A 72,089-nucleotide genomic window follows, 5' to 3' on the forward strand; every position below is an offset into this window, starting at 1 on the left:
TTTCTTTCCTTAATGCGTTTGAGCCAATCAATTGTATTGTGACAAGGTAGGAGGGGTATACAGAAGCTAACCCTATTTGGGAAAAGACCAAGTCCATGTTATGGACAGAACAGCTCAAATAAGCAAAGAGAAACGGCAGTCCATCATTACTTTAAGACATGAAGGTCAGTCAATACATAACATTTCAAGAACCATCAAACTGGCTCTCATGAGGACCGCCACAGGAATGGAAGACCCAGAGTTAACTCTGCTGCAGAGGATAAGTTCATTAGAGATACCAGCCTCAGAAATTGCAGCCCAAATAAATTCTCCACAGAGTTCAAGTAACAGACACATCTCGACATCAACTGTTCAGAGGAGAATGTGTGAATCATGGTCAAATTGCTGCAAAGAAACCACTACTAAATGGCACCAATAAAAAGAAGAGACTTGCTTGGGCCAAGAAACACCAGCAATGGACATTAGACCGGTGGAAATTTGTCCTTTGGAGATTTTTGGTTACAACCGCCTTGTCTTTGTGAGATGCGGTGTGGGTGAACGGATGATCCCTGCATGTTTATTTCCCACCGTAAAGCATGAAGGAGGAGGTGTGATGGTGTGGGGGTGCTTTGCTGGTGACACAGTCAGTGTTTTATTTAGAATTCAAGGCACACTTAACCAACATGGCTACCACAGCATTATTCAGCGATACACCATCCCATCTGGTTTGGGCATAGTAAGACTATCATTTGTTTTTCAACAGGACAATGACCCAACACACCACCAGGTTTTGTAAGGGCTATTTTACCAAGAAGGAGTATGGTGGAGTGCTGCATCAGATGACATGGCCTCCAAAATCCCCCGACCTCAACTAAATTGAGATTGAGAGTTTGGGATGAGTCGGGCCGCAGAGTGAAAGAAAAGCAGCCAACAAGTGCTCAGCATATATGTGGGAAATCCAATACTGTTGGAAAAGCATTCCAGGTGAAGCTGGTTGAGAGAATGCCAAGAGTCTGCAAAGCTGTCATCAAGGCAAAGGGTGGCTATTTGAAGAATCTTAAATATAACATATATTTTGATTTGTTTAACACTTTTTTGGTTACTACATGATTCCATAGGTGTTATTTCATAGTTTGTTTTCACTATTATTCTACAATGTAGAAAATAGTATTAACAATAAAGAAAAACCCTTGAATGAGTAGATGTTGTAAAAATAAAAAAAATGACAGTGTGTGTGTATATAAAAAATATATAAACTCAGCAAAAAAAGAAACGTCCTCTCACTGTCAACTGTATTTATTTTCAGCAAACTTAACATGTAAATATTTGTATGAGCATAACAAGATTCAACAACTGAGACATAAACTGAACAAGTTCCACAGACATGTGACTAACAGAAATTGAATAATGTGTCCCTGATCAAAGGAGGGGGGGGGGGGGGGGGGGGGGTCAAAAGCAACAGTCAGTAAACAGTCATTAAATACTGCAGTGCTGCACCAGATTTGCCAGTTCTTGCTGGGAGATGTTACCTCCCTATTCCACCAAGGCACCTGCAAGTTCCCGGACATTTCTGGGGGGAATGGCCCTAGCCCTCACTCTCCAATCTAACAGGTCCCAGACGTGCTCAATGGGATTTAGATCCGGGTTCTTCGCTGGCCATGGCAGAACACTGACATTCCTGTCTTGCAGGAAATCATGCACAGAACGAGCAGTATGGCTGTTGGCATTGTCATGCTGGAGGGTCATGTCAGGATGAGCCTGCAGGAAGAATACCACATGAGGGAGGAGGATGTCTTCCCTGTAATGACAACAAGCTCAGTCCGATGATGCTGTGACACACCGCCCCAGACCATGACGGACCCTCCACCTCCAAATCAATCCCGCTCCAAAGTACAGGCCTCGGTGTAACGCTCATTCCTTCAACGATAAACGCGAATCCGACCATCACCCCTGGTGAGACAAAACCGCAACTCGTCAGTGAAGAGCACTTTTTGCCAGTCCTGTCTGGTCCAGCAACTGTGGGTTTGTGCCCATAGGCGACGTTGTTGCCGGTGATGTCTGGTGAGGACCTGCCTTACAACAGGCCTACAAGCCCTCAGTCCAGCCTCTCTCAACCTATTGAGGACAGTCTGAGCAGTGATGGAGGGATTGTGCGTTCCTGGTGTAACTCGGGCAGTTGTTGTTGCCATCCTGTACCTGTCCCGCAGGTGTGATGTTCGGATGTACCGATCCTATGCAGGTGTTGTTACATGTGGTCTGCCACTGCGAGGACAATCAGCTGTCCGTCCTGTCTCCCTGTAGCGCTGTCTTAGGCGTCTCACAGTACGGACATTGCAATTTATTTCCCTGGCCACATATGCAGTCCTCATGCCTCCTTGCAGCATGCCTAAGGCACGTTCACGCAGGTGAGCAGGGACCCTGGGCATCTTTCTTTTGGTGTTTTTCAGAGTCAGTAGAAAGGCCTCTTTGGTGTCCTAAGTTTTCATAACTGTGACCTTAATTGCCTACCATCTGTAAGCTGTTAGTGTCTAAACGACCGTTCCACAGGTGCATGTTCATTAATTGTTTATAGTTCATTGAACAAGCATGGGAAACAGTGTTTAAACCCTTTACAATGAAGATCTGTGAAGTTATTTGGATTTTTACAAATTATCTTTGAAAGACAGGGTGCTGAAAAAGGGACGTTTCTTTTTTTTTGCTGAGTTTAGTTGTTGCTCAACTGGGATTGATTGTATTAAAGCTGTATGGGGAAGGATATGAAACTGATGCGACTTAAATTTCATTTTTCTAAGAGCACTAATGATGTTCTTGGTGACATGATTCTTTCCTAAGAAAATAAATCAAATTGAAAAAATTATAACGTTGCCTGTGTTTGGTCTTTGGTAGGTCTTTAGGTTGAACACTTCTATGTAGAATCCTATCTACTGTACATTTATCCCACCTCTCAAGACTTATCCCACCTCTCAAGAATAACCTTGAATCCACACTGAATATCCACACTGGCTTCTCTACTGGAGCAGGTCCATATTAAATCGGTAGAATTAAACTGCGTGGTAAGAGAAACTGAGTGATAGGAGTTTGTTGTAAAAACAGAATGACAAATCAAATGACATTTTCTACATCTCTGTTAGAAGAACTATGACTTCAAGGTTTTGCTTAGTAATTGAGATACTTTCTGAAACCTTAGCCAACACATCACTATTTAGGTATAAAACATGATCAGGAGAACCACAACCTTGCAATGAAATATCCGCTATAAAGGCACATTTGTTTTAGCATCCTTCGGTGCGGCTGTGACTTATATGATAAAAACAAACAATGTAGTAATTCATAGATTATTTGATTTACGATAAGGTAAGACAGTTACATTGTTCAAATCTCATTATTTTTCCAGGGATGCATGCCCTCGGACCCCCATCAGGGTTTCCAAAACGAATCACTGTCTGGTTTGGGTCTGCCCATGTTCCGAGGGCATGCTGCAATGCATTGTTTGGTCTGCAAGAAGGGACATCGGCTGCCATCCACTGAGGTCCTGCACGACTCCAGAGCAAGGAAGTGTGCAGAAAAAATTATCGCCAAACCCTACCCCAATCACTCCCTTTTACAAAAAGTCTCGTGGCAGGCGGCTCAGGTAAATCATAGCCAAAACCATCCACCAACTGAACAGTTTCTTTCCCTGTGCTGTGGCCCTCACCTAGCAGCCATCTAGCCAATAGAGACTAAAGGACCATGCACTCTATGCTGCACACCACATCAAGACAACTGAACTGTACAAAAAATCATTGCACTATCCTGCATTTGCACTCTGATCATCTCTCAGCATTTCGTTATACACTGAGTATACCAAACATTAGGAACACCTTCCTAATATTGAATTGCACCCCCTGCTTTTGCCCTCAGAACAGCCTCAATTCGTTGGGGCAAGGACTCTACAAGGTGTCGAAAGCGTTCCACAGGGATGCTGGCCCATGTTGACTGCAATGCTTCCCACAGTTGTGTCAAGTTGGCTGGATGTCCTTTAGGTGGTGGACCATTCTTGATACCAGTGGCAGTCGGTGACCTTTAAGATAAAAACAATTATGAACATGGCCTTATTTTTATTACAGCATATTGGATGACTGTTATTTATATTCCATTCACTCAGCTGGGGTTGCTACAACCTAGCCTATGAATGAAAATGTACAGCGTAGGTGCACAAGTCGAGAGAATTTTGTAATCAAGGTGACAGACAGACAGTGACACATTCAATACCGCCATGAGCACACTTGCCTGCATCTAGCTGATCTAGGGTGTAATCATTAGTCCAACAGTTGCAAACGAGAGTTTCTTTTGGACAAATTCAGGTATGTTTATCCACGTTTCGATCAGTTTGCTTTTGTTTAAGAAATGTTTTTCAACAGAATCAGTGGAATGAATGTACCCCTGATCGCATGTAAACACGGTTCACTTTCATAGCAGCCACATACAAACAACAGCATGAACATTTGTCGCATCTACGCACTGTCCTTTTCTCACCTTTTCCCTTCGCTTATGGACTTCAGTGCACAACACATGAGCTCTCTGTGGCCAAGCAAAAAAAACTTTCCCAGCCAAACCTTCACATCATTACCGCTAACCGCTACACACAGCTTACATTGTTGTCACCATATTAGCCATTGACGTTAGTAACATCATAGTCAACATACACTACCGTTCAAAAGTGTGGGGTCACTTAGAAATGTCCTTGTTTTCCATGAAAACATACATGAAATTAGTTGCAAAATTAATAGGAAACATAGCCAAGTTGTTGACAAGGTTATAAATAATGATTTTTAATTGAAATAATAATTGTGTCCTTCAAACTTTGCTCTCTTCAAATAATCCTCCATTTGCAGCAATTACAGCTTTGCAGACCTTTGGCATTCTAGTTGTCAATTTGTTGAGGTAATCTGAAGAGATTTCACCCCATGCTTCCTGAAGCACCTCCCACAATTTGGATTGGCTTGATGGGCACTTCTTACGTAACATACGGTCAAGCTGCTCCCACAACAGCTCAATAGGGTTGAGATCCGGTGACCGTGAGGCCACTCCATTATAGACAGAATACCAGCTGACTGCTTTTTACCTAACTAGTTATTGCATAGTTTGGAGCTGTGCTTTGGTTCATTGTACTGTTGTAGGAGGAAATTGGCTCCAATTAAGTTCCGTCAACAGGGTATGGCATGGCGTTGCAAAATGGAGTGATAGCCTTCCTTCTTCAAGATCGTTTACCCTGAACAAATCTCCCACTTTACCACCACCAAAGTACCCCCAAACCATCACATTGCCTCCACTATGCTTGACAGATGGCATCAAGCACTCCTCCAGCATCTTTACATTTTTTCTGCATCTCACAAATGTTATTCTTTGTGATCCAAACACCTTAAACTGAGATTCGTCTGTCCATAACACTTTTTCCAATCTTCCTCTGTTCAGTATCTGTGTTCTTTTGCCCATCTTAATCTTTATTTTTATTGGCCAGTCTGAGATATGTATTTTTCTTTGCAACTCTGCCTAGAAGGCCAGCATCCCGGAGTTGCCTCTTCACTGTTGACTTTGAGACTGGTGTTTTGCGGGTACTATTTAATGAAGCTACCAGTTGAGGACTTGTGAGGCGTCTGTTTCTCAAATTAGACACTCTAATGTACTTGTCCTCTTGCTCAGCTGTGCACCGGGGCCTCCCACTCCTCTTTATATTCTGGTTAGAGACAGTTTGCGCTGTTCTGTAAAGGAGTAGTACACAGTGTTTACAAGATATTCAGTTTCTTGGCAATTTCTCACATGGAATAGTCTTAATTTCTCAGAACAAGAATAGACTGACGAGTTTCAGAAGAAAGTTCTTTGTTTCTGGCCATTTTGAGCCTGTAATCGAACCCACAAATGCTAATGCTCCAGATACTCAACTAGTCTAAAGAAGGCCAGTTTTATTGCTTCTTTAATTAGAACAACAGTTTTCAGCTGTGCTAACATAATTGCAAAAGGGTTTTCTAATGATCAATTAGCCTTTTAAAATTATAAACTTGGAATAGCTAACAAAACATGTTTCCAGCTACAATAGTAATTTATTTTTATTTTTTACCTTTATTTAACTAGGCAAGTCAGTTAAGAACAAATTCTTATTTTCAATGACGGCCTAGGAACAGTGGGTTTACTGCCTGTTCAGGGGCAGAACGACAGATTTGTACCTTGTCAGCTCGGGGATTTGAACTTGCAACCTTCCGGTTACTAGTCCAACGCTCTAACCACTAGGCTACCCTGCCACCCCAATTTACAACATTAACAATGTCTACACTGTATTTCCGATCAGTTTGATGTTATTTATAACTATATATATATATATATATATATATATATATATCGTTCATTCTACATGTGTATTTATATATATATATATATAAGTATATTAACATCACCAAATAATTGATTGAAACACAATAGTGTTTCTAGGTTTTGTATTGAAGTCAATGTACCCAGAGGAGGCTTCTGTAGACCTTCATTTCAAAACATTGTGTTTCAATCAATTATTTGGTGATGTTAATATACTTAGTATAGTTTTATCTAAAAAGGATTAAAAAATAAGTTTCACTATTTTATTTTTATATTTCACTGGAGAGGATGGTCCTCCCCTTCCTCCACTGAGGAGCCTCCACTTGGTGCCAAAAAATTAACAAAATAACAGCATTACAAGAACCACAGCCCTCCCTAATGTAAACTGGATATCTTTCCTCCATTGGAAAAGCCTACAAGATTGTCCCACTTTAGCTACTCCATGCTGTCCTACTTTAGCTAGCTATGGTTGGTAAAAGCGGGACAACTGACTGAATTACAAAATTGTAACATAATATTAGCAACTTGTTTATTTATTTTGATGAACCAGTACATAGTAGCACACATTTACATCACAATTTACCACAGTGCCTGGCGGTGTGAGCTCCCTGTTTGAAGCCCCCCCCCCCCTCTATGATGTCACACCAATTAAATCATTTTGATCATGTGGTTTCTCTGCAAGGGCTTATGCTGCGTTCTCAACAACTGGAATCTCGGAAAATTCCGACTTGGACTTCAGCGAGTTCAAAACAACTGGGAACTCGTGGGGGAAAAACGAGCTCCTATTGGGAAAAAATTGATTTGAACAGTCATCCAACTCGAAATTTCAACGCGGAAACTGGGACTATTTTTAGAGCTTTGATTATCAGACCTGAAGATCACCGAGGTCATGATTGAAATAAACGCTTCAGGATTAAACTGTCCCAGTTGAAATAATGGCCCACTTTTTAATAATGCACCCTATATCAACTGTGTCATCCACTGTATATTTGTATATCAACTGCTCATTCTATTATAGTTCTATGCTCACTCTACCAATGTATGCAAACTCCTTTGTCTGTCTTCTGTATCTAAATGTTGTCTATCACTAGCAGCACCATATTACCACAACGTAAAATTCGGAGTATGTGCAAATGTAGCCTACTTGGCGAATAAAGTTTATTCTGAATTCTGATCATTTCACCACTTCGTATATATTCTTCAAAGGGGGGTAGCTAAGCCTATGCCATTAATTCTCATTACTGGAAATCTTACAGAATGTGTATTTAAAGTTCCTTGTTTGGGACTGGATTCAACGATTTCTTTGGAAACATCCAGAGTACGAAGTTAAGTTAATAGTTACCCTAGCGGCACCCGTAGAAAAAGGCAGAGGTTTTTTTTGGCGCTCGCGCAGCAGCAACATTCTGCACCACACGCGGGTGAGAAGAGAACGAAGTTGCTTGCTCCTTTTCCGTCGTTCATTCTACATCAGCTTTTTATTGATTTGCAAGGTGAGTCCCTCAAGATCCAACTTCGAATTATTATGCAAGGTGTTGTGTAGACTGATAATTGATGTTATGCATATTTGTGTCTAGCCACGGTAGCCAATTTAGGTACTAACGTTACAGCTTTGCTAGCTAATGTTACCAAAGCTACGCTGACAAAGGGATTTCTTTGCGCTAGCTAGTTAACTTGCTAGCACGCTTAACTATAACTTCGCTTGATAGTCAGCTAGTTGCCCTTTTATCAAAGGAATATCTGATTCTCACTGCCTAATCAAATAACAAGTGCTAATGGGATACTCAATTTGCAGCTTTTGGGCCTTGCAATCACAATTTGACCGGCCATTGTGCCAACCTTAATGTCTGGTAGCTAGCTAAGCCTTGGAAGTTTGCTAACTAAGATGGCAAATTCTACTTCGCTAGCAAACTAACACACAATGTATAGTTAACTAACGTTAACACACAGTTTAGTTGTGTTTAATTGAGTAGTTAGCTTTGAGGAACTACTTCGCTTGTATGTTCAATCAATGTAAGCATTAGACTAGCCCCTAGGCCTGGAAAATAGGTTCTAGATGTGGGGGAGAAACGAAGGGGCCTAACTAAATCTAACTAAAACGTTAGCTGTTTAGTTACATCTACAGAATCTAACGTTGGCTAGAAGCCAACATAGCTAACAGTAACGTTACAGAAAATAGAATTACAACCTATGCGCCCGTTTTATTTAGCTAAAAGTTATTTTGTTAGCATTGTCTGTGTGAGACAGACAATGCTAACATTAATTTTGTTAGCATTGTCCGCACGAGCTCCATGCAGCCTATAGTGGGCGCTGGATCTGCACTATATGGTGGTTGAAATTATTTTATTAAGACGGTACACATTTTCACGTAATTTTTTCCGGCGGCACGCCTTTCGATGGTTAAGGAGGGAAATAATGCCTTGCAGCTTGAATTGATGGATCTTTATGCACGAGCCGGTTCACCGGGGATGCGAGTGTATTACCGGGAATGCACATCAATCCTAGACTATAGAGGGCGCTAGATCTGCACTATCGGCTGCCTAGTCTATTTCCATAAGCGATTCCCCTCACTTTTAGCATGTGAGCATGATCTGTTGCTTGGCAACAAACAGCTATCATGAAAGAAACATGTTCATCATAGCTAGCTAGCTAGTTAAGGTTTATTACAGAAAACGGTGGTAACACTATACACATCATACCACCTGATATGGAAAATAAAACCACCTTGGGGTGTATACCTTTTGGCTTCTACCTAAAAGGCTTAGCTTACATTATCAGACGGACCCAAAGTTTCCTAGACATCGTTTGGTAACCAATAAAACAAGCACCTTCCCACTGAAGAGTTGTTTGCAGCCTGGAGCAAAACAATATACCATCCTTGCGTTTTCGCTCACGCTGGTAAGCAGAAAGCTAACTAGATTTTTGGCGGACTAGATGCGTGGTCGATGTAGTGCCATGAGAAATTTTGCTACTAATGTTGTAGTTCTATTTCGATAGGTGTTACTACAGACCTGGGTTCGATCCCGGGCTGTATCACAACCAACTGTGATTGGGAGTCCCATAGGGCGGCGCACAATTGGCCCACCGTTGTTACAGAAAATAAAATTGCAACCCATGTGCCCGTTTTATTTAGCTAAAAAGGTTATTGTGTTAGCGTTATCTGTGAGGGTAGGCATGATGAAGTGCAAAACGAACGAGCTCCATGCAGCCTATAGTGGGCGCTGCATCTGCACTATATGGTGGTTGAAATTATTTTAAGACGGTACACATTTGACACCCTATAAGGGAATGGCACGTTGGGTGTCAAAGTATCACTTGAAAAATAATCTGATAATAATATTGTATTGCTAGTCTGTGTAAGCATTGTCATGTTATTAAAACCCAAATTCGTCTCTTTAAAAAGATGAAAACCTCCTCCCCTCTTGTTTCGCAGCCAAACATGGGTAAAAAGCAGAATGGCAAAGGGAAGAAGGAGGTGCTGGAGGCAGAGCCGCCAGAGGAGTATGTTGTGGAGAAGGTGATGGACCAGCGCATTGTCAACGGGAAGGTGGAATTCTTCCTCAAGTGGAAGGGATTTACAGAGTGAGTGCACAGTTCCGGGGGCCTCTGCCTGTGTGGCATTCTTATCCTGGAGAACCTAGCTAGTTGAAATCTGCATTTGAATTGAATTTCAAAGACTGACATTTTAGTTACAGATATACCTCTTGTGAAATGTCTTAACTTGCTGCATTTCTAGAGCATGTTTTACTCTTAACAGTATGCTGATAGTCTTTTGAAATACGCAGGAGAAGAAATAGTCACTGACTACTGTATCTTTCCTTTCAGAGCGGATAACACTTGGGAGCCAGAGGATAACCTGGATTGTCCAGAGCTGATCTCAGCTTTCTTGGAAGCACAGAAGACCGTGGTGGAGAATCCTGACTCCAACAAGAGGAAGTCTTCAACAGATGAGCCAGAGACTGAGGGAAACAAAGCCAAGAAGAAGAAGGATGTGGTGAGTGTCCAAATACACCTAGATTTTTGTTTCAAATCAACGTTGTAGGATTTTGTTTTTCTAGTCCTTTTTTGTGTATAGGCTGGTATGCAAGTGCAATAGTTATTTTTTCAGTTTGTTGTGGTTTCCAGACTGGTTGCATGGGAGCTTTGTTGACTGTACCGTGTGTTTCAGAGTGACAAGCCGCGGGGCTTTGCCAGGAGCCTGGATCCAGAGAGGATAATCGGTGCTACAGACAGCAGTGGAGAACTTATGTTCTTGATGAAGTGGTGAGTCTCAAATTGCGAAATGAACTCTTCACCTGTGCTGTTGCTCTCATATCACCCCTTTTCAGGGTTGCAAGAGCCATTCCTCATAATTTATCTTCCCTGGTATAACGTTCACCTCCTAAGATTACTGTACGTGTGCCTTCGTTACTGCCACATTTTAGTTTTCTAGATGTGCACCTGAACTTTATTATCCTGAACAGTGCTACTTGCTAAATAGGTGAGTCTTATTTTGCTCAATAGCCACTAATAAACACCAACCATTGTCCCTCCGCTCTACAGGAAAGACTCAGATGAGGCGGACCTGGTCCCGGCCCGCGAGGCCAACACCCGCTGCCCTCAGGTGGTCATCTCCTTCTACGAGGAGAGGCTGACCTGGCACTCCTGTCCCGAGGACGAGGCCCAATAGCACCCCTTCCTCAGCCAACTGACATCCCTTGTGGCCTCCCCCCCTGACCTTCGACCATGTCCCTGTTCCTGCCTCTCAGGACTGTTCATGTCTCCACTTTTTTGTTGTCATTTCCAGCATGTTTAGCCATAGTATTAGTGCAGAGCAGTCAGGTGAAAGTCTGTGCTTTTGTACACATTTTTAGTGATAGGATGATATTTACTGGGAATAAGACCAGTGAGGAGAAATGGATGGGTGATTTGTCGCTTTTTAATGAACCTATTCCTCATCCAGTACTGGTAGGGACTGGTTCCTCAACTGATATGTAGTTACTGTTGGAATGTACACCATGTATAATCCATGTAGTTTGGCATCTTCTCCCTCACATTCAGCTAGTTTATTTTTTTCATCTCCCCACGTTGCATACTTGAATCCTTTGAACAGTATGTCTTTTGCTGTATATTCACTTTGTAAATATTTTTTCAAAAAGCTGTTCAATAAAGGTTTATATGCTTCATTTTACCACCCCCTCTGCCTGTGCTGAGGTTTGTTACATAGCGCTGACAACACTGGTTGTAACTAATGCACCCTGACTTCAACCAATTGTAACCATAGACTCTGCCAGATTCATTGTTCGACCTACTGACTCAACATGTGCGCGGTGAAATTATACCAAGTAGTTGATTGATACTAGGGAAGCTGATTTTGAAAAATGTGATCACGTGTTTACTGTTGGTGTTCCCATTGGAAATACACAAGTCCGAAAAGCAATATTACAGAAGACGTGAAAATATGACTTAGAGGTGATTTGTGGGTAGACTGTTGGCCTACTCTGACATGACCCAAACACACTGGACCCTACAGGAGAAGGTTTAACTATTTTAATTGCTGTTACATGCAGCTTGCTCCATTGGGAAAACCAACATTTTAAATCGCATTTCTTAGCTTGGCCAAAGTTCTCATACTGTTTTTTTAAGCATCTGAACTTGACACCCAACTTTGACGTTGTTTCCAGATAGAACTGTGCCAGAGTTAAACGAGGCAGATTTCTCACTGCGCTTGTCAGTTACACTGGTGATGGTGTTATGATTTACTATTTAGAATCATGCTTTGAACCTCATTCTTTGACCTATGAATACTAAAATAAAAATGTGAACCTGGGCCCGCTGTAATTCTTGGTTCTTATTGGATTGGAGTAATTGAACATTCTAGAAACACTGACTTGGAAGTTGGCCTTCTCTTCGGACCTCAATAGTCTTGAGGAAGTGACAGTCACATGTTCTCAAAGCCAAATTAGGGAATGTCCCGCACGAAAGATTGATAGAATCCCACAGACAGACACATGCCAGTGCTGTTCTGATGTATTTTCTGTGGTTAGGGGTCCCATGACTGGCATTGGGGCACTGCAGATGGACTTTAGACCTCAATGATACAATACAGTGAGTTTCCATAGCAACATCAACACTGGGGCTTCCTTCATGCTGCAATTTTTTTCAAAAATGACACCCTAGCTGAAAGACAGACCCCGCTGATGTCACTGCCTGAGGTGATAAGGACAAGTACAGGCAGCTTGAGTTGTAATTGCTCTGGACATTTCAAGTGTCAGAGTTTGTCAGTATATCAGGGTATAGACTTAGTATACCCCTCAGGAAAGACTACAAAACAGGATCAAGGTGTTCACCAGCTAACTTGCCTAAATATTTTGTAAAAATAAGTTTAAAATGGGCATGGTCTAATTGATTTAAGCGAAGAAAAAAAAAACATTAAGTTTAACTTTTTAAATCAACCTCAAAATCAATAATTCTTGGTTGCTTATCAAAGTTAGCTGGCTAACTCATTGATTCTGCTTTGTAGAAAACCCCTCTGGTGGGCAGGTGTGTGCGAGTGTCTCTGTGTGTGTTTCCAGCATATTTGCTGTGACACTGCTCTTTGATCATTATTCTTACCTAAGGGGTCATAGGTCAGAGTCATACTCATAGACAATTTATCACGCAGAGGGAGGGACAACACCCACTGGGCAAACTAGTTGAATCAACATTCTTTCCATGCCATTTCAATTAAATTATGTTGAACCGACGTTTAATTGTCTGTGCCCAGTGTGAAATATATAACACAAAGTTCCTCATATCTTACCCCATTCAACCGGTTGTGGAATCTCACAGGTTGCGTTCTAAATGGCACACAATTCCCTACATAGAGTACTACTTTTAGAATAGGGTTCCATTTGGGATGCAACACAGTCACAGTGTCAATGGGACCTTGGTGACAGAGGCTGTTGGAAGAGTGACGGGCAAATCATGGAATGGAAGGCTAGATGGAGAACCTGATTTGTGATTAGCTATGGTCACAAACAAGGTGAAGGCGAGACAAAGTGACAAAGCAAGAGAAAAATAGTTTCCACACATTTTCCACTATTTAAGCTTTTCATTCAGAATGTTGGAGCTTCTGATTGCATCTCAACCTTTATCAGGTGTTAATTTCACAGGGAAGTAACTCAACCACACAAGACTTGTGTTGAGACATAACACATACACATCGTAGAACATGTTGTAAACAGATTGTGTTGGGTAGGTTCTAGGTACAGCTCATTGTACCATATCAGTTCTCTCACACTGCCCTCTGACCAGTTTACGAAGAATACCATTGATTCCTACTCACTGGGGACTGTCAGATGATCAAAGATCAGCTGATTGAGAGTGAAGGTCATTGAAGACATGTTGAGACAGTAACTCAATAGGAACGCTTTATCAATGGGATTCCTGGAATCTCTTCTAGTCTAGATTCTCAAGCCTTCTATTCCATTCTGTCATGAGACCGAAGGGTATTCTATCCAACAATATTGTTTCCCTACCAATCTCAGGGTGGACACTAACCACAAGACCACAGAGTTAGACAGATATGGATATGTCATTTAGCAGACACTTTTAAACAAAGCGACTTACAAATACATTGAGTACATACATTGTAGTATGTGTGACCCCAGCAGGAATCAAACCCATTATATTGCCATTGCTAGCGCCACTATTTTAGCAGCTGAGCTACACAGGACCACACGACAAATGTAGATGTCAATAAACTGTAAATCTGTGTGTGTAATATATTGTATATTATCTATATGTGTGTGTAATATACTCTATATTATCTATGTGTGTGTGTAATATATTGTATATTATCTATGTGACTAATATATTGTATATTATCTATGTGACTAATACATTGTATATTATCTATGTGTGTGTGTAATATATTGAATAATATCTACAGTGCCTTCGGAAAGTATTCAGACCCCTTGACTTTTTCCAAATTTTGTTACGTTACAGCCTTATTCTAAAATGTATAAAAAAAAGATATATAATCCTCAGCAATCTACACACAATACCCCATAATGACAAAGTGAAGGAAAAAAAACGTTTTTTATAAATTTGTGCAAATGTATTAAAAATAAAAAACAGAAATACCTTATTTACATTAGTATTCAGACCCTTTGCTATGAGACTCAAAATTGAGCTCCGGTGCATCCTGTTCCCATTGATCATCCATGAGATGTTTCTACAACTTGATTGGAGTCCATCTGTGGTAAATTCAATTGATTGGACATTATTTGGAAAGGCACACACCTGTCTATATAAGGTACCACAGTTGGCAGTGCATGTCAGAGCAAAAACCAAGCCATGAGGTCGAAGGAATTGTCCATAGAGCTCCGAGACAGGATTGTGTTGAGACACAGATCTGGGGAAGGGTACCAAACAATTTCTGCAGCAGTGAAGGTCCCCAAGAACACAGTGGCCTCCATTATTCTTCAATGGAAGAAGTTTAGAACCACTAAGACTCTTCCCAGAGCTGGCCAACGGCCAAACTGAGCATTAAGGGGAGAAAGGCCTTGGTCAGGGAGGTGACCAAGAACCCGATGGTCTCTCTGACAGAGCTCTAGAGTTCCTCTGTGGAGATGGGAGAACATTTCAGAAGGACAACCATCTCTGCAGCACTCCACTAGTCAGGATCGAGGCAAAGATGAATGGAATAAAGTACAGTGAGATCCTTGACCTGCTCCAGAGCTCTAAGGACCTCAAACTGGGGCGAAGGTTCACCTTCCAACAGGACAATGACCGTAAGCACACAGCCAAGACAACGCAGGAGTGGCTTCGGGACAAGTCTCTGAATGTCCTTGAGTGGCCCAGCCAGAGCCCGGACTTGAACCCGATCGAACATCTCTGGAGAGACCTAAAAAAAGCTGTGCAGTGACGCTCCCCATCCAATCTGACAGAGCTTGAGAGGATCTGCAAAGAAGAATGGGAGAAACTCCCCAAATGCAGGTGTGCCAAGCTTGTAGCGTCAAACCCAAGAAGACTCGAGGCTGTAAATCGTTGCCGAAGGTGCTTAAGCAAAGCACTGAGTAAAGGGTCTGAATAATTACGTAAATTGTATTTGTAATAAATTAGCTAAAATGATGGGGTATTGTGTGATGAGGGAAAAAAACTATTTAATCAATTTTAGAATAAGGCTGTGACGTAACAAAATTTGTAAAAAGTCAAGGTGTCTGAATACTTTCCGAATGCACTGTATATCAACAAATTGGCGAGGGCACTAGAACAGTCTGCAGCATCCGGCCTCACCCTACTAGAATCTGAAGTCAAATGTCTACTGTTTGCTGATGATCTGGTGCTTCTATCGACAACCAAGGGGGCCTACAGCAGCACCTAGATCTTCTACACAGATTCTGTCAGACCTGGGCCCTGACAGTGAATCTCAATAAGACAAAAATCATGGTGTTCCAAAAAAGGTCCAGTTGCCAGGACCACAAATAGAAAATCCGTCTAGACACGGTTGCCCTAGAGCACACAAAAAAACGATACATACCTCGGCCTAAACATCAGCCCCCAGGTAACTTCCACAAAGCTGTGAACGATCTGAGAGACAAGGCAAGAAGGGCCTTCTACGCCATCAAAAGGAACATAAAATTTGACATACCAACTAGGATCTGGCTAATTGCCCTTTATGGTTTTGAGGTCTGGGGTCCGCCCACCATCCAATAATTCACAAAATGGGACAAACACCAAATTGAAACTGTGCATGCAGAATTCTACAAAAAATATTCTCTGTGTACAACGTAAAACAACAAATAATGCATGCAGAGCAGAATTAGGCCGATACCTGCAAATGATCCAAATTTTGAAAAGAGACGTTAAATTCTACAACCACCTAAAAGGAAGCGATTCCCATACCTTCCTCAACAAAGCCATCATCTACAGAGAGATGAACAAGGAGAAGAGTCCTCTAAGCAAGCTGGTCCTGGAGCTCTGTTTACAAACACAAACAGACCCCACAGAGCCCCAGGACAGCAACACAATTAGACCCAACCAAATCAAGAGAAAACAAAAATATAATTATTTCCAATGTGTCATGTAATTATCAAAAACACTGAGCAAACTAGAATGCTATTTGGCACTAAACAGAGAGAACACAGTGGCAGACCTGGCTCTCAAGAGAAGACAGGCTCTTGAGGTGGAAACTGAGCTGCAATTCCTAATCTCCTGCCAAATATATGACCATATTAGACACATATTTCCCTCAGATTACACAAACCCACAAAGAATTTGAAAACAAATCCAATTTTGATAAACTCCCATATCTATTGGGTGAAATACCAGTGTGCCATCACAGCAGCAATATCTGTAAACTGTTGCCACAAGAAAAGGGCAACCGGTGAAGAACAAACGCCATTGTAAATACAACCCATGTTTATTTATTTTCTCTTTCGTACTTTAACTATTTGCACATCACTACAACACTGTATGTGGCATTTGAAATGTCTCTATTCTTTTGAAACCTTTGTAAGTGTAACAGTATAACTTTACGTCGTCCCCTCGCCCCGACACGGGCGCGAACCAGGGACCCTCTTCACACATCGACAACGGTCGCCCACGAAGCGTCGTTACCCATCGCTCCACAAAAGCCGCGGCCCTTGCAGAGCAAGGGGCAACCCTACTTAAAGTCTCAGCGCAAGTGACTTAACTAATTGAAATGCTACTAGCGCGTACCCGCTAACTAGCTAGCCATTTCACATCCGTTACATAAGTGTAATGTCAACTGTTCATTTTTTGCTTATGTATTTCACTTGCTTTGGTAATGTAATCATGCGTTTCCCATGCCAAATAAAGCTCTTTGAATTGAATGAATAGAAAGAGATTAAGACAAACACACTGGGTATAGGTGACTGGACTAGACAGTGTGGATGGGTACATACTTGAAATCTTTTCATGCCATGGCAACATGAGTGGACATTAAATTGAGGCAGAGAAACAAGTATTAGCACACTGTCTCACTCAATTCAATATACCAATGCAGTCTATTACAAAAACAACCTTTAACCTATCCCTGAAAGAACTATCTCAAAATCAATTGAGAGATAGGCGTAAAACTTTTTTACTCCCAAGACATATTGCATAGACCTATGGACCTTTTTTTCTAGAAGCATTGATAACATTCCATATGGACACTTGTTAATGTCAACAAGTTATCTCTACGTCCACAACATACTTTCTATATATTACAAGAGACAGATGATTATTTAGGATAGGCAAGTGCATTCTGTCTGGGCTATACGTAGAATGTTGATGTTGTGTTGCAGCATCACAATGGCTTCCAGGTTGCAGCTCGGGGTCAGACAGTCCTATGCTCAATAAGTACAATATAGTTTAGTTTGCTAGCGGCCCATGTTTTTTTTTATAGAGGACCCCACACTGGCCAATTTTTCCTTAAGACCCCCATTATTAGACAAATATTAATACTTCTGAGAATTTATCAGCACTCTATGTTTGTTAGCTAGCTAGCCAGACAGTTTTAGAGGAATGATTCCAGAAATTGACTGTAAAATTAACTGCCAATTTGCCAATATTCCATTTAAGCAATACAGTCAATCCACAGCCATTCACTGGCTCAAATCAGTTAATGATAGGACTTAAACAAGTTGTAAATGCAACCAGTGCTGCTATTGTATCATATAATAGCACTCACAGCTTTCCAAGAAAACAAAAATGTAGACATTTAAAATCAGGATTATTTCTTCCACTGCCATTGATTTTAATTAGACTGGTTTGGATTTCTCCCTGACCAATATGGATGCCATTTAAACCATTCTGAAACTTTGAGGGTTAATGACACAAAAGGAACCGACACTTTTCACTCCATTTTTCCTGGTGGGCAATGCTATACGCCACAGTGTGTTTAGATTTAAGCGCACATACTGGTGCACTTATGCTGCGTTCAAAACAACTGGGAATTCGGAAAAACGAGGTAAAATCATGACGTCAGTGATCTTTCGTTCAGAATGTCGGAGCTCCAGAAAGAGGCCAGAGTTCCCGAGTTGGAAAATCGAGTTGGATGAATGTTCAAATAAATTTTTCCCAGTCGGAATTCGTTTTCCCCCCCAAAGTTCCCAGTTGTTTTGAACGCACTTACAGTTGAAGTCGGAAGTTTACATTCAACTTAGCCAAATACATTTAAACTCAGTTTTTCACAATTCCTGACATTTAATCCTAGTAAGAATTCCCTGTCTTAGGTAACTTAGTATCACCACTTTATTTTAAGAATGTGAAATGTCAGAATAATAGTAGAAAGAATAATTTATTTCAGCTTTTATTTCTTTTATCACATTCCCAGTGGGTCAGAAGTTTACATGCACTCAATTAGTATTTGGTAGCATTGCCTTTAAATGTTTAACTTGGGTCAAACGTTCAGGTAGCCTTCCACAAGCATCCCATAATAAGTTGGGTGAATTCTGGCACATTCCTCCTGACAGAACTGATGTAACTGAGTCAGGATTGCAGGCCTCCTTTGCTCGCTCACGCTTTTTCAGTTCTGCCCACAGATTTTCAATAGGATTCAGGTCAGGGCTTTGTGATGGCCACTCCAATACCTTCACTTTGTTGTCCTTAAGCCATTTTGCCACAACTTGGGAAGTATGCTTGGGGTCATTGTCCATTTGGAAGACCCATTTGCAACCAAGCTTTAACTTCCTGACTGATGCCTTGAGATGTTGCCTCAATATATCCACATAATTTTCCTCCCTCATGAAGCCATCTATTTTGTGAAGCGCATCAGTCCCTCCTGCAGCAAAGCTTCCCCACAACATGATGCTGCCACCCCCCTGCTTCACAGCTGGGATGGTGTTCTTCGGCTTGCAAGCCTCCCCCTTTTTCCTCCAAACACAACGATGGTCATTATGCCCAAACAGTTCTATTTTTGTTTCATCAGACCAGAGGACATTTCTCCAAAAGGTACGATCTTTGTTCCCATGTGCCGTTGCAAACCGTAGTCTGGCTTTTTATAGCGGTTTTGGAGCAGTGGCTTCTTCCTTGCTGAATGGCCTTTCAGGTTATGTTGATATAGGACTTGTTTTATTGTGGATATAGATACTTTGTACCTGTTTCCTCCAGCACCTTCACAAGGTCTTTTGCTGTTGTTCTGGGGTTTATTTGCACTTTTCGCACCAAAGTATATTCGTCTGTAGGAGACAGAATGCATCTCCTTCCTGAGCGGTATGACGACTGCGCGGTCCCATGGTGTTTATACTTGCGTACTATTGTTTGTACAGATGAACATAGTACCTTCAGGCATTTGGAAATTGCTCCCAAGGATGAACCAGGTCTACAATTGTCTTTCTGAGGTCTTGGCTGATTTCTTTTAATTTTCCCATGATGTCAAGCAAAGAGGCACTGAGTTTGAAGGTAGGCCTTGAAATACATCCACAGGTACACCTCCAATTGACTCGAATTGTGTCAATTAGCCTATCAGAAGCTTCTAAAGCCATGACATCATTTTCTGGAATTTTCCAAGCTGTTTAAAGGCACAGTCAACTTGTGTATGTAAATTCTGACCCATTGGAATTGTGATACAGTGAATTATAAGTGAAATAATCTCTCTGTAAACAATTGTTGGAAAAATGACTTGTGTCATGCACAAAGTAGATGTCCTAACCGACTTGCCAAAACTATAGTTTCTTAACAAGAAATTTGTGGAGTGGTTGAAAAACTAGTGTTAATGACTCCAACCTAAGTGTATGTAAACTTTCTACTTCAACTGTAAGTCGGAAGTTGTATATTTACGAGTTCCCATTTCCAAGTTCCCAGTTGTTTTGAATGCGGCAACAGTGTCGAGAACGAGCCGAGCGAGCACTTGCTCAAATCCAGATCATGGAATCTAGTTGATGATCCTGCTATAGGTTACCTAGAGCAAATCTAGTATACCCAGTGGCGATTTCAACATGTAAATCTTGGTGCGAATAAAATAAAATAAAAAGTGGGATGCATGCCAGCAAAGCCACTGCACAACACAACATGAAATAATACATTAATTGCACTATAACATGACAAACGGTGCACAAACTGTTAGGGCCTACATAAAGCTGTCCCGACAGCAGTCCCAACATATCACCACTACTACACCTGGCTATCTACGGAGCCTTGTCTGGTAGCGAAACAGTTCATTCGGACTAATTTACTTTAAAAAAAAGCTAATATGGCTGACTTGCTTAAACAAATGTAGTATCTAATGGCAATTGAGATGAACAAACTATGGCACAAGGGGACGACAAGCGCATAAGAGGCAATCCGTAATTTCGATTAAGACATTAATGAGCGAGCTAGGATGGACGTAGTAATTATAACTATTATAACTATAGCGACAGAATTCAGAACATGGGCTGTTCTTACAGTGTTCTCCCTGTACACCAAGTCAGAACCATAGGATAAATAAAGGGGCATGTAAGGAAACAATGAAAGCACTTACAATATTCGATGATTATATTTCTCTAAAACAGGTTATAGGCTAACGTTACTGTAGAACAGCCAGAACTTTAGGCGAAATTAAGAGGGATAAATAGACCAAATTATTAGGGTGAGGCACATGGGCAACTAACATCTTACGACATAACATACACTTAGTATTACTTTCCTAGCTACTGTATACATATCTCCCTGGCATATTACATAATTTATGCAGCAGCATACAATCATTTTTTTGGACTCACCTTGTTGTGGTGTGCTCACTTGAACAGGAAGGTGGCGCGGCGGTCCTTCGCGGGCAAATTTTGTCATCAGTCTGGCATTCTCTGGATTTATGGTGCTTTCAAAACAACTGGGAGCTCGGAGAAAAAAAAGGTTGAATCATGATGACGTCATTGATCTTCAGGTTGTAGCTCTAGAAAGAGGACGGATTTACAATTCCAAGTTGGATGACCGTTCTAAACGTATTTTCCCAGTCTGAGCTCGTTTATTCACGACTTCCCAGTTTGCTTGAACTCACTGAAGTCAAGTTTTCATAGTTCCGAGTTAACAGTTGTTTTGAGCGCAGCACAAATCATGCTTCATTGACAACATGGCCAATTTTGAATGTTTATCATTTGGAAAAGAGACCCTTAATCCCAGATTTGGGACCACTCAGCCACTGTCACTGATTCCTTCCAAACCACTCATTGTTGAATTTGCGATTTCCAACTTGTTCTGTAATGTTTATGTCCAATGGCTGATGAGCACCGACACGTTTTATCTATAATTTCTCTTCATTATTTCTCTTCATACTACAATGATTAAAAAGGATTTGCTAGTAGATTGTCGACTTGATTCATGATGATGACTGCTAGCTAAATTTGTTAAAGTATGATGTTGAAATGATCAGTCCAATCAAAGCTACTGTACATACAATGTGATTTGACATCACTTTATCTGTGGCCAATGACCTTGAGCCTTCTTGGATGTGCACTTCTAATGTAAATATATGGCAGCTAGAATCCCCATGAGTGACAGAACACTGAGCCAATCATTGTGCAACGCTCGGTATTTTCTGCTGGCTTGCTCCACCACCACAGAAAGCACTGAGCTATGCAGAAACACCTGCATTTTGGAGCTGCCTTACTCAAGAAAACAAAAAAAGACCATGTTTGTATGCGGCTTTATTAACTCAATGATATACACTACCGGTCAAAAGTTTTAGAACACCTAGAGTGTGCAAAGCTGTCATCAAGGCAAAGGGTGGCTATTTGAAGAATCTCAAATCTAAAATATATTTTGATTTGTTTAACACTTTTTTGGTTACTACATGATTCCATATGTGTTATTTCATAGTTTTGATGTATTCACTATTATACTACAATGTAGAAAATAGTAAAAATAAAGAAAAACCCTTGAATGAGTAGGTGTTCTAAAACTTTTGACCGGTAGTGTATATATTTTTACATTGTTTACAAAATGATATGTGACACATATTAATGCCAAAATAACATGCAAAACAGGCAAAACAGGCAAGCCTCCCTCAAAAAACAATTTTTGCTAAAAATGTAGGGCTCAAAACAGGTGTCCTGAATGACGGGTTATGCTTAACTACAGTAATGGATGTTAGGCCTAATGTTTCATCAGGGAGCCACAAAGATTAAGTAAACACATGTCACTGCTGAATTATTCGCTAAACAAATGATGTCGTATTCTAATTTTGCATTTATTTTTTTAAGTTGAGAGATATCTACCCAAAGAAATGAGACTGGGTGTGTAAGTATGCCTCCAGGATAATATGGTAAAGTTGTCCTTGTTTATCAACAAGATAGTATAAGCCCTCAAACAAATAAATAAGTCCAAGGTCATCCAAAATCCATCAGATAAACCATTTTTAATTAAACCTGAATAAAGCTGAATTAAAGCTGATACCAAATTCATAAAAAATGTCATGTTAGCACATTGGGAGCGAGAGACTGTGTTAAAGAGAGAGAGGGAGAGCGACTGTGTGAAAGAGAGAGGGAGAGAGATGTGTGAAAGAGAAAGAGAAGAAACCCGATTTTGATAAACTCCCATATCTACTGGGTGAAATACCACAGTGTGCCATCACAGCAGCAAAATGTGTGACCTGTTGCCACATGAAAAGGTCAACCAGTGTAGAACAAACACCATTGTAAATACAACCCATATTTATGCTTATTTATTTTCCTTTTTGTACTTTAACCATTTGTACATCATTACAATACTGTATATATACATAATATGACATTTGTAATGTCTTTATTATTTTGGAACTTCTGTGAGTGGAATGTTTACTGTTCATATTTATTGTCTATTTCACTTTTGTATATTATCTACCTCACTTGCTTTGGCAATGTTAACATATGTTTCCCATGCCAATAAAGCTCCTTGAATTGAGAGGACTGTGTGATTGAGAGAGATGCTCACTCACATACAGCTTATGCAGCTACTTCTACTACTGTACAACTTACACACATAACATGAATATCAATGTATATAGGCATAATCACAGATCATACTGACCTTTAGTGTTGGTTTGCATCACAGTCACGGGGAAAGGGTAAACTCAGTTAATTTGATTTTGTTCATCTAAACCCAAATAATGTATCTCTGTGATTCAAAGTATACAGCTATTATTGCACGTTGACTAACCAATCGCAGTGAAATTAGATTAAATATAGTCATGATCAGTTTCATATATTTCAATCATGTAAATGTAGTAGATTGAATTGACAGCGGCATTGACTTTGTTGATTGGCTAGCAAGCAAAACTTGACGTTACACATCGTTTACTTTTGGGAAAACTGCTCCAGACACTTGCCAGCTAGCTATCCTTAGTTCAAATAGCCTAAAGAAAATGTATGTAATAATATGAAGCTGAAATTGTAAACTATAAAGTATAAACCCATCATAGTGATATCGACGAAGAAGTTATGAAAATGTCCCAGGCGGAGATTCTTGGTTGAACGTGAACGCGCATTGGACAGTAGTTCCACTTTGAATCCCGCGCCCACTACGACGTATGGCACCGCCCTCCGGTGAAATAAAGACTGTCCGGCAAGAGAGTAGCCCCTCTAGTAATTGAATAGGATCTCCATGGGACAGCCATAGATTAAGTTATACGGATAAGAGTCAACATGTTCTTCTATAGCCTACACCCAAGTCTTGTGGTTGTCATAAGAGGCCTCAATAGTCTAAATGGCTTCCTCTTCCTGGCTTCCTTTCCTTTAATGTTTTTTCTTCAGCTGCACGGATCTGAAAATACAGGACAGATAGATTGAAGCGATATGACAGAAGCATATGAGGGGGATTTGCTCTCATCCATTTTCTTATTTTTGCTTGCATGTGGTCGTTGATAAATCGTTATTTTAACAGAAAAGTTGTCCTTAATGATGGAAAATAATACAAGGGGAGGAAGCAAGCTTGACTATTGAGATGCATCCCATATTGTGGTTGTACACCGTTTTAACAGGTCCAAAATAATCACACAATTTCAGACCAGGGGCATGCACTTACCAAAGGAAACAGAGGGCGGGCCTCATTATCATATTCAATCGAACTGCAGTCGGCAGACCCGCGAAACAGAGCATTCAGCGAAGAATAGCGTACTATTGCGGCATTAACGAATTGGCAGCTGAAAGGATAAATAATCCGATACTAAAGGTAAAATACGTAGGCTTACTATGCCTTTTATTAGAGATAAACACGTTTTTAATGTTGTGGAAAAGTAAAGTTAACTATGTATTGACTCTGGTGCGTTTGCAACGGTTCAAATGCCAAACAAACCTGTGGAATGCAATCACAATTTCTCAGTATTGTTCTGTATTTCAAGAGCGTGACCATTTTGTCTGTTTGCAAAATGTGTTTATTGCAGGCGGTCTAACCTCTCGGCTTCCTCAATTTCGTTTCAGCCTAGGGATGGGCCTCAAAAGGAACTCATGAGGGGCTGCAGTGGCTCAAGAATCTTCACATCCATACCCACACACGTAGTCAGAGCTGGCCCTAGCCTTTTGGGGTCAACCTAAGCTGAACACATGACATTTTTAACTATGTTTATTTCATGATAAAAGCTAGTTCATTTCATCCGGCATGTAGCCCAGTTTCATAATATTATCTTATGTCCCAGCTGCTTGATGTAGTTTAAGAAATCATGAAAAAACAGGCCTTAGGGAATTTTCCCCCCTGCCAGCTATTCGTGCTATTGATCACCGTGGCACCATCTCGCCTTCTGAACGTTCTATTCCCAGCCTATTGTAAAACGTCGCAATGCCTGCTTTGCTATTGTTGGAAACGAGACCTGCCCACGTTGCTGGTAGTTGAAATGTAAACAACAATTACTCATGGAACGCTGAGGTTGTCCCATTGTTTCCTATAGGAAAATATAAGTATGTTTGTATTTTGCCAAATCTCGCAGTGGGTATATATATTTTTTAAATTGGACACCATTTTAATCATGACAATCTCCTAATTATGTAAGGCTGGGCAGTGTACTCCGTTGTCAAACGCTAGCCCTGAAATACCCTTTGCCCTTGGACCGCTGAGCTCACCCCATTGTTTTCCTGTGGAGAGGCATGCTGGTATATTTTGCCAAATATCTCAGTGTGTAGTAGGGTCACTTTAGTAGGGTGCCACATGAGTGTTTACTTTTTAGGTTCTTCTCTAAGCAGTTGCGGTTTGCTGTTGTGACAACATGCCTGGTCTGCACTGTTGGGTGTCTTTGGTTGAACACTGTCCCTTTCGGGAAATGTGTCTTGAATCTCAAACATAACAAAACATCCCCACATATAGTGCATACATACATTTAATGTAAATCATGAGCAATATCACAAACTATGTGATTGGGATAAATGTACATTTCATACAGTTCAGATTCATGGTGGGGGTGAACAATTTCTGGGGTCTGGCGGTTTGGTATACATGGATCAAATAATCTTTGTCACATGCTTTGTAAACAACTGTGGTGGATTTACGGTGAAACGCTTACAATACGAGCATTGCTAGCTAATGAAAACATTGCCATCTAAAGTAAATTTCACAACATGATGGCGAAGTTGTTTCTTACCAAACATGTGCCTACTTTAGTAATGCCATCGTATTCCCAAGCCTCTATAGTGTAATTTAAATGAGTCATTAGCCCATGTTCTACTTTTACGCATCAATATGGCTGCAACGTTGTGACTGAGGTGCAAACCATGAATATGCAGCTGGATTTATTGTGGAGTTGATTGTTGGAAATAACATTTTCCATGACATGTAGCCTCAAATTGAATTAGAATTATAACAAAGTAAACAGTTAGCTAGGCAAGTTGAGGCTTAAAATCAAAGCAGAGGTTGTAGTTGGAATTGCAGTATATTTAATTAGAGAATCTAGACGTGAGCTAGCTTTTGACAATGGTTTCCTCTAGACAAACTTGCTTAGCAACCGGATATTAACGTGTTTGGTGGAGAGAATTAGTTCCAATATTTGGATAATCCTTGTGATTGGAGGATAGCTGTGAGGGTTATGGGCTCAGGATTAATTTGTGCAAATGCAGCCCACAATTCAAGCACCCCTGAGCATCCCACTGGTTCCTGTGTGAACCCCCCCCCCCCACACACACACACACACACACACACAAACAATTCGAGCACCCCTGAGCATCCCATTGGTTCCTGTGTGAACCCCCCCCCCACCCCCCCTGCTGACCGTGACATAGTTATACTTTTGGCATGTCAAAGGGGAAATAAGTGTTATACTTGCCCTCAATCTCATTTACAGAACTGCGGGAAAATGGTGCCTGACAGGCTGGGGCTAAGGACACTGTCTACCAGCCGCTCCCTCAGGAGACATAAAAGATTTGGCATGAGTCCTCAGATCCTCAAAAGGTTCTACAGCTGCACCATCGAGAGCATCCTAACTGGTTGCATCACTGCCTGGTATGGCAACTGCTCAGCCTCTGACCGCAAGGCACTACAGAGGGTAGTGTGTACGGCCCAGTACATCACTGGGGCCAAGTTCCCTGCCATCCAGGATTTCTATACCAAGCGGTGTCAGAGGAAGGCCATAATATGTCAGACTCCAGCCACCCTAGTCAGACTGTTCTTTCTGCTACCGCACGGCAAGCGGTACCGGAGCGCCAAGTCTAGGTCCAAGAGGCTTCTATAAACAGCTTCTACCCCCAAGCCATAAGACTCCTGAACATCTAGTCAAATGGCTACCCAGACTATTTGCATTGCCCCTCCCCTCTCCACTCTTGTCTTCTATGCATAGTCACTTTAATAACTCTACCTACATGTGCATACTACCTCAACTAACCCGTGCCCCCACACATTGACTCTGTACCGGCACCCCCTGTGTATGTATTTTTTTACTGCTGCTCTTAATTGTTCTTCTCACTTTTTTTTTGTAAACTGCACTGTTGTTTAGGGGCTCGTAAGTAAGCATTTGACTGTAGTGTTTGGTGCATGTGACTAATAAAATTCCTCTAGACCACGATCAGCTGCTTTGTCTTGCTGACATTGAGGGAGAGGTTGTCAACACTGCCAGGTCTGTCTCATCGTCGGTTGTCAGGCCTCTCACTGTCGTGTTGTCAAACGTAATGATGTTGGCGTTGTGCGCGGCTCCGCAGTCATAGGTGAACATGGAGTACAGGAGGATGATTAAGCACACACTCCTGAGGGGGCAACAACCCATCTGCCACGCTGATCCTCATAACCCGGGGGCAGCCCATCAGGAAGTCCAGGATCCAATTGCAGAGCGAGGTGTTCAGTCCCAGGGTACCATGCTTAGTGATGAGCTTGGAGGGCATTATGGTGTAGAACACTGAGTGGGAAGGGGCCGTGTAGAGTGCCTTATCTGTTGGGGCGGTATGTGAATTGGCGTGGTTCCAAGGTGTCTGGGATGATGCCTTTTTTAAAAGCGTTTCATGATTACAGATGTGAGCGCTACAGGCGATTTTAGTAATTTACACAGGTTACTTTGGTGTTCATGGGAACAGGGACTATGGTGGTCTTGAAACACGTAGGTATTACAGACTTGGTCAGGGAGTTTGACAATGTCTGTGAAGACACTTGTTAGCTGGTCAGCGCATGCGCAGAGTACGCATCCTGGTATTCTGGCTTTGTGAATGATAACCTATTTAAAGGTCTTACTCACATCGGGTACGGAGAGCGTGATAAGTCTTCCAAAACAGCTGTGACACTCACGCATGGTTCAGTGTTGCTCGCCTCGACGTCACTGGTGCAGCTGGGTTTCCCTTTTTGTAATCTGTGATAGTTTGCAAGCCCTGCCACATCCAAGCATCAGAACCGATGTAGTAGGATTTTTGATCTTACTCCTGTATCGAAGCTTTACCTGTTTTGATGATTCGTCAGAGCGTAGCAGGATTTCTTGTTAGTGTCCCGCTCCTTGACAGCGGGAGCTCTAGTCTTTTAGCTCTGTGCAGATGTTGCCTGTAGTTCATGGCTTCTGGTTGGTATATGTGCGTACGGTCACTGTGGGATGTAGTCAATGCGTATCAGTGGCCTGATGGTTAAGTGGGGGTGTGCGGTCGGTGGCAATCTTTAACCCTGCCCGTGCCACTCTCCATGAAGAGTGCTTCCATGCTAACCAAACGTACACCACTGATTTTACTTGCCAGGTTTGCACTCTTGGGATTCTGTCAACCAGCCTCATGAGGTAGTCACCTGGAATGCATTTCAATTAACAGGTGTGCCTTGTTAATTTGTGGAATTTCTTTCCTTATTGCGTTTGAGCCAACCAGTTGTTGTGACAAGGTAGGGGTGATATACAGAAGATAGCCCTACTTGGTGAAAGACCAAGTCCATATTATGGCAAGAACAGCTCAAGTAAGCAAAGAGAAATGACAGTGCATTACTTAATCTGGAAAATTTCAGTGCCGTTGCAAAAACCTTCAAGTGCTATGATGAAACTTGGTCTCATGAGGACTGCCACAGGAAAGGAAGACCCAGAGTTGGCTCTGCTGCAGAGGATAAGTTCATTAGTTACCAGTCTCAGAAATTGCAGCCCAAATAAATGTTTCAGAGTTCAAGTAAGACACATCTCAACATCAATTGTTCAGAGGAGACTGAATCAGGCCTTCATGGTTGAATTGCTGCAAGGAAACCACTACTAAAGGACACAAATAAGAAGAGACTTGCTTGGGCCAAGAAACATGAGCAATGGACAATAGACTGGAAGTCTGTCCTTCTGGTCTGAGTCCAAATTTGCGATTTTTGGTTCCAACCGCCGTGTCTTTGTGATGTAGAGTAGGTGAACGGATCTCCGCATGTGTGGTTCCCACCATGGTGTGATGGTGCTTTGCTGGTGACACTGTCAGTGATTTTATATTTAAAAAAAAATATGAATTCAAGGCACACCACAGCATTCTGCAGCGATACACCATCCCATCTTGTTTCCACTTAGTGGGACTATCATTTTGTTTTTCAAAAGGATAATGACCTGAAACACACCTCCAGGCTGCTTAAGGGCTATTTGACCAAGGAGAGTGATGGAGTGCTGTATCCGATCTGGCCTCCACAATGACCCGACCTCAACCAAATTGACATGGTTTGGGATGAGTTGGACCACAGACTGAAGGGAAAGCAGCCAACAAGTGCTAAGCGTATGTGGGAACTCAGCTGGTTGAGAGTGCCAAGAGTTTGCAAAGGGTGGCTAAGAATCGAAAATATTTTGATTAGTCAAATTTTTGGTTACTACATGATTCCAGATGTTATTTCTTAGTTTTGATGTCTTCACTATTCTACAATATAAACTAAGACGGCGCTACAGGGAGACATGACGGACAGCTGATCGTCCTCGCAGTGGCAGACCACGTGTAACATCTGAACATCACACCTGCGGGACAGGTACAGGATGGCAACATCTGCCCGAGTTACACCAGGAATGCACAATCTCTCCATCAGTGCTCAGACTGTCCGCAATAGGCTGAGAGAGGCTGGACTGAGGGCTTGTAAGGCAGGTTCTCACCTGACATCACCGGTAACAACGTCTCCTATGGGCACAAACCCACCGTCGCTGGACCAGACAGGACTGGCAAAAAGTGCTCGTCACTGACGAGTCGCGGTTTTGTCTCACCATGGGTGATGGTCGGATTTGCGCTTGTCGACGGAATGAGCCTTACACCGAGGCCTGTACTCTGGTGCAGGATCGAGGTGGAGGGTCCGTCATGGTCTGGGGCGGTGTCAGAGCATCATCGGACTGAGCTTAATGTCATTGCAGGCAGTCCCAATGCTATGCGTTACAGGGAAGACATCCTCATGGGGTACCCTTCCTGCAGGCTCATCCTGACATAACCCTCCAGCATGATAATGCCACCACGCACAGAACGAGCAGTATGGCTGATTTCTTGCAAGACAGGAATGTCAGTGTTCTGCAATGTCCAGTGACGAGCCCGGATCTCAATCCCATTGAGCACGTCTGGGACCAGTTGGATCGGAGGGTGAGGGCTAGGGCCCCCAGAAATGTCCAAGAACTTGCAGGTGCCTTGGTGGAAGATTGGGCTAACATCTCACAGCAAGAACTGGCAAATCTGGTGCAGTCCATGAGGAGATGCACTGCAGTTCTTAGTATCTGGTGTGGCCATCAGCTGCGTTGACTGTTATTTTTAACCCCCCCCCCCCACCCCACCCCACCCCCCTTTTTGTCCAGGGACACGTTATTCCATTTCTGTTAGTCACATGTCTGTGGAACTTGTTCAGTTTGTCTGTTGACTCTTATGTTAACAGTACAAATAAAGAAACCCTTCAAATCAAAACTTGTCACACACATGTTTAGCAGATGTTAATGTGAGTGTAGCTAAATGCGTGTTCTTCTAGTTCTGACAGTGCAGTAATATCTAACAATTCCCCAACTACCTAATACATGCATCTAAAGGGGTGAATGAGAATATGTACAGTTGAAGTCGGAAGTTTACAAATGCAGTAACTCAGTCCTAGTAAAAATGCCCTGTCTTGGGTCAGTTAGGATCACCACTTTATTTTAAGAATGTGAAATGTCTGAAGAATAGTAGAGAATGATTTATTTATTTCATCACATCCCCAGTGGGTCAGAAGTTTACATGCACTCAATTTGTATTTGGTAGCATTGCCTTTACATTTTTGGGTCAAATGTTTCGGGTAGCCTTCCACAAGCTTCCCACAATAAGTTAGGTGAATTCTGGCCCATTCCTTCTGACAGAGCTGGTGTAACTGAGTCAGGTTTGCAGGCCTCCTTGCTTGCACACGCTTTTTCAGTTCTGCCCACAAATTTTCTATAGGATTGAGGTCAGGGCTTTGTTATGGCCACTCCAATACCTTGACTTTGTTGTCCTTAAGCCATTTTGCCACAACTTTGGAAGTTTGCTTGGGCTCATTGTCCATTTGGAAGACATATTTGCGACCAAGCTTAAATTTCCTGACTGATGCCTTGAGATGTTGCTTCAATATATCCACATAATTTCGTTCCCTCATGACGCAATCTATTTTGTGATGTACACCAGTCCCTCCTGCAGCAAAGCATCCCCACAACATGATGCTGCCACCCCCGTGCTTCACAGTTGGGATGGTGCTCTTTGGCTTGCAAGCTTCCGCCTTTTTCCTCCTAACATAACGATGGCCATTATGGACAAACAGTTCTATGTTTGTTTCATCTGACCAGAGGACATTTCTTAAGTATGGTCTTTGTCCCCATGTGCAGTTGCCAACTGGCTTTTTTTATGGTGGTTTTGGAGCAGTGGCTTCTTCCTTGCTGAGTGGCCTTTCAGGTTATGTCGCTATAGGACTCGTTTTACTGTGGATATAGATACTTTTGTACCTGTTTCCTCCAGCATCTTCACAAGGTCCTTTGCTGTTCTGGGATTGATTTGCACTTTTCGCACTAAAGTACGTTCCTCTCTAGGAGACAATGCGTCTCCTGAGCGGTATGATGGCTGCGTGGTCCCATGGTGTTTATACTTGTGTACTATTGTTTGTACAGATGAATGTGGTACCTTCAGGCGTTTGGAAATTGCTCCCAAGGATGAACCAGACTTGTGGAGGTCTACAATTGTTTTTCTGATGTCTTGGCTGATTTATTTTGATGAGGCACTGAGTTGGAAGGTAGGCCTTAATACCTCCAATTGACTCAAATTATGCCAATTGACATAATTTATCAGAAGCTTCTAAAGCATGACATTTTTTGGTTATTTCCAAGCTGTAAACAATTGTTGGAATAATTACTTGTGTCATGCACAAAGTAGATGTCCTAACCGACTTGCCAAAACTATAGTTTGTCAACCACGCCACAAATGTCTTGTTAACAAACAAGTTTTAATGACTCCAACCTAAGTGCATGTAAACTTCCGACTTCAACTGTATATGGATGGCTGAGTGGCAAGGTGTAATAGATGGTATAAAATTCTGTATATTCATGTGATATGAGTAAGGGATGTTAACATTATTTAGAATGCATTGTATGAAGTGACTAGTGATCTGTTAAAGTAGCCAATGACTTCTCTATGGAGGCAGCAGCCTCTGAGTTGGTGATTGCTGTTTGGCCTTGAGAGCTGTTTTCCAGTCTCTTGGTCCCAGCTATGATGCACCTGTACTGACCTCGCCTTCTGGATGGTAGCGGGGTGAACAGACAGTGGGTCAGGTGGTTGTCCTTGAACTTTTTGTTCTTCCTTTGACATATGGTGCTGTCAGTGTCATGGAGTGCAGGTAGTTTGCCCCCGGTGATGCGTTGTGCAGACCGCACCACCCTCTGGATAGCTTTGCGGTTGATGGCGGCGCAGTTGCCGTACCAGGCTGTGATGCAGCCCGACAGGATGCTTTCGCTTGTGCGTCTGTAAAATGAGTAGGTGTGTCAACGTTTGACTGGTACTATAGTTGTCTTCTGAACTTCTGTGTTAGGTGTCCAGGTGAGGTTTGAGTCAAGTATAGTGCCATAGTTTAATACAAAGAGCAAATTGAAATGCTATGTATGTGGATGGTCCCCATGTCTCTTGCAGATCTGGGCCCGGTTTCCTGATAGTTCCATCGCTATTTTTAGCAATGCATCTGTCCTACAACAGCCGAAGACGTAACATGCGTTTCCCGAAAACACCACGCAGTCAGAACGTTCTGTGAGTGCGTCACTGGATCATGTTTTTTGCTACTGATAGTTCAAAATAAAGGTAGCACTGCTCTCTGATCAGCTTTCTCCATTATAATCTTTCCCTAAAATTAGTTTCACAATACTGACGGATCGACATCTAGACATATCACTTAACGGCTGCAAATATTGAGGCTGCTTATTCTGATTTACCCTATAAGGCACTACAATCACAGATTCCTTTGGCACATCATTGCACACGTTAAACATTTGACTGTAGCCTGCGAATATAACTCAATTGACTGAACATTACATTTTTGCAAAACATGCTCTTTCTGTGCCATAGACCAAGGTTTCCCAAACTCGGTCCTGGGGCCTCCATTGGTGAACGTTTTAGTTTTTTTGCCCTAGCACTACACAGCTGATTCACATTATCAAAGCTTGACAATGAGTTGGTTATTTGAATAGCTGTGCAGTGCTACAGCAAAAACCAGAACGTGCACCCAGGGCTGGCCCAAGGACAGACTTTGGGAAACTGTGCCATAGACTGATCAGGTGATAGCTATGATCCCTTATTGTCACCTATTAAATCAACGATTGCTGTATCATCAGTATATTTTACTGTGCACATCCTGATTCTTATAGGGGTACAATTGTTGGTGTAGAGGGTGAACAGAACTGGCAAAAGGACACTGCCATGGGGTACACCTGTATTGCTGGTTTGTGGGTCTGATGTGTTCGCATTGAACAGCACTCTTCTGAACCCACTCACTTGAGACGCACATTGGTGTCCATGGTTGGAAGTTTGCAACAGAATATCAGGATGTATTTTGTTGAATACAGAAAGTTGACAAATGAATGTGGTTTATCCAGGTGCATGTAGATTTTAAGGAGAATCAACAGTCGTTGACTCTGTGGCCTGCTTTATAGTAGGGATGGGTGAACAATCTCTTGCATATTGCGATATTATTTTGGACAGTATATCGATACTTTGACAACAAGTAACAATATATTTTCTGTTAGTGTTAGCTAGCGCTAGTGGGCTGTACCTGCTCTAAAACTCTGGTATTTTACATCCTGTAGCTTGTTCTCAATCTTTTTAAAATAGTGAGCCAATAATTCAGCTTTTTATTTCCCTGACTGATCAACTCATTTCTATTGTCTCTCTGCAGTAGACATGTATTGAGCTATATGTTTGGTACTTCAAATTGCAATTGAATCGCCACCTAAGTGTCCCGATATTGTATCACGAGATACCTGGCAATTCCCAGCCCTAGTTTAGAGGAGAACTTGAATGGGTCGGGTAGGCTTTCTGTGTGCCAGAGAAGGTGTTTGACTAAACATTCCCTTTTTTTCTGATGATTTTACGTAATATAACTGACTGTCAGTAAAATAACTGTAGAAAACTGTTACTAGAGAAGCATCTAACCTCATTCTTGCCTCAGTTTGCCAATTGACTGAATGAGGTTCTGTCCCATCTCCCCCAGATTCCAGTCTACGATGGAGATTGACAGTCTAATGAACCAGGCGAGTGATAGACCTGTCATGACTCCCTAATCCTGCTCATGGAGAGCTATAGGATGTGCTGCCTTTTGTTGTTGGCCCAGAGCTAATACACCTTATTGGGTTTTAGTGCTGGTCTGGAAAGCCTGCACACGCTGTAGTTGTCAAGGACGAAGGCAGAGCTGGTGAACATTAAATCTCTATTAAACCTCAATCTCATTTGGTGTATTTTTGCCTATACTGTGTAGTTTTTCCCTTGTTGTGAATTATTACACCGCACACTAAGTCAGTCTTAAAGTCTCTTTGTCAGCAAGCTGGAGGTCAGTCAAACTTCAATGTATAAAGTACCGGTCTGAAGTGAGCTCTAACATGGCAGTCCCGTTAGTTCCCTTAAATACTGACAAGTTATATTTGCATGATTTAGCTTATCATTCGTTTGCTATACTCATGTGACCGACCAATACCTCAAGGTTTCTTTAAGCTGGGACGTTGAAACAGATTCCTTTCTCTAAACGAGGTTCTGGGCGTACTGCCATATTGCAGATACTGATAGTGAGGATTCGTTCAGTCACTTGCATGAACACAGAAATGGGTTTATAGAAAAGCACAAATAAAATAAAAATAATCACACTTGGATGACAGAGGTTGGGTAACATTTCTGCTGAAATGTTTCTTCTCCTGTGGCTTCATTGCTCTTGAGCCAAATAATTACCACACTCAAGCCACACACTTCCCCTCTGAACACTGTTCTTTCTTTTGCAGGAGTTTGTCAGTGTCTGGGTCCAGGAGCCACAATTCCACAAAGATGACTTCTGGCACACGCACGTTGACTATGAGATCTGTTTACATGTGAGTACTACTGCACGCTTCACTTGATGAACATCATTAAACATGAACATCTTCAGCTTCTGAGAGATTGAGGAAGCTGTGTATTTATTGGCAACCTCTAACTTCATGACAATCTGAAGTGGGGCAATATTGGCTATAAAACCTCTGCTAATATGATTTACCTTCTTCCTGTGTTAAGACCAATAGCATGTGTTTTAGGAAGAAGACTTCCTGTGTGCGGAGGCGATACAGTGAGTTTGTTTGGCTCCGGCAGCGTCTGCAGGACAACACTATGCTCATGTACGTATAATCCATAGTGATAGTTCACTGTAGGCCCTCTTCACTGCATCATTTGATCACTCCTGCAATGATGTATGCACTTGTCTTTCCAGAGGTGGACTATTCATACTTTTGGTCATGTGGTGTATGTGGATACCTGCTCATCGAACATCTCTTTTCAAAATCATGAGCATGAATATGCAGTTGGTCGCTGCTATAACATCCTCCACTCTTCTGGGAAGGCTTTTCATTAGTGTAGAAACATTGCTGCGGGACTTGCTTCCATTCGGCCACAAGCGTTAGTGAGGTCTGTCACTGATGTTGAGTGATTAGGCCTGGCTCGCAGTCGGTGTTCAAATTCATTCGAAAGGTGTTCGATGGGGTTGATGTCAGGGCTCTGTGCGGGCCAGTGAAGTTCTTCCACACTGATCTTGACAAACGATTTCTGAATGGACCTCGCTTTGTGCACGGGGGCATTGTCATGCTGCCACAAAGTTGGAGGCACAGAATTGTCTAGAATGTCATTGTATGCTGTAGCGTTAAGATTTCCCTTCAATGGAACTAAGGGGCCTTGCCCCAACCATGAAAAACAGCCCCAGAACATTATTCCTCCACCAAACCTTAGTTTGCACTGCATTGGGGCAGGTAGCATTCTCCTGATTCATCACTCCAGAGAACGCATTTCCAAAATCCAATGATGGCAAGCTTTACACCACTCCAACCGACGCTCGGTATTATGCATGGTGATCTTAGGCTTGTGTGCTGCTGCTCTGCCATGGAAACCCATTTCATGAATCTCCCAGCAAACAGTTATTGTGCTGACGTTGCGTCCAGAGGCAGTTTGAAACTCTGTAGTGAGTTTTGCAACCGAGGACAGATGCTCTTCAGCACTCGGCATTCCTGTTCTGTGAGTTTGTGGCCTACCACTTTGCAGCTGAGCTGTTGTTGCTCCTAGACGTTTCCGCTTCACAATAACAGCACTTAATGTTGACAGGTGCAGCTCTAGCAGGGCAGACTTGTTGGAAAGGTGGCATCATATGACACTGCCACATTGATTGCCACTGTTGTCCCTTTCCAGAGAGTTGCCCAAACTGCCTCCCTGGAACCCTTTCTTCAGTCTGAAAAACCCCTACAAGGTCAACCAGAGGATGAATGGCCTGCGGGAGTTTCTACAGATGTGAGTGTCCTTGTTTATTCCTTTCCTCAGCCTTATGAATGGCTGCCAGGTTTTGCATGTTCAAAAGGCTTGAAGGGATGATCCAGACAGCCCATCTATGGGTCTGATGCAACCAAAGTCAGTTTGTCAGATGTTTTCCTACCTCAAGTGGTTGTCCGGTCAATAGTGATGAACAATGAGTGCTTTTGGAAGTCGTTTGGGTTAGATTTGAAAAAGTCACGGCTTTTGATTTAAGGTTCGATAAAAAAAAATAAAAAAAATGCATTATGAAATGACATTACAATGATTTGAGCTTTCTAATGGAAATGGAGCCAAAAATGGTGAACATTAACTTATATGACATAAAATATTATGGCTTAGTTTTTATTTGAATTCTTTATTACTTTTCATTCCTTAAAGTCACCATCCATCTCAGGCAGTAGCAGCCAGCCAGACAAGAGAACATCTATACAGTGCATTCTGAAAGTATTCAGAGCCTTTTTTTTTTCTTTTTTTTTGGGGGGGGGGGTGGATCAGCTTAATATTGCGGAAAGAATGTTGCTTCCAATGTAATTGTCTGCATCATTTCCAATCCCCCATATTTTTTTGGGGTAAATATATATATCCATTCACGTATGCATACATATACACATATATACATACACATACCTACATAGACATACATACTTTTTTTAAAGAGTATACCTTTATTATTATTCCCCGCAAACCCTACCACCGATCCCCCAATTGGAGTAAACTGATAAACATTTCTGTTTTTACCTTCAATTTATACATCTTAAACACATTTTACAGACACAGTCTACTTTATAATAGTTCTCTCTTGTTTGTTCTTAGTCCTTCCTCTATTTCTGTTGTCCATCCAGTTTGATTTCCACTTGTAACTGTGCTATTTCACAATAGCTCCGCACCTATACACATTTCACAGATCCCGTATGCCCTACATTGTTTATCTTGTTATTAGTCCCACCCTTCAGCTCCACTCAACCTTTCCCATCTATCTTCCAACATCATCCATTTCGGATTTTTATTTGCCATATATTTTTCAACTGTGCTGTGATGCTTCACAAAATATTTGAATCTTTCTATTCTCATAGCTTCCACGGATTGTAAATTAAAAATAAACATTTTTGCTAAAATAATTATTATATTATTGATTGATTGACTATGGCTTTTCAAATCCCCCAGTATTGCTATCTGTAGCGTTAGTTCTACGCAAATGTTGCAATTCTTCAACCATTCCTGGACCTGTGACCAAAAACGAGCTACATGCGGACAATACCAAAATAAATGGTCTAATGACTCTGCCTCCTCACAGCAGAATCTACAGAGCTGGGAAGATTGTATCCCCCATATATATAACATTCTATTAGTTGCAAGAATTTTGTACAATAATTTAAATTGAAAAATTTGAAGTTTTGAATAAAGTATTCAGAGCCTTGACTTTATCCAGATTTTGTTACTTTACAGCCTAATTAAATGTTTTCCCTCGTCAATCTACACACAATACCCCATAATGACAAAGCAAAAACAGGTTTTAAAACTTTTGCAAATGTTTTAAAAATAAATGGAAATCACATTTGCATAAGTATTCAAACCCTTTAATCAGTACTTTGATGAAGCATCTTTGGCAGCGACTACAGCCTCAAATCTTCTTGGGTATGATGCTACAAGTTTGGCACAGCTGTGTTTGGTGAGTTTCTCCCATTCTATTCTGCAGATCCCTTCAAGCTTTCAGCTTGGATGGGGAGTGTCGCTGCACAGCTATTTTCAGGTCTCCAGAGATGTTAGATCAGGTTCAAATGGATTATGGTCATTGTAGTTAATTACCACGTTTCTACGCTGAATTAGGTTGAATATTTCCTTAATGAAAACTACAACTCCCTTCAGGCGTGCGTCCCACATAGCCCCTGACTTGATATTTCTCTCTCTCTCTCTCTCCCTCTCTCTCTCTCAGCATTGGGCATTGGGCTCACAAACAGCATTGGGCTCACAAACGAACTAAATGGAATTCAAGTAATTGAACTGACGTTGGTCAATTAGTTTAATGACCCAAAAATGAAATGTCGGTTAGTTGCAGTGGTGGAAAATACCCATTATCATACTTAAGTAAAAGTAAAGATGCGTTAATAGAAAATGACAAGTCAAACCCAGTAAAATACTACTTGAGTAAGTCAAAGTATTTGGTTTAAAATATACTTAAGTATCAGAAGTAAATGTAATTGATCAAATGTACTTAAGTATCAAAAGTGTAAATCATTTAAAATTCCTTTATTAAGCAAACCAGACGGCACCATTTTCTTGTTTTTTTTAATTTACGGGAAAGCCAAGGGCACGCTCCAACACAACAAAATGTACAAACAAAACGTGTCAGATCAGAGCCAGTAGATGACCAGGAATGTTATCTTGTGTGTGAATTGAACCATTTCTGTCCTGCTAATCATTCAAACTGTAATGCACTTTTAGGTGTCGGGAGAATGCATAGAGTTGTCAAAAAGTACAGATACATAAAAAATTAAAGTAAAAATACTTTCATGTACTACTTAAGTACTTTACACCACTGGTTAGTTGCTCAGTACTACTGGTCAGAGTCCATAGCAATCTGTGGTGTAGATCCCCTTTTGTACATTAGGAAGAATTTTTGGGGGGATATTGTTATCCCAAATGAATAGCAATATAATTCAATCACTTAAATTCTGATTTTCCTCTAGTATGACATTTGTTTTGTAAAGCCTCTGCTTGCTCTGTATAAGATGTTAAATCCATGGATATATGGCACCAAACGCCATCCAGTGGCTTTTACCAGCAACTTCATTCATTTCCTCCACTCCACTTGAAACAGAAGCCATTTATGTACTGATGATTACAATGTTGATCTCATTGTCACCTAGTTTCTCCTGTCATAGAGCTTAGAATAACAATTCACTTCATCTCCTACCACACTTTGTAACCCGGCGCACTGATTACTTAAAAAACAAACTGAAAATATGGTATGGTGTTCTTGATAGTTGTATGTATCTACTGCTAGTTTTGTTGACTGTTCATTAATTAGCCAACAAATTAATCTTTGTCTGTTCGTCCCCAGTATCCTCCAGGACCCCCTGCTGCTGTCTGACAGTAGAGTGCACCTGTTCCTCCAATCCCAGCTGAGCATGACCAAGATGGAGGCGTGTGTCTCGGGACAGACACGCTACACAGTGGCACAGGCCATCCAGATGTGTAGCGACTGTCACCGCACACGCTTCCCCATAGAGAAGGGCAGCAAGGTGTACTTCAACTCAGACTGCGAAAGGTAAGTGTACGGTATGCCACACCTAACAGGTTGGGCATATCAAGAAGCTACAGATTTTGTCTAAAATTTTACAGATTTAAACTGTTTTTCAATGACATCCATTGATTGACTCAACAGCGATTATTATTTTTTTTTTATTTTTTTTTATTTTTTTTTATGAAAAAATTCTTTATTAGATATCAGCTGCTGTTGGAGGAACGATGCAAGCCGACATGACCTCTGCCCTTTTTTATTCTGTACTTTCAGCCTCACCAGCACCACGTCAAGTCTGGGCCACAGCCATGACTCGGGGGTCCCCCAGAGCCCCAGCCTTCTACCCTTTGACTGCAGCACCTGTGAAAATTCTGACGGCAAAATTCGCATCCGGGATGAGGGATTCTTCAGCAGTCTGTCAGAGTCGTCGTGTGACCAGGAACACATGGAGCCCTGACACACCACTTCCACACGCACAAAGGGGCTGTTTCCCGGACAAAGATTAAGCCTAGCCCTGGACTAAAAAGCACTTAATCTTTGTTCGGGAAACCACTCAAAAGACTGTTTCCTACGGTTCCTGATGCGCTTCTCAAACCTGATTAACTGGCGGCGTAGAAAGGTATTTTTATGTGGTTCTGTTGGAATTCTCTCTGCGTCCCCATCCGGCTTTTTAAAATGACTGAGCTATGTTTTCTTAAAGGATATTTTATTATATTGACATACCCTCTATTGCGGCCCGGCTGGTGTTGCTAGTGAATGAGTCTTGTCCAAAACAGAACGGTGTCTTAATGCAATATCTCATTCTTGATCTCTAACTTGTGCCTTATATTTTTTTCCTTTTTATGTGAATCAGTTTACCTGCAATCATACTGGGAAAGATTCTTAAATTATACTTTTCTTAAAATTGTATTTGCACGATTTAAACTGTACTCTAAGGTTAGCAATAGTGTTTTATAGGCTCACTTTATACAAATTTATTTTTTATTTTTATCTTAAGTATTCCAAGTATCAAATCTTTTATTTTTAAGAACTAACTTGATGGTTTATTGACTTGGTGGTTGGTGCCCTTTGAAATCCTGGAATGTCCAAGTAATTTTTGTTGAAATGTGCTTTGGTTTCTTGTCCTTCTTGTTCAGGTTATCCCTGGGCTTTCCTTCAGCATTAACTTCAGTAGGTTTAGAAGAGGCTGGTGGGAAGTGCTGTAGGACAGACTTATCGTAATGGCTGCAATGGTATCAAACATATGGAAACCACATTTGACTATTCCATTCCAGCCATGACAACGAGCCTGTCCTCTTATAGCTCCTCCCACCAGCCTCTGGCCTAGATGTCTTCTGTTATGAGTGACGATCTATACTGAACAAAAATATAAACACATGTAAAGTGTTGGTCCTATGAGCTGAAATAAAATATCCCAGAAATGTTCAATATGCACAAAGCCTATTTCTCAATTTGTGCACATCCCTGTTAGGGAGTGTTTCTCCTTTGCAAAGATAATCCATCCACCTGACAGGTGTGGCATATCAAGAAGCTAATTAAACCATGATCATTACACAGGTGCACCTTGTGCTAGGGACTAAAGGCCACTCTAAAATGTGCAGTTTTGTCACACAACACAATGCCACAGATGTCTCAAGTTGAGGGAGCATGCAATTGACATGCTACTGCAGGAATGTCCAGAGCCACCAATGTTGTTTTAGAGAATTTGGCAGTACATCCAACCGGCCTCACAACTGCAGACTACGTGTAAACACTCCAGCCCAGGACCACATCCAGCTGATGAAACTGGGTTGGCACAACTAAAGAATTTCTGCACCAACTGTCAAAACGTCCCTGGGAAGCTCGTCTGCGTGCTCGTTGTCCTTACCAGGGTCTTGACCTGACTGCAGTTCGGCATCATAACTGATGTCAGTGGGCAAATGCTCACCTTCGATGGCCACTGGCACGCTGGAGTGTGCTCGTCATGGATAAATCCTGGTTTCAACTGTAACAGGCAGACCTAGTTTGTTGTCGTGGGTCAGTGATTTGCTGATGTCAACGTTGTGAAGAGTGCCCCATGGAGTTATGGTATGGGCATGCAGAAGCTATGAACAATTGCATTTTTCCCGATTGCAATTTGAATGCAGAGATGTCGTGATGAGATCCTGAGGCCCATTGTCGTGCCATTCATCCGCCGCCATCACATGTTTCAGCATGATAACGCAAGGATCTGAACACAATTCCTGAAAGCTGAACATGGCCTGCGTACTCACCAGACATGTCACCATTGTGCATGTTTCGGCTCTGAATTGAGGTCTACGACAGCATGTTCCAGCCAATAAAAAGATACTTTGCACAGCCATTGAACAGTGGGACAACATGCCACCAACAACCTGATCAACTCGACTTGTCACGCTGCATGAGGCAAATGGTGGTCACACCAGATACTGACTGGTTTTCTAATCCTCCACTACCTTATTTTAAATTCTGACTAACAGATGCATATCTGTATTCCCAGTCATGTGAAATCCATAGTTTAAGGCCGAATGAATTTATTTCAATTGACTAATTTCCTTATGAACTGTATCTCAATCTTATTGTTTTCTTTTTGTTCAGTGTGGTTGGCTTTTGGATGCCTCACCAGATGTGCTGTGCTATCAGCCCTGTAGAGGGTGTTGTAACATCTAAAATGAGCTCCTTGAAGATGAAACCAGTTAAATATATTCATCCCCTTCATTTAATGTCCACAGTTTAAGATGCACAATGTTTGTCTGATTTGGAGATTCAAAAGAATCTGCGTCTTCAAAGAAATCCTAAAACTATAGTCAGACAGTACAGTATGAAGCTGGGCAGAAACTGCTTCTCCAATGGAAATCCCTGATCACACTCGGAGGCGACATTGGCTAGCTGAACTTGTGCACATAAACACAATCGGGTCTAACTGACGTCTCGTGCCAAACTGCGCATATGCAGGCCGTCAAATGGAAGGCACGCCTTCGTTTAGTTTTTGACTAATGAAAACGTGTTGGTTTGCAAATTTCACTAGGTTGGAGTAATGTTCAACTACTTAAGACATTGGCTCGACTCTAGGTTGTGAGAATGAACTAAGGAATCATTTTTCACTTCTCTTATTGACTTCTCAAACTCCGGCCTCGTATCCTGAAGTCTCTCGATGTTGTACCTCTGGGTTTAGAAACTCTGCTATATTGCCAAGACGTAGCTTTTCTGGGTCAGTAACATGGTGTTGTCTGTGCTTCTGAGGCATGTTGTGGGTTTGAAATCCCGGGTCTTCTGTGGTAGGGATGGCTGGACAGTGTTCTATAGTCCAAACCCTTGTCAAGGTGAGTCAATCTTTCTCCCCTCTAACTCTGTTTGCTAGCCCTTTTCCTAACCTTGACCTTGGTCTCCAACTGCTTAATTTGACTAACCTTCTCCGTGAGTTCTAACCTACGAAACAGTAATTTCTGTATTTGAAGTGGTGTGAGGAGTGTTTCCCATCTATTTCGCTCTCACACACTGGTAGAGATGTCTTAAGCTCGGGGAGTATTTCTCCCTTAACGGGGAGGGGGCTGCATGTGTGTAGGCTACCTAGCTTATTAAAGTGTGTGTCAGGTCTGGCAGAGTGCTGACTGGGCTGTGATTTGGGCGTTCTGACAATGTGTCACAGTTGCTGGCTAATGTCACTTCCCCTCTCACAAAGACAGGCCAGCAGACCGAACACGCGCCTTGGTTTGTGTATGCTGATGAGTTCATTTTTGTTGTGTATTTCTTCCTGCTACACTACCATGAGCTGGTCACCAGCAGCACCCAGTCAGTTCTGCCAGGTGAGCTGTACTAATTTAAAGGGGGGGGGTAATTCATCTGTTATTAAACGCTCCAAGGATTTACCTGTCAGCAGCAGGACCTGTGTGTGCTGTGGGTCAATTTGGGGCAGCACGTAAATTGGTAAGTGGGAAAAACAGGTAAAGGCTCAAATAAGACGGCATCGGTCTCCCTCCACTCCTGTCCTGCAGCCCACTTTAACCAAAGACCTAGCCAGCCCGTCCTCTCAGGGATTTAACAGATGCTCTTATCTAGAGCGGTTTTTCAGGAGCTATTAAAGGCACTTCAACAGATTTATTTTACCTAGTCAGCTCGGGGATTCAAACCAGCAACCTTTCAGTTACTAGCTCAACGCTCTTAACCGCTAAGCTACCTGCCGCGTTTTATAAGCCAGTGAAGCTGTGAGAGGATATGAGTCACTACTCTGCAGTAGTACAGAGACCTAATGATATTCATATGGCACTCTTAACACATGCACCATGCACACTCGTACAGAAATCGTGATATTGAAACTGTACAGTAAGTGTTTGTTTGACCTTATTAACGTGCACGCTGGGTAACACCTGAGCATTGCACACGCCGCACACAACCCGTTTCATTCCTCCAGGGCCTATAGTCAATTTCCTTCTAAAATGAAATGCTGCTTCACGGTCCTCAAAGGAAGGGGTGTGTGTGCCTGTACAGTTCAGATATTTGCGTATTCATGGTAAGTCTATTGCAGCGCAGTAATTTATAACTCAATTTCCAGTGTGCATCGATGCGCTCCTTACCTACAAAACAAAACTTCAACCCAATTGTTCTACAAAGCAATTAGGGTGTCTAGTGAATTGTGAACGAGCTGCACTGCATCGCCCGATGCTCCAGGCTTGTGTGATATTTTTAATTGTTAATTTTCTGTCACATTAGTCAACATCCCAGGCTGGGCAGGTGACTGGCTTTCTAGGCGACAGATGAAATTTCACATTTTCACACTTGATATTTCCTGTTCGGATGGGGAGTCTTGTACCCTGTGTCTGTTACATCTGTATGTGTGTAATGGAGGGAGACAAAAACAAAATTGACAAACTTATTTTATGGCTGTTTTACATTTTATGTCTCTTGACAACCCTACAGAGATGGAATGTCAAACTATGAATATCAAATATTCTTCTTCATTTGTATTTTTCTGTATTTGCCCCATGTGTCACTAACCCTACACACACACACACACACACATTTCCATCCTACTTCAAACCCATCCACGAGCACACACACAACCCTTCCTCCACACCTGAGCCCTCCACACCCTTCCCCCCCCAGATCAGCACCTTGTGTTTGATAATCTGGTAATGTACCTAATCATGGTCTATTCCGAGTGACAGAGGGTTGGGCCAATGAAACCTGACGTGGCTGATGGCCCGCCCCTTATGAGCTGGGACAAAATTGAAAAATGTTGTTGCTGTTGGATCGTTGGGCTGATTAGGGTAGCGTTCGATAACAGCCCGTGTCCATTCATCAGTGTCCGGCGGCGGCCAGTAAAAGGTTTCTCCGGTCTCACAGTAGTCACTTCCCTATGTGGCCCTCGCCAATCTCTGTCTGCCAGGATCAGTGTCATATAGCCAGGACCTAACCCTGCCCTGATAAAAACACACACACAAAGAACCTGCTGACTTACAACCTCTGATATGCACAGTGACACTCACAAAACGTGCTCTGTTTTAAACACAGAGAGAGATGACCCTGCCCTCAAGTGCATTGGTCACCAATCACAACCACTTTGTCAAGGCACAGGTTACCGTGACGACTCTAATCTCCTAGCAACAGAGTGGGTAATTCGTCTCCATTGAGAGGGGGGGTGTCAGACGGGCAGCAGCGGCTGGGGATGGCAGAAAGGTGTGGGGTGAGACGGATTAAGTGAGGGGGGGTGTAGGTGAGGGGGGGGGTGTAGGTGGGTGGAGATGAGAGGGGGTTGGAGTGGGGGCAGAGGGGGGAGTTGGGGCAGATGGGGTAGGAGGTGAGACACGGGAGGTGGGGCAGAGGGGGGTGAGATGGAGGTGTGGCAGAGGGGTTGGTGGGAGGGAGGCAAGAGGGGGGTGAGATGGAGGTGTGGCAGAGGGGTTGGTGGGAGGGAGGCAAGAGGGGGGTGAGGTGGAGGTGGGGCAGAGGGGGGAGGAGGTGAGAGGTGAGGAAGAGGGATGTGTGGGTGTCAATAGGGGGGAGGAGGTGAGAGGTGGGGCAGAGGGGTGGGTGGGCGAGGGGTGGGTGGGAGGGAGGTGAGAGGTGGGGCAGAGCGGGGAGGTGGGGCAGAGGGGTGGGTGAGAGGTGGGGCAGAGGGGGGAGGAGGTGAGAGGTGAGGAAGAGGGATGTGTGGGTGTCAATAGGGGGGAGGAGGTAAAAGGGTGGGGCAGAGGGGTGTGTGGGCAAGGGGTGGGTGGGAGGGAGGTGAGAGGTGGGGCAGAGGGGTGGGTGGGCGAGGGGTGAGAGGTGGGGCAGAGCGGGGAGGTGGGGCAGAGGGGTGGGTGAGAGGTGGGGCAGAGGGGGGAGGAGGTGAGAGGTGAGGAAGAGGGATGTGTGGGTGTCAATAGGGGGGAGGAGGTGAGAGGTGGGGCAGAGGGGTGGGTGGGCGAGGGGTGGGTGGGAGGGAGGTGAGAGGTGGGGCAGAGCGGGGAGGTGGGGCAGAGGGGTGGGTGAGAGGTGGGGCAGAGTGGGGAGGTGGGGCGGAGGTGAGAGGTGTGGTGGAGGAGGTGAGAGAGGGTGCAGAGGGGTGGGAGGGAGGCGATAGGTGGGGCAGAGAGTTGGGAGGGAGGCGAGAGGTGGGGGAGGAGTTGAGATGGAGGTGGGGCAGAGGGGGGAGGTGGGAGGGAGGCAAGAGGGGGAGGTGGGGCAGAGGGGGGAGGAGGTGAGATGGAGGTGGTGAGAGGGGTGGGTGGGAGGGAGGCAAGAGGGGGAGGAGGTGGGGCAGAGGGGGTGAAAGGGGGGTGAGGTTGAGGTGGGGCAGAGAGGGGAGGGGTGAGAGGTGGGGCAGAGGGGTGGGTGGGAGGGAGGTGAGAGGTGGGATAGGTGGGTGGGGGGGAGGTGAGAGGTGGGGCAGAGCAGGGAGGTGGGGCAGAGGGTGGAGGAGGTGAGAGGGGTGGGAGGGAGGCGAGAGGTGGGGCAGAGGGGTGGGAGGGAGGCAGGGCAGAGGGGGGAGGAGGTGAGAGGTGGGAGAAGGTGAGAGGTGGGGCAGAGGGGTAGGAGGGAGGTGAGAAGGGGGAGGTGGGGCAGAGGGGTGGGAGGGAGGCAAGGAGTGGGAGGGAGGAAAGAGGGGGAGGTGGTGCAGAACGGGGGGGATGTGAGTGGTGGGGCAGAGGGGTGGGAGGGAGGCAAGAGGGGGAGGTGGGGCAGAGGGAGGAGGAGGTGAGAGGTGGGGCAGAGGGGTGGGAGGGAGGCGAGAGGGGGAGGTGGTGCAGAACGGGGGGGATGTGAGTGGTGGGGCAGAGGGGTGGGATGGAGGCAAGAGGGGGAGGTGTGGCAGAGGGAGGAGGAGGTGAGAGGTGGGGCAGAGGGGTGGGAGGGAGGCGAGAAGGGGGAGGTGGGGCAAAGGGGTGGGAGGGAGGCAAGAGCGGGAGGAGGAGGTGAGAAGAGTGTGTTATAGTCAGGAGCAGCAGAGACAAATGGGCCCAAAATGCAGTATTAATCTGTTGCTGATCTGCTGCCCTTTAAAGCCAATAGCACTTAGAGACAGAGGGTGAGGGTGGGGTGGGGGTGGGGGTGGCGGCATGTTTAGGAGAAAGAAACTGGTGGAGAGAGAGGGAAGGAGAAAGTGTTACAGAGAAAGGGTATTGGTAAGAGAGAGAGGAGACTGAGAAAATGGAAGAAAAAGCTGAGTTTAACACACAGAGCGGGATGGGTGCATTCAAACATGAGTTTACTGTTGTCAATGAATGTACAGGTTAGTTGTACCTACTGTCCAAATAGATGTTACTAACCAGGCTTCACTGAGAGAGGCCTTTTATCCAACTTAATACTGTCTTAAAACACTAAAACACTTTCTTACAGCAGTTGTTTCTGTTGCTGTTGATGCTGTAATGCATGGAGACATACTAACATGCTGTGTCAGACATGCCCCACACTCTCTTTCTCTTTCACATACACCCTCCCAGCGAGCACAGCAGAGCGGCCCCCTGTTTGATTTGTCATCTGACTAGTGATCAATAACTGTGATGGAAACAGAATCAGCCCAGATGGATTAAACGTCCCACTGGCTCTGACGTTGTTTTCCCATTAAAACCAGCTAATCGCCCCCACACACACACACACACACACTCTGAAAACAGGTTTACCCCACAACAGACACTATGATAACCCCCTATAGGGTTTAGCTCTGGGAGAGCCAAGTCTTAGGTAAAGATACTCATTAGTGCAGTTCACCACCTCTGATGCATACAACACATTCTCCAAAAATGACACTCTATTACAGCTTATGCAAACCTCCAAATATGCCCGTTCACAGCAGTGTTAAACATGTTCTAGTGATAAGTAGTACACTGTATAGGGAAAGTGGTAGAGCACTATATAGGGACAGTGGTAGAGCACTATATAGGGAAAGTGGTAATGCACTATATAGGGACAGTGGTAGAGCACTATATAGGGACAGTGGTAGAGCACTATATAGGGACAGTGGTAGAGCACTATATAGGGACAGTGGTAGAGCACTATATAGGGACAGTGGTAGAGCACTATATAGGGAAAGTGGTAGAGCACTATATAGGGAAAGTGGTAGTGCACTATATAGGGACAGTGGTAGTGCACTATATAGGGACAGTGGTAGAGCACTATATAGGGAAAGTGGTAGAGCACTATATAGGGACAGTGGTAGAGCACTATATAGGGACAGTGGTAGAGCACTATATAGGGACAGCGGTAGAGCACTATGTAGAACACTATATAGGGACAGTGGTAGAGCACTATGTAGGGACAGTGGTAGAGCACTATGTAGGAACAGTGATAGAGCACTATATAGGGAAAGTGGTAGAGCACTATATAGGGAAAGTGGTAGTGCACTTTATAGGGAAAGTGGTAGAGCACTATATAGGGACAGTGGTAGAGCACTATATAGGGACAGTGGTAGAGCACTATATAGGGACAGTGGTAGAACACTATATAGGGACAGTGGTAGAGCACTATATAGGGAAAGTGGTAGTGCACTAGATAGGGAAAGTGGTAGAGCACTATATAGGGACAGTGGTAGAACACTATATAGGGACAGTGGTAGAGCACTATATAGGGACAGTGGTAGAGCACTATATAGGGACAGTGGTAGTGCACTATATAGGGAAAGTGGTAGAGCACTATATAGGGACAGTGGTAGAGCACTATATAGGGAAAGTGGTAGAGCACTATATAGGGACAGTGGTAGAGCACTATATAGGGAAAGTGGTAGTGCACTATATAGGGACAGTGGTAGAGCACTATATAGGGACAGTGGTAGAGCACTATATAGGGACAGTGGTAGAGCACTATATAGGGACAGTGGTAGAGCACTATATAGGGACAGTGGTAGAGCACTATATAGGGAAAGTGGTAGAGCACTATATAGGGACAGTGGTAGAGCACTATATAGGGACAGTGGTAGAGCACTATATAGGGACAGTGGTAGAGCACTATGTAGGGACAGTGGTAGAGCACTATGTAGGGACAGTGGTAGAGCACTATATAGGGACAGTGGTAGAGCACTATGTAGGAACAGTGATAGTGCACTATATAGGGACAGTGGTAGAACACTATATAAGGACAGTGGTAGAGCGCTATATAGGGACAGTGGTAGAGCGCTATATAGGGAAAGTGGTAGAGCGCTATATAGGGACAGTGGTAGAGCGCTATATAGGGACAGTGGTAGAGCACTATATAGGGAAAGTGGTAGTGCACTATATAGGGACAGTGGTAGAGCGCTATATAGGGAAAGTGGTAGAGCACTATATAGGGACAGTGGTAGAGCGCTATATAGGGAAAGTGGTAGAGCGCTATATAGGGACAGTGGTAGAGCGCTATATAGGGACAGTGGTAGAGCACTATATAGGGAAAGTGGTAGTGCACTATATAGGGAAAGTGGTAGAGCACTATATAGGGACAGTGGTAGAGCACTATATAGGGACAGTGGTAGAGCACTATATAGGGAAAGTGGTAGAGCACTATATAGGGAAAGTGGTAGAGCACTATATAGGGAAAGTGGTAGAGCACTATATAGGGAAAGTGGTAGAGCACTATATAGGGACAGTGGTAGAGCACTATATAGGGACAGTGGTAGAGCACTATATAGGGACAGTGGTAGAGCACTATATAGGGACAGTGGTAGTGCATTATATAGGGACAGTGGTAGAGCACTATATAGGGACAGTGGTAGAGCGCTGTATAGGGACAGTGGAGCCATTTGGGGTACACAGTCCCAGTTTTTGCAATAGTACACAGGCCACAAGTGTGGAAAAGTGAGCTCTGCTAGGCAAAGACAGACTGAGTTCATCTGATCAAAATGCTAACTCTGCATAGCACAGAGATTAACAACCCATACAAATGTGTGAATTTCAGTTTGTGTGCGAGCATTTGTAAATGTATGCCTACATTTTACGTGTGTGATGTGCAGATTTGTGGCTGAGAGTGCGAGAGAGAGAGGAAGCATGAGACCATCTCCTGTTTGGTACATGCTGTACCTCTCTCTCCCTCTTTTTCTCTCCATCGCTTTCCTTCCATCTGCTCTCTCTATCTCATCCTGTGGAGTTTCAGAGAAGCATTCTGCACACCTCAATTACCCCTGTCTAACACACACACATGCCACACACACAGAGGGATTGAGATAGGGAGGATAAGAGATCGGGGTGAGTAAAAAATTGGTTGACAGGTCAGCGAGGACCGAAAAGAGAAGAGAATGGTGAGAGGGGGACAGGGAGAGAGAACAGTGGGATAAAATTATAGAATTGTAGCAGAAAAGATAGGGAAGCAGGGGACTTCAGAGGAGAGTGAGAGGGCCAGAGAAGGAGAGAGAGAGAGGGCCAGAGAGGGAGGGGGCCAGAAAGAGGTGGGCCAGAGAGAGAGGGCCAGAGAGAGAGAGAGAGAGGGCCAGAGAGAGAGAGAGAGAGGGCCAGAGAGAGAGAGAGAGAGAGGGCCAGAGAGAGAGAGAGAGGGGGCCAGAGAGAGAGAGGGTTTGCCAGAGAGAGAGTTTGCCAGAGAGAGTGGGGGGCAGAGAGAGTGAGAGAGGGACAGAGGGAGAGGATCAGAGAGAGAGAGAGAGAGAGAGAGTGCCAGAGAGCCAGAGAGCGAGAGAGAGACAGGATAGATAAATGGTTAGATAAACATGTCCACCAAAATAATTCCAAAATATACGCTTGCTTTGTCGACTTCCAGAATGCATTTGATTCTATTTGGCATACAGGACTGTTCTACAAAGTTATTGAAAGTGGTGTAGGGGGTAAAACATATGACATAATTAAATCAATGTATACTGGCAATACGTGCAGCATTAAAATTGGCAAGAAAATAACAGAATTCTTTAACCAGGGGCGGGGCCTTCGCCAGGGTTGCAATCTGAGCCCTGCACTCTTCAATATTTACATCAACAAATTGGCCACTATTCTAGACAAATCCTCAGCCCCTGGTGTTAGTCTCAGAAATTCAGGTGTTAAAATGCCTACTCTTCACAGATGACCTATGCCTGCTGTTACCCACAGCACATGGCATACAGCAGGGCCTGGACCTGCTAGAGCAGTACTGCCAGACCTGGGCCCTGGCAGTAAACCCCAAAATAATGATTTTCCAGAGAAGATGCCGATCTCAGGATATTAGACCAAAGTTCTCAATTGGTATAACATATATAGAGTGCTGCACACACTACGATTAGAGGTTGCAGGTATCCTAGTGGTTAGAGCATTGGACTAGTAACCAAAAGGTTGCAAGATCGAATCCCCAAGCTGACAAGGTAAAAATCTTGCCTAGTAAAATAAAAAAAATGAAACAAACTACAATTACTTTGGTTTAAAAATAAGCTCACCTGGACACCTTAATGAGGCAGTGAATGAACTGAGAGAGAAAGCACGCAGGGCATTCTACTCCATTAAAACAAAACGAATTAAAATTGAAATATCTATTAACATTTGGCTAAAACTAATTGAATGTGTCATTGAACCAACTGCACTTTATGTCAGCGAGGTGTGGGGTCCACTTGCAAAACAAGATTTAATCAAATGGGACAAACACCCCATTGAAACCCTGCATACAGAGTTCTGTAAGATTCTCCTACATGTCCAGAGGAAAACTACAAACAATGCATGCAGGGCAGAATTAGGCCAATGTCCGCTAATAATAAAAACTAAAAAAATAGCAATTAAGTTTTGTAAACACATAAAATAGTGACCCCCTCTCATATCACTACCAAGCCCTGTAATGCCAAGAGCTGAGCAAAGAAAAGAGTCCCCTCATCCAGCTGGTTCTGGGGTTGAGTTCACAAACCTGTTCTACTAACACACTGAAGACTCAGGACCAGAACATCAAATAAATCAGAATAAGACAACTTACAACATAGTCAAAACAAAACTACATTGATTATTGGGAAACACAAGCACAAAGCAAAATGCAGTGCTATCTGACCCTAAATCGACAGTACACCGTGGCCAGCTATTTGACCATGGATGGTTACTGATCAAAACCTTAGAAAAACCTTGACAAAGTACAGGCTCAGTGAGTACAGCCTTGCCATTGAGAAGGGTAGACACAGGAAAACCTGGCTCCCTGTAGAGGAAAGGCTGTGCAACCACTGCACAACAGCAGAACCTGAGACGGAGCTGCATTTCCTGACAAAATGTCAAAAATATAAGAGAGTGTCATTTTCCCAAATTTGAAACCCTTATTCAAGGTTTCAAAGACCTCTCTGATGAGAGTAGGCTACCCGTCCTGTTGGGGGAGGATGCAGAGAGCTGTGGGTTGGCAGCGCACTACATTGCTGCCTGCCATAGGTTGAGGGACAGTGTCTGACAGACCAATCAACCTGCACATGTACTCTACTGTATGCTTATTGTTATTGTTGAATGTATGGTTATTTTGACCCATGGTTATTGTTGTTACTGTTGTCCCGTTAACAATTTTGATTCTTATTATTTTCATATTGTAAATATCCAAAGTAAGCTTTGGCAATATTTACATTGTTACTTCAGGTCAATAAAGCAAATTGAATTGTATTAAATTGAGGGCAGGAGAGAGTGATGCCCAGAGAGGGAGAGAGAGAGGACCAGAGAGAGAGAGGGGGCCAGAGAGAGAGAGAGGGCCAGAGAGAGAGAGAGAGGGCCAGAGAGAGAGAGAGAGGGCCAGAGAGAGAGGGCCAGAGAGAGGGAGAGAGAGAGATGCACAGAGAGGGAGAGAGAGAGGGCCAGAGAGAGAGAGAGGGGCAGAGAGAGAGGGGCAGAGAGAGAGGGGCAGAGAGAGCGAGAGAGAGATGCCCAGAGAGGGAGAGAGAGAGGGCCACAGAGAGAGAGAGAGGGCCAGAGAGAGAGGGCCACAGAGAGCGAGAGACAGAGAGAGAGGACCAGAGAGAGAGAGAGAGAGGGCCAGAGAGAGAGGGCCAGAGAGAGAGGGGCAGAGAGAGAGGGGCAGAGAGAGCGAGAGAGAGAGATGCCCAGAGAGGGAGAGAGAGAGGGCCAGAGAGAGCGAGAGAGAGAGAGAGAGAGAGAGAGAGAGAGAGAGTGCAAGAGAGTGCCAGAGAGAGAGAGAGAGGGGGTCAGAGAGAGAGAGGACCAGAGAGGGAGGGAGCCAGAGAGGGAGGGGGCAAGGGAGAGAGGGGGCAAGGGAGAGAGGGGACCAGGGAGAGAGGGGGCCAGGGAGAGATGGGGCCAGAGAGAGAGAGAGGGCCAGAGAGAGAGGGCCAGAGAGAGAGGGCCAGAGAGCCAGAGAGAGGCTCAGAGAGATGCTCAGAGAGAGAGCGAGAGGGCCAGAGAGAAAGAGAGGCTCAGAGAGAGGCTCAGGGAAAGAGAGAGAAGGCTAGAGAGAGAGGCTCAGAGAGAGAGAGAGGGCCAGAGAGAGAGAGAGAGGGCCAGAGAGAGAGAGTTAAGGGACCAAAGAGAGAGGGAGAGAGGGCCAGAAGGACAGGGTCAGAAAGACAGGGCCAGAGAGAGATAGGCTCAGAGAGAGAGCGAAGGGCCAGAGAGAGAGAGGCTCAAAGAGAGGGGGGTTCAGAGAGAGAGGGGCTCAGAGAGAGCGAGGGCCAGAGGGGGAGAGTGAGGGCCAGAGGGGTAGAGCGAGGGCCAGAGGGGGAGAGAGCGAGGCCCAGAGGGGGAGAGCGAGGGCCAGAGGGGTAGAGCAAAGGCCAGAGAGAGATAGAGCGAGGCCCAGAGTGCAAGGCCCAGAGAGAGCAATGCCAAGAGAGCGAGGCCCAGAGAGAGCGAGGGCCAGAGAGGGAGGGTCTGAGAGGGCCAGAGAGATAGAGAGAGAGCAAGATAGAGGTAGCATTTTTGTCCAACCAACAACATAGAGAACCAAATAACCTGAGTCTGAATCACTAAAACAATACAGAAATACACTACGGAAAAAGAATAAAAAATCTGCTTAATGTAATTGAAGAATCTATAGACTCTGACCACTTTTGGGAAAATTGGAAAACACTAAACAAACAACAAGAAGAATTATCTATGCAAAATGGAGATGAGTAAACCACTTCTCCAATCTTTTTGGCTCTATAACAAAGAACAAACAGCAAAAACAAATACATGATCAAATACAAATCTTACCATCTAATCCACAGGTGTCAAACTCATTCCACGGGGGGCCGAGTGTCTGCGGGTTTTCGCTCCTCCCTTGTACTTGATTGATGAATTAACATCACTAATTAGTTAGGAACTCCCCACACCTGGTTGTCTAGGGCTTTATTGAAAGGAAAAACCAAAAACCTGCAGACACTAGGCCCTCCGTGGAATGAGTTTGACACCCCTGATCTAATCTATTAAAGACTACCAGAACCCACTGGATTCTCCAATTACATTGAATGAACTACAGGACAAATACAAACCCTCCAACCCAAAAGGCCTGTTGTGTTGATGTTATCCTCAATGAAATTATAAAATATACAGACCACAAATTCCAATTGGCTATACTTAAACTCTTTAACATTATCCTTAGCTCTGGCATCTTCCCCAATATTTGGAACCAAGGACTGATCACCCCAATCCATAAAAGTGGATACAAATTTGACCCCAATAACTACCGTGGGATATGGTTCAACAGCAACCTTGGGAAAATCCTCTGCATTATCATTAACAGCAGACTCATTCATTTCTGTCAAATTGGCTTTTAACCAAATTATCCTATGACAGACCACGTATTCACCCTGCACACCCTAATTGACAAACAAACAAACCAAAACAAAGGCAAAGTCTTCTCGTGCTTTGTTGATTTCCAAAAAGCCAAATTGATGGAAAATGGTTTTGGGGAAAAAACATACGACATTATAAAATCCATGTACACAAAATTGGCAAAAAGCACACACATTTCTTTCCACAGGGCCGTGGGGGTGAGACAGGGATGCCCCACCCTGTTCAACATATATGTCAATGAATTGGCGAGGGCACTAGAACTAGAATCTGAAGTCTACTGTCTGCTGATGATCTGGTGCTTCTGTCACCAACCAAGGAGGGCCTACAGCAGCACCTAGATCTTCTGTCCCCAACCAAGGAGGGCCTACAGCAGCACCTAGATCTTCTGCACAGATTCTGTCAGACCTTGGCCCTGACAGTAAATCTCAGTAAGAGAAAAATAATGGTGTCCCAAAAAAGGTCCAGTCGCCAGGACCACAAACAGAAATTCCATCTAGACACCGTCGCCCTAGAGCACACAAAAAAACGATACATACCTCGGCCTAAACATCAGCACCACATGTAACTTCCACAAAGTTGTGAACGATCTAAGAGACAAGGCAATAAGGGCCTTCTACGCCATCAAAAGGAACATAAAATTTGACATACTAACTAGGATCTGGCTAATTGCCCTTTATGGTTTTGAGGTCTGGGTTCTGTTAACTAACCAAGAATTCACAAAATGGGACAAACACCAAATTGAGACTCTGCATGCAGAATTCTGCAAAAATATCCTCTGCGTACAACGTAAAACATCAAATAATGCACGCAGAGCAGAATTAGGCCAATACCCACTAATGATCAAAATCCAAAAAAGAGCTGTTAAATACTTCAACCACCTAAAAGGAAGTGATTCCCAAACCTTCCATAACAAAGCCATCACCTACAGAGAGATGAACCCGGAGAAGAGTCCTCTAAGCAAGCTGGTCCTGGGGCTCTGTTCATAAACACAAACAGATCCGACAGAGCCCCAGGACAGCAACACAACTAGACCCAACCAAATCATGAGAAAACAAAAAGATAATTACTTGACACATTGGAAAGAATTAACAACAAATCAGAGCAGAATGCTATTTGTCCCTAAACAGAGAGTACAAATGGCAGAATAGCTGACCACTGTGACTGACCCAAACTTAAGGAAAGCTTTGACTATGTACAGACTCAGTGAGCATAGCCTTGCTATTGAGAAAGGCCGCAGTAGGCAGACCTGGCTCTCAAGAGAAGACAGGCTATGTGCTTACTGCCCACAAAATGAGGTGGAACCTGAGCTGCACTTCCTGACTTCCTGCCCAATGTATGACCATATTTGAGACACGTTTCCCTCAGATTACACAGACCCACAAAGACTTCGAAAACAAACCCAATTTTGATAAACTCCCATATCTACTGGGTGAAATACCACAGTGTGCCATCACAGCAGCAATATTTGTGACCTGTTGCCACAAGAAAAGGGCAACCAGTGAAGAACAAACATCACTGTAAATACTGCCTATGTTTATTTATTTTCCCTTTTGTACTTTAACTATTAGCACATCGTTACAACACTGTATATATACATAATTGACATTTAAAATGTATTTTTCTTTTGGAACGTCTGTGAGTGTAATGTTTACTGAGAGAGAGAGAGAGGAGAATTGAATTGAATTGATAGGAGAGAGAGAGGGCCAGAGATAGAGGGGCAGAGAGAGAGAGAGAGGGCCAGAGAGAGAGGGGCAGAGAGAGAGAGAGACAGAGAGACAGAGAGAGGGGGGCAGAGAGAGTTAGAGAGAGTGGCAGAGAGAGAGAGAGACAGAGAGAGAGAGAGGGGCAGAGAGAGAGAGAGAGAGAGGGCCAGAGAGAGATAGGGAGGGGCAGAGAGAGAGAGAGTGGCAGAGAGAGAGACAGAGAGAGAGAGAGAGGGGCAGAGAGAGAGAGAGAGGGCCAGAGAGAGATAGGGAGGGGCAGAGAGAGAGAGAGTGGCAGAGAGAGAGAGAGAGACAAACAGACTTCTTCTCTCAGGGGCGGGGAGTGAAACAGGGCTGCCCAATAAGTCCAACATTATTTAACATCTACATTAATGAATTGGCAAAAACATTAGAAGAATCGGCAGCACCTGGTATCACCCTACACAACACTGAAATCAAGTGTCTGCTGTACGCAGATGACCTGGTGCTGCTGTCTACCATTAAAGAGGGGTTACAGCAGCACCTAGATCGTATTCACAGGTTCTGTCAGACCTGGGCTCTGACCGTTAACCTAAAAAAAACAAATATAATGATATTCCAAAAAAGGTCGGGAAATAAGGATGACAAATATAAATTCTATTTGGACACAGTTCTATTAGAACACACCAAAAACTACACATATCTAGGACTAAATATCAGCAACACAGGTAGCTTTCACATGGCTGTGAATGAGCTGAGAGACAAAGCAAGAAGAGCATTCTATGCCATTAAAAGGAACATCAAAATTGAAATTCCAATTAGAATCTGGCTCAAAAATTTTCAATCAGTTATAGAACCAATTGCTCTATATGGCAGTGAAGTATGGGGTCCACTCTCTAATAATGAATTTACTAAATGGGACAAACATCCAACTGAAATATTGCATGCAGAGTTTTGCAAGACTGTATTGCAAGTACAAAGAAAAACTCCAAATAACGCATGTAGGGCAGAATTGGGCCAATACCCCCTCCTCATTCGAATAGAAAAAAGAGCCATCAAATTTTACAACCATCTAAAAACAAGTGACCCTAAAACATTCTATCACACAGCTCTACAATGTCAAGAGATGAAACCAGAGAAGAGTCCCCTCAGCCAGCTGGTTCTGAGGCTCAGTTCACCAACCCAAACCAACCCCATAGAGCCTCGGGACAGCACTCAGAAAATCTGGCCCAACCAAATCATCACAAAACAAAAAGAAAAATATATGACCTCTTGGAAAGACACCACAAAAAATCTAAGTAAACTTCAATGCTATTTGGCTCTAAACAGACAGTACATGGTGGCAGACTATCTGACCACTGTGACTGATAGAAAACTGAGGAAAACATTGACTAGGTACAGACTCAGTGAGCACAGTCTGGCTATAGAGACCGGTCGTCACAGACAAACCAGTCTGCCCAGAGAGGACAGGCTGTGCTCACTCTGGTCCAGGGGAGAGAGGGAGGGCCAGACAGAGAGAGATGCAGAGAGGGATTCCATGCTCAAAGAATCCCCTCCCCTAGAACCTTATTACATTCTACAATCAGTGCGTTGGATATAAATAGCCGTTTCCATTCGTTAAAGTATCAATCACCGGATGGGCTCTTGCTGCAGGGAAACAAAACAATTTAAATTATAGCGCCGCTCTCTTTGTCCGACCAGCCTTTTAACGGAATAATTACTGGCCTATTCATTCGGGTACGGCCGCAGCGATATATCAACCTCATGCTGCCTCCGTACCAGTCCACTCTTCATGATAAACGTCCTTAACCAGGGGAAACAGAGGGGGAGTGGAGTGAAGGGGGTTACCACGACAGCCCAGTGATAATGGTAATCGGACAGTCCGCCACAGCCATCCCCTGATGGCGAGCTGAACAGCTTTTCACACCTAATGTATGTATGGTAGTATGGTATGTATGGTATGTATGGTAGTATGGTATGTATGGTATGTATGGTAATATGGTATGTATGGTAGTATGGTATGTATGGTAGTATGGTAGTATGGCATGTATGGTAGTATGGTATGTATGGTAGTATGGTATGTATGGTATGTATGGTAGTATGGTATGTATGGTATGTATGGTAATATGGTATGTATGGTAGTATGGTAGTATGGTATGTATGGTAGTATGGTATGTATGGTAGTATGGTAGTATGGTATGTATGGTAGTATGGTATGTATGGTAGTATGGCAGTATGGTATGTATGGTAGTATGATAGTATGGTAGTATGGTATGTATGGTAGTATGGTATGTATGGTAGTATGGTATGTATGGTAGTATGGTAGTATGGTACGTATGGTATTATGGTAGTATGGTATGTATGGTAGTATGGTAGTATGGTAGTATGGTATGTATGGTATGTATGGTACTATGGTATGTATGGTATGTATGGTAGTATGGTAGTATGGTATGTATGGTATGTATGGTAGTATGGTAGTATGGCATGTATGGTAGTATGGTATGTATGGTATGTATGGTAGTATGGTAGTATGATATGTATGGTAGTATGGTAGTATGGTAGTATGGTATGTATGGTATGTATGGTATGTATGGTATGCATGGTAGTATGGTATGTATGGTATGTATGGTAGTATGGTAGTATGGCAGTATGGTAGTATGGTAGTATGGTAGTATGGCAGTATGGTAGTATGGTAGTATGGTAGTATGGTAGTATGGTAGTATGGCAGTATGGTAGTATGGTAGTATGGTAGTATGGTAGTATGGTAGTATGGTAGTATGGTATGTATGGTAGTATGGTACGTATGGTATTATGGTAGTATGGTATGTATGGTAGTATGGTAGTATGGTATGTATGGTAGTATGGTATGTATGGTATGTATGGTACCATGGTATGTATGGTATGTATGGTAGTATGGTAGTATGGTATGTATGGTATGTATGGTAGTATGGTAGTATGGCATGTATGGTAGTATGGTATGTATGGTATGTATGGTAGTATGGTAGTATGATATGTATGGTAGTATGGTAGTATGGTAGTATGGTAGTATGGTATGTATGGTATGTATGGTATGCATGGTAGTATGGTATGTATGGTATGTATGGTAGTATGGTATGTATGGTAGTATGGTATGTATGGTAGTATGGTAGTATGGTAGTATGGTATGTATGGTAGTATGGTATGTATGGTAGTATGGTAGTATGGTAGTATGGTATGTATGGTAGTATGGTATGTATGGTAGTATGGTATGTATGGTAGTATGGTATGTATGGTAGTATGGTATGTATGGTATGTATGGTAGTATGGTAGTATGGTATGTATGGTAGTATGGTAGTATGGTAGTATGGTATGTATGGTAGTATGGTATGTATGGTAGTATGGTAGTATGGTATGTATGGTAGTCTTCTCTCTGCAACGTGGCACTCAGAGTGCTGATCCACCGCCAGGGTTTCTCCTACACCTCGTTGTGGTGGAGAGTGACACACACCCCACGGTGAGTGGAAGGGAGTGAGGACCGAGGGGCGAGCGCTATCTATTATTCAACACGCCCCCCCCCTCGTGCCTCACCCCTGTACGCCCCCACGCACGGCGCCATTAAAAATAGGAAATCCATAGTGGAGACAAATGGCTTCTAAATGAATCGCTGAAGGATGAGAGCAGAGATAGAGACCCCTGTCACAAGCTAGTCTATCTGCCATAACACATTTATCAATTCATCTTGTGTGTGTGTGTGTGTGTGTGTGTGTGTGTGTGTGTGTGTGTGTGTGTGCGTGTGCGTGTGCGTGTGTGTGTGCTATAGGACTGAGACATTGTAGCACATGTTCCAATAAAATGCAAGGCTAGGTGCTGTGAGATGAAAGTGGAGGTCAATTAGGTGTGTGTTAATTGAACATGAATAAAACACACTACCATCAACTGTTATGGGGAGATTAAACCCACTGTTAACAATGATCTTCAGCAACGAAACAAAATAACAATATGTGTGATAGGTGAGCTAACGTTGAAACCAAACAATGTACAATTCTAAGCACCCACCGTCATTCAATTCTGGTATGAATAAAAACATCTCACTTATCACAGACCACCATCATCATCATCAGCAGCAGCACATTTGTTGTCTCAAATGGCACCCTATTCCCTATATTAAAAAAAGAAAGTAGTGCACGACAGAGGGAATAGGGTGCCATTTTGGACTGTGATATTGCCCTGACCTTAAGTGGACTTGATTGAGTCACTCAAACACAAACCGAGGGGAGAGAAAGGGAGAAACAGAGGGAGAAACACAGAAACAGACAAAAGGTTGTATCTATTGTCTGTTCTCTCTCTCTCTCTCAATTCAATTTAAATTTCAGGTGCTTTATTGGCATGGGAAACATATGTTTACATTGCCAAAGAAAGTGTAATTGATTCCACTCCACTAATGTAGCTCTCTCTCTGTCTTATCATCCGTCCGTCCGTCTGTCTCTCTGTCTATGCGTACAGCAAGACAGCCAGCCACACTGTCAGCCAGGTTTCTCACACACAGTACATCTCCTTTGTCCCTGCATGGTTCTTGCTGTGTGTGTGTGTTTGTGCATTTTTGGGAGTGTGTGATTGGATCCTGTTTCATTCCACTAATGTCCCAATTACAAAGCAAGGCGGAGTGCTTGCTGTGGCTGGCTGGGAGTGAGACCAAGCTGTAGAACATTATTACACAACGTCTCCTTGCCACGGAAACAGGAGTCTGCTCTCAGTCTGAAACACAGAGGAGAGAGAAACGACCCTGTAACCCCCTATCAGCTCTCACAAAACACTCTAATCACCTATAGAATACCTCTCTCTTCCCTCCTCCCTACCTCCTTCCCCTCATCTCCTTCCCCTTATCTCCTTTCATCTCCCTCTGTAAGTGAGCTGTCTGTAGTGAGGACCTCTCCTCAGTTGAAACATGTGCCCTTCCCCCCCTTTCTCTGCCCCTTCTCCTTCTCTCTACCTCCCCTCTTCCCCACCTCCTGCTGTAGCTAACAGTGAGCTGTCTGTATGGTGTGTTCAGGATGAGACCTGAGCTCTCCTCCAAATGGCTTCCTAACATCACCTTCCCCAATCAATGAGCCACCATTAATATTTTACACACCTCAGGACAGCCAGGCAGGCAGAGGGTAGGGAGGGGGGAGAGGGATTGTGTGGGGTGTCCTGGATGCCTGGGGGAGATATGGAGGGATGGATGGAAGGGGGGATGGAGTGGTGTAGTGATTTAGGCTGTCAGAGCGCCAGCCTGTGGAGAGATGGTTGCTCTCTTCCTGGACCAGACAGGCCCAATAACTCATTAGAGAGAGAGGGATGAACAGGGAAGAAAGAAAGGATGGAGAGGGGGAGAAAAGGAGGAGAGGATGAGAGCAGATGAGGGACAAGGGGGGAGGGATTGCAAGTCCGTCTCTCCCTTTCTTCTCTGTCTTCCCTGTCTCTTTGTCCTTCCTTATGTAATGTTCCCCATCTTTTCTCTCCCTCCCATTCTCTTTTCAACCTCGAATACATCATAACTCTCTCCTGTTCTCTATATCCCTCGGTCCCTCTTAATCCCTCCTTTACTCTCTCTATCTTGCTTCCTCTCCCACCCTCCATCTCGCCACCTTTCCTCTCCCTCTCTCCTTCCCTTCTGCTCTCCATCCCTCCCTCCATCTCTCCACCGCTCCTCTCTCTCAGCCCCCCTTCCACTCTCCACCGCTCCCTCCATCTGTCTCTCCTGCTGCAGTGCCTAGGCCTGCCAGGCAGAGTAAATCACATCTTGGGGCTTGGCTGAAATGGGCCTGAAAATAAAAAGGCATAAAGGTGTCGGGATGAGCTACGGGCGGGGGGGAGAATTCCTTTATGATAGGTCTAAATCCTCGTCCCACTCCACGTCCACCCCTCTGCCCCTCTGGCCCTGACTCTACACCCGTCACAGCTCTCATGGTGCCTGTCAGTCAGAGCCATGCCCACACTACCTCCAACAGGTTAATCATCTATCGAACGTTGTAGTTTAACTCCTGACAATCACATTAAAGAGAGTTAACCCTTTGGGTGTTTCTCAAAATGCATACTACCGTGCTCCGAGCATGCAAATTGGAGCACGGGAGGGTCGGGGTATGAGTCCAAATTAAAGTATGCCAAACGGAACACGGAAGGTACTTTTCAAATGCTTACTCCATTTGTACATATTTTGAAGCAAGCATCGATGCAAGCGGCAACGGAAAGTATGCAAAGAAATATGACGTAACCGCGTAAAAAAAATATGCAACACTTCTTTGAAATCAATGATGGACATTATTTGAGCTGAAGCCAGAGAAAATACATTCTGACTCCGGAATGAAATGTTGCCTTTTCATATCTAATATGTTGCCTGATTACAATATTTAATCTTGATACATTAATAAATACATGCTGTGTTAATTGTGGCATGTTTTCCTGCCGATCGCAAGCTCATAATAAGTCAATAGGGCTAACTGGCTAGCTACCAGTACTGTTGTCACGACATCCGCCAAAGTTGGCTCCCCTGCCTGTTCTGGCGGTGCTCGGCGGTCGTCGTCACCGGCCTACTAGCCGCCACCGATCTCTTTTTCGTTTTCTGTTTGTTTTGTCTTATTAGTTGCACCTGTGTCTTTTGTGTTTGCTTGATGGGCTTCCTTATTTATAGCTAGGCATCCCACCCTTGTTTTGTGCAGGATTACTCTTATGTTACGTGTGTATGATTTTGGTGTTCGTGCTCCGGACCTGGTACCCGGTGTGTTGGGTTGGTCCACATTTTCGAGCCCTGTGTTGTTGGGCATTATTTTCGGTGCGATATTAAAGTGCACTACCTCCTGTGGAACTATATGCTCTCTGCGCCTGATTCTTCCCTCACGCACCTAGAGTCCCGTGACAACCGATAGCCAGATGACTACGAAGAATTGTAAGCAAGCTACCCATGAAGAATATACATCTACCTTGCATAATTCGTTTTAGGTCATTTTTGCCTGTTAAACTATCTGGTTAGCTATATTATTACGATTCACATTTAGCTAGCTGATATTTATGAAGTAAAACGGTTGCTTTGTGTATATCTTGTTTCATCTCTATTGCCATTGTTGTCCTGGTTGGAAGACGGTTCAGTGAATAGGTAAGTCCATAGCAAAGATTTTTATAACTAAACCAAGATAGACCACAGTTTGTCGTTTCCAATGGGAACAAATTAGTCATAGTGGGCAGAACAAGCAAGGAGGTGGGCAGAGCCAAGCACGTGCTAGCGATATCTTATTGGTGCGTTCTAGTATACATCTGCATATTTTCGTTAGGGAACGCCTACTCTGTGAAGTGTGCGTGTGCAATAACTCAATTCGCCTTTGCACTCCTAAATCTCGCAATTTTTGACAACTTTTGTAAAGGGTAAAGTCTACAAAACTTAGTCCATTCTGTTGAGAACAGATTCTAGTTTTGGGAACAGAGAACTGTATTGAGATCAAATGTTTAATTGATGAGAAGATTTGCAGAATGTCGGCCAAAATCCATCTCGTTCCATCTTCTCCCACTGCCCGCCAGTAGGCTTCCTCTCACTACCATATTTGGTTGTGAGTGGAAACGCCAACAGGATGCTTCACATTTACACATCCAGTGAAATATCTGTCTCATTGTTCTATCTGTGTCCATAGTTTGTCAAGAGAGCTAACTGGCTAACTAGATAGCCATGAAGAATTGGTAGCTACCCACAAAAAATGTACATCTACATTGCATAACTTTAGTTTTAGGTAATTTTTGCCTGTTTAACTTGCTGGCTAGCTAGATTATTATGATTCACATATCTAGCTGATAGTTATGAAGCAAAACGCTTGCTTTGTGCATATCTTGGAAGAAGGTTCAGTGAATGGGGAGGTGAAGCGTGAGGTAATACAGTAGGGGAGTTTGTTTAATGCATTCTCCACACTCTCGTCCTCAAAATAACGTACTCAAGAGAACGTGGTCAGAGAATGCACTCGGAGCATGAGAGGGTGGAGCATGGTAGTATGCATATTGAGAAACACCCTTTGTCTTCACAACCAAAGTCCCTTTCTACACTATACTGTACAAGACTCCACACCAGAACTGTGAGCATCCCAAATGAGTTAGGCTGTGTCCCAAAAGGAAACCTATTCCCTATGTAGTGAGCACTTTATAGGGAATAGTCTTCCTCCAAATCTATACCCTCATAGTGGACATCACTCTATCACTTGATGTTGACCTCGCTTTCTCTCCCTCTCTCTCTCTCTCACTTTCTTGCTCTCTCACTCACTCTCTCAGGGTTCCACTGATTAGGAATGTCTGTCTGCTAAACTGATCTGTCTGAATTCTCACCACGTCTCTTTCTATGCATCAACAGGGACCTCTCTCCCAGACCCTGCCTGCTGGAACCTTATTGTGAATATTAGTGGCACTATTAGCTGGGGTTAGGCAGCATTCTCCATAAGATTACACTATCCATTTGGTTCAACGTAACTGGGACGAATGGCCAGCAATAGAATGGAATAGCTGTATAGCAATTGTAGGCTATGCTTTATGCTGTGAGTGAGTGGTTATTCACTGTACTGTGTATTTTGTATCTAGTTATTGACAGTATATCGATCTATCAAAGACCGTCTACTGATCACCATCTAATCTCAACAAACGAAGCTGATTCACCACATCAGGAATCACATAGTAGTTATTACAGAATCACTAAAGTTGAAACAAACCTGGCTCAGGGACTGGAGAGTAATGTAATGAACTCCTTAATACAGATGGATTAGAGCAATGTGACGTTACCTAAACTAACATGGGAATGAAAATGGAGGCCATTTTTTGGGGATGGCCTAACACAAGTGAACGTACTCTGTGAGTAAGCCGCTCAGTCAGCTGCTCAAATCAACCTAGTCACTGAGGGTGCATCCTACATGGTACACTATTCTCCATATAGTGCACTACTTTTGACCAGAGCCCTATGAGCCCTGGTCAAAAGTAGTGCACTATATAAGGAATAGGCTGCCTACCTAATAGGCTGCCTACTGTGACACTACTGTGAAATTACTATGATATTACTGTGATATTACTATGATATTACGGTGATACTTCTGTGATATTACTATGATACTACTGTGATATTACTGTGATATTACTGTGATATTACTGTGATACTACTGTGATATTACTATAATACTACTGTGATACTACTGCGATATTACTATGATACTACTGTGATACTGCTGTGATATTACTGTGATATTACTATGATACTACTATGATACTACTGTGATATTACTATGATACTACTGTGATATTACTATGATACTACTATGATACTACTGTGATATTACTGCGATATTACTATGATACTACTGTTACACTACTATGATATTACGGTGATACTTCTGTGATATTACTATGATACTACTGTGATATTACTGTGAAATTACTATATATTACTGTGATATTACCATGATTTTACGGTGATATTACTGTGATATTACTATGATATTACTATGATACTACTGTGATATTACTATGATATTATGGTGATACTTCTGTGATATTACTATGATATTACTGTGATACTACTGTGATATTACTATGATACTACTGTGATATTACAATGATACTACTGTGATATTACTATGATACTACTGTATATTACTGTGAAATTACTGTGATATTACTATGATATTATGGTGATACTTCTGTGATATTACTGTGATATTGCGGTGATACTACTATGATATTACTGTGAATTTACTATGATATTACTATGATACTACTGTGATATTACTATGATATTATGGTGATACTTCTGTGATATTACAGTGATATTACTGTGATGTTACTATGATATTACTGTGATATTACTATGATATTACTGTGACAATAGTATGATACTACTGTGATATTACTATGATACTACTGTATATTACTGTGATATTACTATGCTACTACTGTGATATTACTGTGATATTACTGTGGTATTACTGTGATACTTCTGTGATATAACTGTGATACTTCTGTGATACTACTGTGATATTACTGTGATATTACTGTGATATTACTATGATACTACTGTGATATTACTGTGATATTACTGTGATATTACTATGATACTACTGTGATATTACTGTGATATACTATGATACTACTGTGATATTACTATGATATTTCTATGGTATTACTGTGATATTACTGTGATATTACTATGACACTAAATCAAATCAAATCAAATTGTATTTGTCACATACACATGGTTAGCAGATGTTAATGCGAGTGTAGCGAAATGCTTGTGCTTCTAGTTCCGACAATGCAGTAATAACCAACGAGTAATCTAACCTAACAATTTCACAACAACTACCTTATACACACAAGTGTAAAGGAGTGAAGAATAAGACTACTGTGATATTACTATGATGTTATGGTGATACTTCTTTGATATTACTATAATACTACTGTGATATTACTATGATATTACTATGATTCTTCTGTGATATTACTATGATATTACTGTGATACTACTGTGATATTACTATGCTATTATGGTGATACTACTATGATATTACGGTGATACTACTGTGATATAACTTGGTGTTTGTTCGGGGCCATATTATGGTGATACTTCTTTGATATTACTATGATACTACTGTGATATTACTATGATATTACTATGATACTTCTGTGATATTACTATGATATTACTGTGATACTACTGTGATATTACTATGCTATTATGGTGATACTACTATGATATTACGGTGATACTACTGTGATATAACTTGGTGTTTGTTCTGGGCCTTGATCACACCTCAGTAACAATGAGCACTCAATTTCATACACACACATGCATGAAAGGTACACACACACACACACACACACACACACACACACACACACACACACACACACACACACACACACACACACACACACACACACACACACACACACACACACACACACACAAAGGGTGATGGTAATGGCCCTCACCTCCCTGAATGAGGGGTAAGTAGACACAGTCGGGGTCAGATCAGACATAATTAGGAGTTTAAACCATGTTGATAAAAACCTGGAGACAAAGGAGAAATGCTTATCAAGCTAGAAAAGGACCATCCCCAAGAGTGTGCGAGTGTGTGAAAGAGAGATGGGGGGAGCGAGAACGACTTGGGTTGTAAAGAATTGCAATTCTACGCTTTTGAGTTATTAATCAACGACCTCCCACCTCCCTCTCCCTCCTCCTCTTATTACCAGCTATTAGACAGCCTTTCTCCCTCCTCTCCTCCTCTCATCCCCCTCACCAGCTCCTCCATGCCTGGCAGCAGCGAACACACAATACCCAGGCAGCTCTTATGAGCTAACTCCTGGTGACCTTGGAACTCCATGGACAATACAGGGGAAGACCGAGGGAGGAGGGTGGGAGAGGGAGCCAGAGAGAGAGAGAGGGGGGGGGGGGTTGGGTGGAGGTAGAGAGGGAGGGAAGGCAGGGAGGGGTAGAGGGGTAAGAGATAGAGGACTGGATGAGAGGTATAGTGCACGATAGAGGTGGGGAATGGAAAAGAGGAAGGGATGGAGATAGAGAGAGAATGAGAAAAAGAAGAAGAGAGAGACGCATAGCTGGAGGGTTAGGGCCTAGGGGCATTGTTTCTCTCCCTCTCTCTCTCACCCTATCCTCATCTTGAATGCAAATGTGATTTCTCTCATTCCTTTGTGCTCCTTCTAGCTGCTTTGGAGAGAACCAATTACACGTGCTCCATTCACTCAGAGAGAAAGACACATTGAGGGAGAGGGGTAATTAATATAGAGAGATAGGGGGAAGGAAAGGGAGGGAAGATGACCACTTGTAGATGATAGAGAAGTATGAATAGACAACAAGATGTGGGGTGGCAGGTAGCTCAGCGGTTAGAGCTTTGGGCCAGTAACCGAAAGGACGCAGGTTCGAATGTGCCTTTGAGCAAGGCACTTAACCCTAGTTACTCCTGTAAGTTGCTCTGGACAAGAACGTCTGCTAAATGACTAAAAATGGAAAAGAAATGTAAAAACGTATGTAATGATATGACAAAAGCTGGAGATTAAACTGAAAGCACACATACAGTACATACATGTATACATACATACACTTCTATAAATAATTTGCTGCTGCTACTCTGTTCTTTATTTTACTTTTAATATTATCTATATTTATGCCTAGATACTTCACCCAGTCTTCATGTACATGTCTACCTAAAATACCTTGTACCCATGCATAGTGTCTGATACTGGTACTCCCTGTTAGGCTAATTGACATAATTTGAGTCAATTGGCGGTGTACCTGTGGATGTATTTCAAGCTACCTTCAAACTCAGTGCCTCTTTGCTTGACATCATGGGAAAATCAAAAGAAATCAGCCAAGACCTCAGAAAAAAAATTGTAGACCTCCACAAGTCTGGTTCATCCTTGGGAGCAATTTCCAAACGCCTGAAGGTACCACGTTCATCTGTACAAACAATAGTACGCAAGTATAAAGATCATGGATCCACGCAGCCGTAATACAGCTCAGGAAGGAGATGCGTTCTGTCTCCTAGAGATGAATGTACTTTGGTGTTAAAAATGTGTAAATCAATCCCAGAACAACAGCAAAGGACCTTTTGAAGATGCTGGAGAAACAGGAACTAAAGTATCTATATCCACATTAAAACGAGTCCTATATCGACATAACCTGAAAGGCTGCTCAGCAAGGAAGAAGCCACTGTTCCAAAACCGCCATAAAAAGCCAGACTACAGTTTGCAACTGCACATGGGGACAAAGATCGTACTTTTTGGAGAAATGCCCCCAGGTCAGGTGAAACAAAAATAGAACTGTTTGGGCATAATGACCATCGTTATGTTTGGAGGAAAAAGGGGGAGGCTTGCAATCCAAAGAACACCATCCCAATCGTGAAGCACGGGGGTGGCAGCATCACGTTGTGGGGGTGCTTTGCTGCAGGAGGGACTGGTGCGTTTCACAAAATAGATGGCATCATGAGGGAGGAAGATTATGTGGATATATTGAAGCAACATCTCAAGACATCAGTCAGGATGTTAAAGCTTGGTCACAAATAGGTCTTCCAAATGGACAATGACCCCACGCATACTTCCAAAGTTGTGGCAAAATGGCTTAAGAACAACAAAGTCAAGGTATTGGAGTGGCCATCACAAAGCCCTGACCTCAATCCTATAGAACATTTGTGGGCGGAACTGAAAAAGCGTGTGCAAGCAAGGAGGCCTGCAAACCTGATTCAGTTACACCAGCTCTGTCAGGAGGAATGGGCCAAATGCACCACACTTATTGTGGGAAGCTTGTGGAAGACTAACCGGAAAGTTTGACCCAAGTTAAACAATATAAAGGCAATGCTACCAAATACTAATTGAGTGTATGTAAACTTCTGACCCACTGGGAATGTGATGAAAGAAGTGAAAGCTGAAATAAATCATTCTCTCTACTATTATTCTGACATTTCACATTCTTAAAATAAAGTGGTGATCCTAACTGACCCAAGACAGGGAATTCTTACTTTGATTAAATGTCAGGAATTGTGAAAAACTGAGTTTAAATGTATTTGGCTGAGGTGTATGTAAACTTCCGACTTCAACTGTTTCTCAGTCCTGATGCACCTGGTTCCGTCCACTGGACTGAACCCACTTTTTTTATAACTCCAGGACAGTATACTATAACCACAACAGGACTTGCTAATGTTGTGAGTGAGATAAAGAAGAACGAGACAGATATTACTCCACAGCTTCCAGGATTAAAATCACTTCTTTCAGTTCCACTGACTACAAAAGTTAAATCTGTCTCCCTGTGCTTAAATAGACTCCCTCAAGAATGTTGAGATGTATGACATCACTTCATCTCACTCTAGGTGTTGCTGTGTCAACATCCCATCGTCAGGCCCAGCCGTGTGAGCTGTGGCCGTGCTGCAAGGCACTCTGGGAGTTTTTAATTGCAGTGATTTGGGCTCTGATATGTCGTCTCCATTAGCAGACTTTAATGTCTCCTAGATAGATGGCGCGCTGACATTAACGCACACAGGCCGTATTTTACTGTTAAACGGCCATAAGACGGAACATAGCACGGAGTGTGTGTGTCTGTGTGTATGTATGTGTGTGTAAGAGAGAGAGAGGAAGAGAGAGAAAGATGGAAGGATCAATTAGAGAGGGAAGGAGGATGAAGTCCCTAGGGTTGTGGGTCTGTGTCGGGCCCTCCCTCTACAGCCCAGCTGGACATTCTACAACCTGCAGCCTCAGCAGAAATACAGATCAACACAACGCTGTTAATTAACATTACACCCACAGAGAGAGAGAAAAACAGTGATATAAGGGAGTCAGGGTGGAGAGAGAGAGAGAGAGAGAGAGGTTGGGAAAGAGACAGTGATATAAGGGAGTCAGGGTGGAGAGAGAGAGAGAGAGAGAGAGGTTGGGAGAGAGACAGTGATATAAGGGAGTCAGGGTGGAGAGAGAGAGGTTGGGAGAGAGACAGTGATATAAGGGAGTCAGGGTGGAGAGAGAGAGAGGTTGGGAGAGAGACAGTGATATAAGGGAGTCAGGGTGGAGAGAGAGAGAGAGGTTGGGAGAGAGACAGTGATATAAGGGAGTCAGGGTGGAGAGAGAGAGGTTGGGAGAGAGACAGTGATATAAGGGAGTCAGGGTGGAGAGAGAGAGAGAGAGCACAAGAAAAGGGCAACCAGTGAAAAACAAACACCATTGTAAATACAACCCATATTTATGCTTACTTATTTTAACTTGTGTGCTTTAACCATTTGTACATTGTTACAACACTGTATATATTTAATATGATACTTGTAATGTCTTTATTGTTTTGAAACTTCTGTATGTGTAATGTTTACTGTTAATTCGTTTTGTTTGTTTCACTTTTGTGTATTGTCTACCTCACTTGCTTTGGCAATGTTAACACATGTTTCCCATGCCAATAAAGCCCCTTGAATTGAATTGAATTGAATTGAGAGGTTGGGAGAGAGACAGTGATATAAGGGAGTCAGGGTGGAGAGAGAGATGTTGGGAAAGAGACAGTGATATAAGGGAGTCAGGGTGGAGAGAGAGAGAGAGAGAGAGAGAGAGAGGTTGGGAAAGAGACAGTGATATAAGGGAGTCAGGGTGGAGAGAGAGAGAGCGAGAGGTTGGGAGAGAGACAGTGATATAAGGGAGTCAGGGTGGAGAGAGAGAGAGGTTGGGAGAGAGACAGTGATATAAGGGAGTCAGGGTGGAGAGAGAGAGAGAGAGAGAGAGAGAGAGAGAGAGAGAGACAGTGATATAAGGGAGTCAGGGTGGAGAGAGAGAGAGAGAGAGAGAGACAGTGATATAAGGGAGTCAGGGTGGAGAGAGAGAGAGAGAGAGAGAGAGAGAGAGAGAGAGAGAGAGGTTGGGAAAGAGACAGTGATATAAGGGAGTCAGGGTGGAGAGAGAGAGAGAGAGAGAGAGAGAGAGAGAGAGAGGTTGGGAA

The 72,089-nt window shown here is 43.2% G+C and overlaps 2 protein-coding genes across 5 annotated transcripts; both read left to right on the top strand.

Moving 5' to 3' along the window:
• Positions 1-7,699: 7,699 nt before the first annotated feature.
• On the top strand, positions 7,700-11,491 carry LOC129820113 (chromobox protein homolog 3-like). Of its 2 annotated transcripts, none has more exons than XM_055877002.1 (5): positions 7,700-7,814; positions 9,725-9,903; positions 10,147-10,315; positions 10,490-10,584; positions 10,864-11,491. In XM_055877002.1, exons 2-5 carry the CDS (start codon positions 9,725-9,727, stop codon positions 10,988-10,990), a joined length of 570 nt encoding a protein of 189 aa, XP_055732977.1. In that variant the 5' UTR covers positions 7,700-7,814; the 3' UTR covers positions 10,991-11,491. The 2 variants fall into 2 exon arrangements, with proteins under 2 accessions (XP_055732977.1, XP_055732978.1); XM_055877003.1 differs by having other exon boundaries at positions 7,701-7,814; positions 9,755-9,903.
• Positions 11,492-24,293: 12,802 nt separating this feature from the next.
• Positions 24,294-41,280, top strand: LOC129820114 (sorting nexin-10B-like). Of its 3 annotated transcripts, XM_055877005.1 has the most exons (8): positions 30,506-32,570; positions 32,721-32,834; positions 34,291-34,330; positions 35,069-35,155; positions 35,334-35,434; positions 36,492-36,590; positions 39,673-39,879; positions 40,126-41,280. In XM_055877005.1, exons 1-8 carry the CDS (start codon positions 32,563-32,565, stop codon positions 40,307-40,309), a joined length of 840 nt encoding a protein of 279 aa, XP_055732980.1. In that variant the 5' UTR covers positions 30,506-32,562; the 3' UTR covers positions 40,310-41,280. The 3 variants fall into 3 exon arrangements, with proteins under 3 accessions (XP_055732981.1, XP_055732980.1, XP_055732979.1); XM_055877006.1 differs by lacking the exons at positions 30,506-32,570; positions 32,721-32,834 and adding an exon at positions 24,294-24,417; XM_055877004.1 differs by having other exon boundaries at positions 30,506-32,834.
• Positions 41,281-72,089: the final 30,809 nt, after the last annotated feature.

The sequence above is a fragment of the Salvelinus fontinalis genome, chromosome 22 (genome assembly GCF_029448725.1).
Source record: "Salvelinus fontinalis isolate EN_2023a chromosome 22, ASM2944872v1, whole genome shotgun sequence".
Taxonomy (NCBI): Eukaryota; Metazoa; Chordata; class Actinopteri; order Salmoniformes; family Salmonidae; genus Salvelinus; species Salvelinus fontinalis.

Excerpts from the sequence above, each read along its gene's own strand:
- LOC129820113 (XM_055877002.1), top strand. The coding sequence starts at position 9,725 with ATGAAAACCTCCTCCCCTCTTGTTTCGCAGCCAAACATGGGTAAAAAG. Across the intron at positions 9,904-10,146 it reads AAGTGGAAGGGATTTACAGA|AGCGGATAACACTTGGGAGC; the intron begins GTGAGTGCACAG and ends CTTTCCTTTCAG. Across the intron at positions 10,585-10,863 it reads CTTATGTTCTTGATGAAGTG|GAAAGACTCAGATGAGGCGG; the intron begins GTGAGTCTCAAA and ends TCCGCTCTACAG.
- LOC129820114 (XM_055877004.1), top strand. The coding sequence starts at position 32,689 with ATGTATGTGGATGGTCCCCATGTCTCTTGCAGATCTGGGCCCGGTTTC. Across the intron at positions 32,835-34,290 it reads CCACGCAGTCAGAACGTTCT|ATTCCAGTCTACGATGGAGA; the intron begins GTGAGTGCGTCA and ends CATCTCCCCCAG. Across the intron at positions 36,591-39,672 it reads CTGCGGGAGTTTCTACAGAT|TATCCTCCAGGACCCCCTGC; the intron begins GTGAGTGTCCTT and ends GTTCGTCCCCAG.